General features: G+C 33.3%; 1 protein-coding gene across 1 annotated transcript; it reads left to right on the forward strand.

The window, feature by feature from the left end:
• Window positions 1–45,549: 45,549 nt before the first annotated feature.
• Window positions 45,550–57,762, forward strand: LOC139498893 (uncharacterized). Its single transcript, XM_071287481.1, has 6 exons — window positions 45,550–46,600; window positions 47,676–47,768; window positions 48,506–48,604; window positions 52,152–54,184; window positions 54,971–55,090; window positions 55,812–57,762. Exons 1-6 carry the CDS (start codon window positions 46,198–46,200, stop codon window positions 56,478–56,480), a joined length of 3,417 nt encoding a protein of 1,138 aa, XP_071143582.1. The 5' UTR covers window positions 45,550–46,197; the 3' UTR covers window positions 56,481–57,762.
• The last annotated feature ends 14,327 nt before the right edge of the window (window positions 57,763–72,089 follow it).

A 72,089-nucleotide genomic window follows, 5' to 3' on the forward strand; every position in this document is an offset into this window, starting at 1 on the left:
TTATGTTCGTCTCATATTTTAAATGATGGTCTAATACAAACCCCTAATGGGAGGGATTGTACCTTATATTCGGCAAACATGGTATGGTACGATGGTATGGTACGTGTTATGGTATGATGGTATGGTACGAATACCATCATACCATGGTGTGTATGAATGGTACCATAGTATGGTATAATGGTATGGTACAAATTACTATACAATGGTTTAAACTATTATACCATGGTATAACTTGATGGTATGAAGCATGGTATGTTTTTAGGAAATTTTGAAAAATTGATTAAGGTAATCTGAAATATGAATTTTTATTAATTTATTGACATTTTGTATCTGTTTTATTTATATTTTATATATATTCTGTCTACATATATTGCCAGAAATACCACTAAAAATTTGGGCATGTTGAGTGTAGTGTTAATAATAAAGTTATGAGATAAAGACTATTTTAACTTTTCAATATTCATTTACGGCTGTTGTTAACTTTCCTTTTTTATTTCAATAAATCGTTGTCAAAGCCTATCCCAGCACCTCAACTCCATAGATCATAAGATGTTTCGAACGTCCATTTAGAATCCCAAGTCATTGTATAGTGACACTTATTATAAAAATACTGTTATTTTCATTAGGGGCTCCTTTTTCCCCCAAGTGTGATCGGTCAAACTATATTTTTACTACCAATGTATATACGAAGAGAGATACCTTCTCTATATACCGCTATGAATAGTAAACTTGGAAGTGATAGTAAATAGCTAATACAAGTTATTATTTCGTATATTTATGTTCTAATGATACAGAATAACATGAAAATAATTGAAACTGATAACAAAAGAAAACATAACGGATTTTGGAAAAAAGGGGGAGGGCCAAAAAAAAATTTGTGCAGTTCCCATGTACCTATGATAAGTAGAAGGTCAATTTTGTTTGCTCATGTAAAAGAAATTTTCAACATGCTCTAATTTGCCAGTGCAGACCAAAAAACCGTCATCCCTATATTGACAGCGCTATTCGATGTTTTCTCTCCATTGGAACTTATCTAAGATTTTTATTGATAGGATAGACAGATGCAGATCTGTGCTTGTTGGTGAAAATATACTCCTAAAACAGCAATCATTTAACTTCAAAGGGGGGGGGGGGTAGAAGTTAAATGGCCATTTTATGAACAAAATGTGTACTAGTTCATATGAAATGAACGTCACAATAAACTCCGAAACATATAAATGAACAAAAAATTTAATAAGATAGCAATAAAAAAAGTCCTTTAATTGAACAAAAGTTTTAGTCACTGCAGATTATATTCTTACTAACTACAACCACACTTTTGCTGTTTTTCCTCAGCCTGATAGTTGTACTATGTGGCGAGGAAAGTACAAGAATAAATCAAGATTTTATCAATTTAAATTTTTGCTAACAACTTCATGAAGTTCTTCACTTGCTTAATGTATGTCAATATCCTAACTAAAGAACTGACTCAGATTTTATGTGTGTGTGCAATTCTTTTTTAATTTGAATATTTTGATTCTAAATGTCTTGGAAAAACTGAACCAATGAATATTTTGTTTACATTGTTTTTTTTAACAAATACTCTTGCTCCTGTTTCTTATTGAAAAAAAAAAGTTTGTTTTGGAATAGGTCAAATAAGAATGAAAATAAAACAGATAATTAATAAAATCCTGTTTAAGAATAGGGTTATTAACTTTTCAAACTTTCCAACTTCAAAAACCATACCATGCTTCATACCATCAAGTTATACCATGATATAGTAATTTGTACCATGGTATAGTAATTTGTACCATACCATCATACCAAACCATCATACCATACCATCATACCATACCATCATACCATAATGCCATAACACATACCATACCATCGTACCATACCATGTTTTACAGTATGCCCTTATATTCATATGACGAATGCATAATCTTTCAATCAGTTTAATTGAAGTATGGAGCTGGCATGTCAGTAACTGCTAGTAGTCCTTTGTTAATTTATGTATGTTTGTCATTTTGTTTAGTTTCTTGTGTTACCTATTCATCGGAATTGGACTTCTCTTAAACTGAGTTTTACTGTGCTTATTGTTGTATGTTTGTTTTTCTACAATGGCTAGATGTATGGGGGAGGGGTGAGATCTAAAAAAAAAACATGTTCCACCCCCGTCGCATTTTTGCGCCTGTCCCAAGTCAGGAGTCTCTGGACTTTGTTAGTCTTGTATGGTTTTTAATTTTAGTTTCTTGTGTTTAGTTAGGAGTTTAGTATGACGTCATTATTACTAAACTAGTATACATAATTGTAAAGAAACCAACTTAATGTCTCCCCCGGGTGCCGGAGTTTCTAGCTGCATTGAACATTGGTGTACTCTGGCTATTGTTTGCTCTATGGTCGGGTTGTTACCTTTTTGACACAATTCAAATTTCAATTCTCAATTTTACCATTTCACCTACCTGAAATGAATATATTTTGTCAACACTATCTGATCCCTATCAGATAAGCAATCATTCGTGTATGAAATTTGATTTTTCATCATGCAACCAGACCAATACAGTATTCTCTTATTGTAAATCAATAGGTTAGGTACACGCTACTGATTAAACAAATAAGCACAATTACAACTGTTTAATGTTGAAATATCACGTTAAGGCAAAGTGTACGTAAATAACTACTCCACATTTTTTTTTGTATTTCACATATAAAGTCTACTTGTAAAAACACACAAGAAAATAACATAAAAGTGGTAATTGTTTTCGTTTTGAGATACGAGTCTTATCTTATTTAACATCCCATTCCACAAAATATAAGATTGCAAGGATCGAGATGTCTTTTCTGGAGCACATGAAATCACTCCAAGTTTTTGGTGGAATTCGTGTTGCCCAGTCTCTAGTTTTTCATGTTGAGTTTTGTTTACTTTTGTTTGTATATTGGTCTTTTCCTTTATTAGCCGTTGCATTGTCTGTTGATGTTCGACATATAAGTTTGAATAATCCCTAGTATCCTTAGAATTTTCCTAGGAGTTCTGTTTTTTGTGGTTTTACTTTTTACTTTGAAGGAGTTAATTTAATTTCTCAGCTCTCAACACTAACGAAATATGCATTAGGATTTTCCGGCTTTGTTCAACATAACAACCTGTGTTTTAACTCTGAGAGTGAAGTCACACACGTACACCACATACTATATATTGAAATAAGAACATGCCATTGTTTTCAAAAAAGCTCGTCATATTGAAATGCAGTTCAAATGTAATTTGAAGAATAAGGTGAAGTGGATAACAATAAGTGAAGTTTCTTGTGCATGTTGTGTAAGCACACATCTACTTTCAGTACAATGTAATTTAGCCTTACTTTACTTATAGCAACTGTTTTTTGCCATCCGGGATGGAGATGTTGAAGAAGCGAAAAGCTGTATACATAATGGGCATGATATTAATCAAAGATATCTTGGGGTAAACATTTAAAAGTAGCTTGTAAAGATACGAATAATTAGAATATGGTTTTAAACGTCCTTTTATCAATTTAGCTTTAAAAGAATAAAACGTAAATAATAATAGTGCATATATTTGTCAAAAAATAAGTCTTTGAAATTAGTAACTCCTCGTACACAGGTAAAGAACTAGCAATATTATTTGATCTAAATCATAAAAAGTAAGCAATGGTGTATACAAATGAATAAATGGTCAGATTTGTTGTTGAATCACTCACTGTAACAGGTTAATAGGTTAAAGACCATGCGGTATGAGTAAACCATTATATGTTAAAGTACACACAATGATAAGATCAATTTGTTAAAATAATATCAACAGAAACATAAACAAATCATTTCTCGAGAAAGTGAATAAAGAAAAGAGATTCAGACACTCGAATTTATACAGTATTTGTTTTCATTTAATTTTAACTTAATAGATAAATCATACTTGCATGGTTAAGAATAAGAAATTGTTTTAACCTCGTGCAAACATCATGTCTTTAATTGTTATCAAAACAATATAAAAACAATTTTAAAATATTTGGCAGCAAATGCTTGTAAGAAACGAAAAAAAAAAAACAACCCTAAAACTGTCAGTCAGCAGTTTACTCAGGGTACCGTTTCACAAAGACTTCGTAAGTCTACGTGTCATCGTAAGTCCATCGTAAATAAATCGTAGGATTTACAGCCGTTTCACAAAGCCGTGGTAAGTTAAGATGATCGTAAATAATGCGTAAATCCTGGCGTAACTAACTACAGCTATACCCAGTCGTAACTCCATCGTATTTTTCCTACGAAAATGAATTAATCCATCTAACATGGCTGCCAGCGTTCTTTATTCTTGGTCAAGATGCCTCAAATATTGGAAGACGAAGATGAATCTTCAATATTATAGATCTACACTTAAAGTCTTTCTTTGTTTGCTTCTTTGTATATGCAAGCAACTTACGTAATGCAAATCTAAGGTATAAATCATTGTTTACTCATCTTATTTCCTACCCGCGTACGTCTTTTATAAATATTAGCTGAATTATAAATTACAGCTATTTTCATACTACATGTAGAGCAAAACTTTGGTTAGCTCGCTTGATTTGTTTGAATATTGTACAATCATATTAGGATATAATATATACAGGTTAAACTTTGCCTATAAATATATTTTTTAAAGATATCAATCTTATCTACAAAGCTTGTATAATCAATTATACAAACAAAACAAGCAAGCCAACCAAAGTTTTACTTTGCAAGCATTATGAAATCAGCTGTAAAGGTTTTATCGTAAGCCCTATTGCAATAATGAGTGAAATGAACCTGTCAGTAGGTGCATATATAGAAAGTTTATTATGCTTCAGTGAGTATTCCATTGGTTTTTTTTTTCTGTGTCAAACAATTGAAACATGTTCCATTATCACACGTATCTAGTAGGGAATTATATGAAGGAGCAGACGTACAAATCTTATATAGGTGATATAGTTACCAATACAACCTGAATATCAATCTATAACTCAAGATAAACTGATTTATGTTGCTTCCAATAATCAAAAGTAGGCCAATATTTTTTGGGTGATTTCTACCTAAAAAACAATAATGTCTTAACGGGAACTGATTTAAAACAAAAGAGCACAGAACGTTAAATTATTTTTTTTTGATAGGGATAGAACATACTGGAAAGAAAACTTTCATATCCTTGTTTTGACTTACATTTGGTTCAATTCTGTTTTCCTTGTCTGCCATTCTTTGAACAAGTTCTTTTCTGCATCTGGAACACACCCCTGTAAAATTGAAATTGAAAATTTAATTGTAGCAAGAAAGCATATTTCAAAACATTTATTTTCATTCAAAAAATAAGAATGATCATAGGGCTGATTCACCTCTCCTGGCTCCTTGGCCTAATTTGCTTATAAATGATAGTAAAAAAGGGAAGGTTAATTTTTTTTAACTTGTTTGAATTTGCAATTTTTTATATGCATGTCCAAAGTCAGGTATATCGTCAGCATGCTTTTTGTTTCATGTTCTTAAAATCTTTTCCTTTGGAGATTTTTTTTTGTACAACTTTTATAGACTTGGGATGATGTCTGACATATTGTTGAAATGTGTAATTTGATGAAGATTGTATGTTTTCCTTAAGTCTAGATGTATGTGTTTACATTTGTTATTGGGGGTCTGTCTCATTTAGCTGGGGTATAGTATTCAACGACACAATTTCTGATAACCAAATTTATGTCTGTATCAGGATCAAAATGACATGTACATCAGATTTTTTGTTAAAAGAGCCACATGCAGACTACCAAGTTATTGATACTAGCTCACATGAATATTTGATTCATATATATGAGCTGGCAATTGGAACAGCAACAAAATACATGTAAGCATGCACAAACCTGATCCAATTCCAAGTAGAAGATGATGATATTTCTTGCGAAAAATAGACTGTTCCTTTGTGATAGTGCCTTTCAAATTGCTCTTACTGTTTGTACATTTCCATCCTATGGAACATAGTGTACTTGGTCTTCAACCAACACCAAGAGCAAACCTTTAAAAAATTGAAAAATTAAAAGTTTATAGTTAATATAACATATGTAAAAATCACAACAAAAATCCGCCAGGAGTCAGAAAAAATCTTGTTAATACTTAGGTACAGATTATTCATTTGAGGGTGGATTGACTTTTTTTATTCTAAGAACAACTAATTTTTTAGACTCAATAAAATACAATAATCTAGTTACCCTAATCTTTATAGCACACCTCTATTTTTTTTTCTAATATACATGGGGTCATTGCACAAATCCTATCAGGAATGTGGTAATTGACATTTTCAGCAGTTACAACTTTAGAAAAATAATCCTAATTTGGATAGACAAGGGCTCAAGTTCTGCAAAGTTATTGTTATTCTTAAAATAAAAGTAGCCTGGGTACCTGTTTTTCGGGCATATAGTTAGCGTATCCTCATCTTCTTCAAAAAGACCAGCTCTTATCGTCAATAATGAACTTTCACTGTCAATACTTCTACGACTTATTGAATATTTGTAAAGATGTGAGTCCACTGAATCTTTACAACATGTTAGGGGAAGAATTCGACTTGGCCAGGTCTTTTTATATTCAATAAAGTCACACTGCTGTACTGTTGAATTAACAAAACTGCAAACAAATTGCGACTCGCCTGTAAATACACATACATGTATTAATATCATAATGTGAATGTATTTAAGAGAAGTTTACAAATTTGTTTTACACCTTTTTACAAACTTATATAGTAGACTTGACTATATTATAATACAGTATTGTGTTTGTCTCATTGTTGAAGACCATATCAAGTGGACTTTCATTTGATTAATTCTACTTTATTTTATTTGTACAAGCTGGTGTCATTGGCAATCATAATCACATTTATAATTGCTACCTAGATGAAACAATTTGAGTTTATTTTCCCTTTATGAATAGAACAGGTAACTTATAAACTAGTTTTTACTTATATGAGCAACATGACTGCTGCAAAAGTGGAGCAGGATCTGCTTAACCTTTTGGAGCACCTAGTTTCACATCCAGATTTCAGTGGGGTTTGTGTTGCTCAGTCTTTAGTTTTCTATGTTGTTTTTTATGTACTGATGTTTGTCTTTTTCTTTTTTAGCCATGGCTTAATGTCAGTTTATTTTCAACTTATGAGTTTGAATTTCCTTTGTGTATCTTTTTCCTCTCTTTTACTCTTGATCTATTGATTAATAATAATATTTGTATTTTAAACAGTAAGCTTCATAGGGTTGTAAAAGAGTTGACCGTACCCAAATTTTTGGAATGAAGAGCTTACACGCTTCATACAAAATGTACTTCGGTCAACGCTTTTACACCCTAATGAAGATACAAAAAAAAAGCATTCAATTCTTAGATAAATTTAATATTTCACACTATAATGATCATGTGTACTGTACTACAAGTCAACATGCACAACTTGGGGGTATTTACCTTTAACTAATAATCTTCAATCAGATATGGAACAGAGCATCTAACATATGAACAGACTTACAAACAGACATACATACAGACCAGAAAACATAATCGCCATCATAGACACAGTGTAAAAACTTAACTATTGTTTAAACATGTATGTGAACCTCTAGTCCAAATAGTTATGACGTCTGGCAAGGCTATTTTAATATTTTCTGGGAGTAGGAAGGCGTCCCAGAAAAATAAAATAGCCTTGCCAGACGTCATAATTATTTGAACTAGTGAACCTCTAAATGTTTTTTGGCTAATTGAGTTATTGGGTTGATGTGCTCCTTGACCTGGCATTTTCTATTATTTACATTATAGACCATGAAGTTATAACAATCATGAAGTCTAATAGTCTCATGTGTCTCATATTATATTATCATGATTATAAACATGTGCATGCAAAAATAGTAAACCTGGTTGTTATTTTTAAGCCCTTTTATTTCATCATGGTCATAGATATAGGACGATGTGGTGTGAGTGCCAATTAGACAACTCTCCATCCATATAACAATTTAAAAAAGTAAACCATTATAGGTCATAGACATGATAAAAAAGTATTGCATTAAATAAAAAGGGTGGACATGGTGTCAGCTTTTTTGGTAATTTTTTTAACAATCTTTAAATAACATATATTATAAGAAAAAGTGTGGGTCAGGATTCTTATGAAAAATCTCATTATTATAAAAGAGGGACGAAAGATACCAAAGGGACAGTCAAACTTATAAATTTAAAACAAACTGACAACGACATGGCTAAAAATGAGAAAGACAAACAGAAAAACAATAGTACACATGACACAACATAGAAAACTAAAGAATAAACAACACGAACCCCACCAAAAACTAGGGGTGATCTCAGGTGCACCGGAAGGATAAGCAGATCCTCCTCCACATGTGGCACCCATCGTGTTGCTTATGTGATTACAAATCTGGTAAATAGTCTTATTCGGTAGGTCACATTCATGAAAGGGAAGGGGATTGTAGTAACGACGTAAGGAACATATCCGATATCATTTGTGAAACGGTTACCATAACGGTCAACCAACTCGTGATGGCGTCCGTAAAATTTACGAAGGGATGATTTCAACTTCACCATTTGGAACTCTTGGTTTAATAGCTTCCTTGTGAGCACTAACCCTTTATCAGGAAAATCATGATAGGAAATGCAAGCACGGGAATATCGTATCAATTGGGAGATATATACCCCGTATGCAGGTGCTGCTATAAATTTACAAAATATATTTGTTTGACGTTTGAGATTACAAACTTAACAAAAAAATAGTTTGCTAATATCCACAATCTGACATATTATTTAAAACTTACAATTGGCAGATCCAAGGGGGGGGGGGGGGGTCTGGGGGTTGGAACCCTATTTTTTGTTTGGACAACAAATGCATTTGAATGGGAGCATATAGTTGGACCCCCCCCTTTTACTCTGGGTTGTGGACCCCCCTTTGTAAATGGCTGGATCCGCCCCTGATTACACTGAAGAAACAGTTATCCCCTTCATTATGACATCATGATTATATTCAAAGACAAAGTCAGTCATTAGTTTAGAACTATCTTTTGGGAAACCTTTTTATTACCATGTTACAGTGGTATATTAGTTATACATGTTATACAGAATTTAAATGTAAATATGAATTTTATAGAAACTTACAGGCATTGTTTTCTGACATGTTTAATAATGATTCCTCCTCCTGTTCCACATTATCATTGCTTCAGAGGATGAAAAACAAATCCGTCTGCTTGTCAGCTTGTTGATAATGACAATCTTGTCAACTTCCTGTGCATTAAGTTTATCTCTAGGCGAAGAGTTCAATCAGGGGAGATAATCATCTTCAATATATGCACTTTTACTACTATGTTCTGAATCAAATTATGTCTTTTCTAGTTCCTGGCTACCAATTTTTATTTTTGAACTTATTAGTCCAAATCATTCATTTTGGATAACATATTAAATATTTTCACAATTGTGTTGCGTTTTTGAATTTTATCATTTCACAGAAGTCAAGAAACAATCTGATTTTGAATTAAAAAGGACCATTTTATTGAACAAACAACAAATTAACACATAGTTTTGGGCTAATAATCACTATGAACACTTGAAAATGTCACACTCAATCAGTCTGAGCAATATGTATTTTATTTGTAATCTATATCAAAATAAAACAGAATACTGTAACATTTCACATTTTTCAACAATATTGTTTATCCGTTACCATGGAAACAGTTGATATACAACTTCAGTAACATGTATAATGAATTACCAATCATGTGTGTACAATATAAATCTGAAATCAGTGTTTCACAGTCAAACCAGATAATAATCAGACATTTCTGCATCTTATGGTATCTATTTTATAAAAATCACTCATAGACTTACTTGGTAATATTTTTTTGAAAAATACCGATTTTAGTTGAAATAATAGGACATTTTTTTAGTGGGATCTCACTTTTGTCCTATGACTGTAAGCGTCATATATCTTGAATTAATATTGAAAACGGACTAAAATTCTTTAGTTGTATTAATGTTGATATAAAAATATCGCCATAATTCGCCATCCATAATAGTTATTTTCAAAAATGTTTATTTGGCATGCCATATCGATAAAAGTGCGGACTTGAAAGAAAGCACTCTTCTCGGTTAACGATACACTTACGATGATACACACGACGTAACTTGCGATCAACTTAGTAGTTCTTTACGATGCTTTTGTGAAACACACGTAACGGGAACGTAGAACCACACGTAAACCGATCGCAAACTGATACGATAATCGTAAGTTAAGAAGGCTTTGTGAAACGGTGGCCTGTATATTACATATCGGACTCATAGAAAATCTGATATGTTACATAAAACATTATCAGAAAAGCTGAATCCATTGATGTGAATTTTTAATTTGTTTTGAATATTATTATTGCATGACGGTTACAGTATTGGTGTCACTACTGCACATTATTTCGATGTTATCTACTGAGTCATTGTGTTTATATTTTTTCAATCATTATACATTCTTCTTTTATTCACACTTGTGTGTTTCAGGTTTTTGGTTCGATTAGAGTCACAACACCACTTATTATGGTTGCAATGAAAGGACAACTGGAGCTTGCAAAACTGTTACTTGAAAAAGGATGTGATATTGATACGGCAGATGTATGATCTTTATAATATTCTCAGTCTGATCAGATGAAAACTCGACACGAACCTTTTAATTGAATCAACGATTGATACATAGTGTTAACAAGGGATTTGTTATCGATGTTTCAGCAAAATGATGTTGTTTTTTTTAAATGTGTAGACAATTACTCCGTGTTGCTAAAAGACTTTTTTCCCAAGTTACGTCATTTTACCTTTTCCCTTTTCTTGTTACGTCACCGTCAGATATTAAGAGGAACGGTTAAAAAAGGAGCGGCCATAATTCATTGAATAACCGAAATGAAACGATCCACACGTTGATGTAAACAAAATAAAGCAACCATTAAAAAGATAAATGGGTATTTCTTTTAAGAAGTAAGCATTTTGTTTTTAACTTTTAACTTTATCTATAGGTTTCGCAGTTTAGTGTTTCGTCCAGTTTTGCTGAACAAATTCACATTTGTGTTTAGATTTTTGTTTAGGGAATAGTTGAATCCCGCCTCCGGGTGCAGGATTTTTTCACAATGTTGAAGACCAATAATAAGTAACGTTTTGCTGTTTTTTATGTTTTGTTTTTTGTTGTTGTTTTTGACAAATTCTCCGTTTCAATTCTCTATTTCTTAACTTATTAGATCAAATTTAAATACCGATTTAAATGTTATTTATAATAAAACACAGTCAATCAGGACTCTATATTTTTTTAGTTTTTATGAAATGTTTTAATACAAACTGTTTTATTTTAGTCAAATAATTATACAGCATTCATGCGGGCGGCGGTGGGACAACATCTAGAGGTTACTGAACTATTAATTAAACACGGATGTCACAAAGAAGCAAAAGATGTATGCTATATATTATCTCCATATAGCTATTTTATTTATATCATAAAAGTCTATGAAATACACATAATTTTATTATAATCAATTATAAAGAAAATTTTCTCATTTAGTCTTTTTGTTAGATTTACCGTAAAATTAAATTACATCTAAAGTTATCATTATCTACTTTCAAAACTTTCGGTCTTTTCGGTTTTAAAATATAAAAGGTAACCGCAGTATAATTGCTTCATACAAAAACAAAAAATCGAAAAAAAAAATTGATGCAAAATAGAAATAATGATGCAAGAAGAGATTGCTCATGAATAGTTCGCGGAAATACATTGGTAGAGGATTGCAGCATATCCGGAATCTACCAGACCTTATCTAACTGTAAACGTTATGTGTCTAAAATCATTATCGAAATGTTTTTGGATGCTATCATGAGCTCGTTGAACGTTATAAAAATGCATATATGTTCAAAATTTCGTAAACACAATTTTATCTACCTTTTTTCTAAAATATGACCTATCGAATTATACTTTTCACAGGACAGTATATATATAGATCTGCACGATACGACGGGTGCCACATGTGGAACAGGTTCTACATACCATTCCGGAGCCTGAGATCTAATCTAAATTCTGCTTTAATTCGTGTTTCTTAGTCTTTAGTTTTCTATATTGTGTTGGTTTTGTAGATTTTGTATCTTTTGACGCTCTTCAATTTATGTTTTGCGTTGTTTATATCAATATTGGGACTGGCAAAGGGCTGATAAAGCGAACATTTTAAGGCTCATATGACATTAATGTATTCGAAATTCATATTTCTAAAACTTATATGCATCAGCTATCAACAACAGCTTTATCCAACACGATACTGTCTTCCAACATATTTTGGATCAAAGGTTGTAATGTGCTTAACTTTTTTGGGGTAAAATAGTTGCTCATGTATATTCTGACCAAATATTATACGTGAGTGAAATGGAAATTCAAGTTCCGACATCTGTTTAATATCATAATGATATCGTAAGTAAGCTTTCTAAAATTTAGTGTCACAATTATATATACCATTAAAGTTCATCTTTTTTCACTTACGTCACTTACTATCATGCATCGTCCTTTCTGTCAGTCATCTTCTTTGATTTAAAGTATTATTTCATTTAATTGCATTTGTATACTTTTTTAAAATTGCAGTATGTGATTCAATAGATATAATTTGATGGCTGTTGAATATTTTCAGAAACATGATTACACAGCGTTAATGAAGGCTGCTGAAAAAGGACAAACTGATTTGACAAAACTGTTACTCAAATATAAAACTCACACAGAAGACATTGATGTATGTATAACATATTATTTGTTAAAATATTAAAATTTGTATTGCTTCAACAAATAATTAGTCAATAATGATAAGTCTAAATGAATTTCGCACATCTCACAACAAGGATATATTTAAATTGTTAATACAGATGAATAAGAGAAAGAAACCACACATGAAGTGTCGTTTTATTTATTTGAATAAACCTTTGCATATGACATAGTTTATTCCCACCATTCTTTTCTTATACTGTCCTGTACCAAATCCGGAAAATTGTCATTTTATATCATAGTTCGTTTTTGTGTGTGTTACATTTTAATGTTGTGTTTCTGTTGTGTCGTAGTTCTCTTCTTATATTTGATGTGTTTCCCTCAGTTTTAGTTTGTAATCCTGAGTTGTGTTTTTCTCAATCGATTTATGAATTTTTAACAGCGGTATGCTACTGTTGCCTTTATTTATTACATAGCATTGCTTAGTTTATCATTCAATTTTGATTTTAGAATTTTTTTCCAGAGTTATAACGATACAGCATTAATGTTTGCCGCTGGAAATGGGAATTTAGAAGTAATAAAGCTGTTACTTGACAACAATTGTAATAAAGAAGCCGTAAATGTATGTATTGTTTATGTTGTTACCACAGATTAATCAAATTCTTTTTGAACTGAATGTACAAACTTATATTGTGAAATATAATGGTTTTATGGGTAAGATCAACGTAATTCAATAGTTTATATAAAACATCTGGATATTAGTTCAACGTTCTTTCAAACGAGGACGCTATGTACACAATTAATAAATTATATAACCACCTAAAAAGTACACGAAACAACACTAAAATTGAAAAAAGGAACATTTAGTGTTATTATATGTTAATAATTTGGTTAACAAAAAGCCTTTATTAGTATGATCACGATGTAAAATAAATTGAGTCAATATATTCTATTTATTTATTACAATCTTGAAATTTATACAATTGAAACCGAACACATAAACGATAGTACAATAGATCATTTTTCAAATCGTGTATTTCACCGTAAAATATCGTTTTATTACGTCATTTACCATACAGAAGGAGCGCCTGTATCCCTGACATACCAACGTTTAAAGCACTTTCAGAATCTTTATTCTGCAAGGTACTTTATAAATAATTGATCACTAAGTACGTAAAAGTATAATCACAAAACTACTGAACTCCGAGGAAAATAAAATCGGAAAGTTCCTAATCACATGGCAAAATCAAATGACAAAACACATAAAAAACGACAGCAACTGTCGTATTCCTGACTTGGTGCAGGCATTTTCAAATGTAGAAAATGGTTGATTGAACCTGGTTTTGCAGCGCTAAACCTCTCACTTGTACATGTATGACAGTCGCCTCAAATTGGTAATGATGCGTGAACAAAACCAACAGACACAATCGGTAAAAATGTCACAATTAAAGGTAAAAAGTCAAATTCGGTAGGTCACATTCTTAAAAAGGAAACGGGATTGAGTTTACGGCATAAGGAACAAATCCGATACAATCCATATAACAGATATTTCATAACGGGGAACCAATTCGTGATGGTGTCCGTAAAATTTACGAAGTGATGATTTCAGCTTCCCAAAACGTCACTATTGGGAAGCCGAAAACATCTCTTTCGGCGTAAAGTTTTGTTTTCAACCGACCCTCATAGTCAATTTCTAGATATAAATCCTATTGAAGTGGCAAAATCAAGTGCTCAAACGAAGGGATAACAACTGTCATGACTTAGTACATGCATTTTCTATGTAGAAAATGGTGGTATAATAGCGCTAAAACTCTCACTTTTTACGACAGTCTCATCAAATTCCGTTATATTTACAACGATGCGTGAACTAAATATACATAATCAATAAAATGGTCACCAGTCATTACCGTGTTACAATTTTACAAAAAAAAAAAGCATCTGTCAAATAAAAACACATTCATTGCTTCGCGTGTCTGACGTCAGAAAATATATACTTCACATAGGAAGAACTTTTGGCCTTCAATATTTATACAAAACAATTTTATAATTTCACATGGGTAATGTTTAAAAATCAAATGTATGTTAGAATTAATTTCAGAAATAGACCGAGATTTAAAATTGTTCAGAAGTTCTTTAAAATTGATAAGAATCCACAAAATGTCAATACCACAATATTTTAAGCGATTAAATAATGTTGACGTTTGTGGTTCAACTTATTTCTCAATTTATAATAAAAATATAACATAATGACATATAATAGAACAATGACATACTGACGGGATCTTTTAAAGAACAGAGTTCAGTTATAAGGACCAAAAAAAGAACCACACAAATTAGTATATACAATACCCACCAGTAATTTCTGTACCACTTAAGGGAGGGTCACCAACTAATTAGATTTTAATCTTCCAAATCTTTTGTGCAGAATAAGATCAAACATTTTTTTATGGTTTTCGTTGTGTATTTATCTATCTTTTCGTTATAGATCCTTTATCATTAACCTTAGCATGTGATCGAGAAATAATTTATATTACATAATGTTAGCAATTTATTATTTGGCGTGACAAACATTTATTAAATCCCAGTGTAAACTTTATAACTTAATAGTTCGTCGACTCACCATTGTTGAATGTTACAAGAAATGGTCTCTTTTGTAAAACATAAGTCTTTCTTCTTATGGTTTTCCTACTCCTTATTTTTAAGAGAGGTAAAAAAGATACCAAAGGAACAATTGATTTCATATGTCGAAAAAACGCCATGGCTAAACACCACCAACAACCGACAAACATTACTACACAAAACACAACATAGAAAAATAAACACAACAATGCAAAATGCTCAGATTGACTCTGTGTCTTTGTCTTACTTGTTCATCAGAGAAATATTAATAATTTAACAAAGAAAAAAATATATATTTGTTAATATAAATAGTATAAACATGTTTTACGTTTCATATATTCTGTGTAATGAATGTCGGTAATGAAGACGGAAATTTTCCTTTCATTAATTTTTAGAGTTATACTTGTCCATTTTTGTTTTTGTATCAGATCTATGGATACACAGCGTTCATAATAGCTGCTGAGAATGGACATCTGCAGATTTGCAGGCTCTTAATCGACAGCGGATGTAACAAAGACGCCATTGAGGTTTTGTATTATAGATCATGTCACTTCATTGTGGTTATGCGCATATGTCTTTTGTATTTTCTATGAATAATCCATGAATTTTGTCCCACTTATAAATTAAACAGATCACAATTGATAAACGTAAATACAATATTTTTTTGTAATTTAAGGTAATTCAAGGGATTATTAGAATGTATAGTGAATATTTTGTCAAGGAAGTAATAGTGTTAGTTTTTTTTGCCCCACCTGCAGTAGAAGAGGGGCATTCTATGTTCTGGTCTGTGCGTCCGTTCGTCCGTTCGTCTGTTCGTCCGTTCGTCCGTTCATCCGTTCGTTCATCGTCTGTCCCGCTTTAGGTTAAAGTTTTTGGTCAGGGTAGTTTTTAGTTTTTGATGAATTAGAAGTCCAATCAACCTGAGACATAGTATACATGTTACTTATCATATGATCTTTCTAATTTTAATGCCAAATTAGAGTTCTGACCTCCAATTTCACGGTCCATTGCACATAGAAAATGATAGTGGGAGTGGGGCATTAGTCTACTGGGGACAAATTCTTTTTTGATGTTTTTCTTCTTCAAACTCATATATCACTGAAATGGTGCTATGTTTTTTTCCCAGATATTTTGAGATATTGTTAATGTAATGTTTATATTTCTAAAAGATTGAATTACCTACTAGTGTACCATATGTAAGTTTTATCTGAAAAAAGAAGAATCCTGAAAAGTTTGTTTTTTTTACAAAGGGAAAATGTTTTGTTTCCTTAAAGTTATTGTCCACAACCAAGATGTTTGACATCGTTTGCAACAGTCTAAAAAAATGTAAATCATGATTCAAACATAAGACATTTAAAGTGGTCATCCATTCTTGCACATACATGTAATTTCGTTAAATATTGTTAACAAAACTGTTTATATTTACTTGTCATAACATTTTTCTAGGCAAATACAAAAAAATATAGCACAAAAATGTCAGTATTCACCTCAGAAGCTAACAAAACCTTTAAATAGACTTATTAAGAAGGGATATAGTTACGATACTGTTGTGAGTTCATTACAGATTGCATATTTGGCTTTACTAATGATGATTCACTTATAGGGTCTTCGCATCGGAACTAAACACATCTATTTGAAAACCAATTTTTGGCATGTCCCGGGTTATGTTCTTTTAATATATGTTATGATGGTACAGTTGAGTTCAGACCAAGCATTACATAAAGTAAACGCACGTTAACGCCGCGTGCACATATTTCCTTACTTAACTTCAATTTTCCCGTTTACTAGTAAACGCGTATTTACTTTAATTACGTTAACGCGGTCAAAATGGGAATTTTTAATGTCTAACCGAGTAAACGCGCGTTTACTCTTTGTCCGTTTTGTCAGTAGTAAACGGGCCTTTACTTCAGATTTCACAATTTTATTTTTACGTGAACTTAAATACTGATTTCACAAGTATATTTGTACGTGCGCTTGAAAGTAAACGTGCGTTTACTTTTCGCGTTAACTAATTGTGTAAATTATGAAATAAACTTCGTGTACATTTGTATATATTTTTTTTATTTTGTTAAAATGAATTTTATCTTAATATTTAACATATGTGTTTAAAACCGTAACAATTCAAACACACTTTTAATTCGAAATATTAACTTTTATTGATTGCAAAAAATCACATCCAATAACTTTAAAAAGCGGATTTTCTATATTTTCTTTCCTAAAGTTACATTTACAAATATCGACTCACAAAACTATTTGAAAAAATTATGCCAAAATTAAATACTGTCAAACTGTGTGTATATGTAAAATTATGTTGTATACGGTATCATGAGTAATTGGTCAACACTCTTTACAGCAGATTCAACTAGGTTATGCTTCAAGAAACAAAATAAATGGCATATCATACACAAATTTGGTTCTATGCCGTAGCATATTATCGCGAATTTTCACCTAAAAGTTGATTATTGGTCAATTTATATTAAATAGGTGTAATATCATTAACTGTAATCGTCAATATGTCAATCTAAAATAGACATTTAGTCATTTTGATGTACCTTATCATGTGATATGATAGGTCAGTGTATCCAGGCTACGATCACAATCTGCGTTAACGCGCGTTTATGTGTCACACCAACAATTACTCCCTCCAATTTAGAACGTATGTGAAAGTAGGCCTATTCGGACAAAAATAGTGCATTTGATGTTATTGTTTACCTAAACTAACCAACAAATTGGCAGAAATGAAACTTTTGGTGAAAGAGAAATATATTAAGACCATTTGAGCTAAAATTTACTTGTGTATGAGTTTGCATTCAAAATTGAGATTAATGCCCTCCATAGTATACTAATTTAAAATTTCCAGAAAACCATGGGTTACTTTTAGTGGTACCTCTATTCGGAAGACCTTTTCTTTTTTATATGATTTTAAACATCTGTTGAAAATTGGCATGTAGAAAGCTGATACATGTACCATTCAGGATATACCTGGTTTCTATGAAGTTACACTTAAAGTAAAATATTCAGAAAGCTGTGAAAATTGCAAAATTTGGTTGAACAGATAGTGACTTTTAATTGGTGGTATGACACCTTTACCACAAACAGTAAATGTTCGTTTACTTTTTACAAAATTAGAAGACGCGCCGTTTTCGCGTTAACGTGGAGGTAAACGCGAAAGTAAACGCCCGTTTACTTTTTATGTTTACTGAAGTTTCGGAGTTAATGAAGAGTTAACGCGGCGTTTACATGAAGTGCACGTGCGTAAGCACCGCGTTAACTTTTTGCGCCGTCTACATGTAATGCTTGGTCTGCACCCAACTGTATGATACTAAACCCCTAACGGGAGGGATAGTGCCTGATATTCATATGATGAAGACATAATCTTTCAATCAGTTTAATTGAGGTCTGGAGCTGGCATGATAGTTAACTGCTAGTAGTCTGTTATTATTTATGTATTATTGTCATTTTGTTTATTTTCTTTTGTTACATCTTCTGACATCAGACTCGGACTTCTCTTGAACTGAATCTTAATATGCGTATTGATATGCGTTTACTTTTCTTCATTGGCTAGATGTATAGGGGGAGGGTTGAGATATAATTAAGTATGTTTAACCCCGCCGCATTTTTGCGCCTGTCCCATGTCAGGAGCGTTTGGCCTTTGTTAGTCTTGTATGCTTTTTAATTTTAGTTTCTTGTGTATAATTTGGAGTTCAGTATGGCGTTCATTCTCACTGAACTAGTATATATATATAATTTTAGGGTTCGAGAATTTCTCGCTGCATTGAAGCCCTATTGGTGACCTTCTGTTGTCTGTTCTATGGTCGGGCTGTTGTCTCTTTGATACATTCCCCATTACCATTCTAAATTTTATAAGTTTCTTAATTAAAGTAAAATTCTGAAACTCAACCAGTTTCACGTGGACGAAATTAGGTTTTGCTTAGCACATATCATCGATTTGAAATTTTATAAAAACGGAGAGATGATACATGTATGATTGTAAATAAATTTATTATAAAGATAATTTTTAATATATAGACATTCGTATAGCCTTCAACATTTCGAAAAACCAAAAACAGTGTAGTCGCCTGTAAAAGGGTCCGACAAGTCAATGTTTACTTTCTTGTTTGTTGGTACATAATGCACAACGTCCGATATTGACTGCACATTATGTAAATATATATAACCCTTTAATTACATTATCGTGTGACATTAATTTATATTTAATCAAATGACTGGTAATATATCATTGTAGATGTCTGGAAATACAGCTCTACATATGGCTGCCGAATCCGGACATCTAGAGGTTACAAAAATGCTAGTAGAGTATGGACGGATCAATTCGTTGAATAAAAACAATGAGGTTATTTTGCTTTAAATGTATAAAATCAAATATGTTATTTTTTTGTGTAGACACTTATGTTGTAATCTTTGTGTTACCTATTTGGAGATAGAATAAGATGACAGCAAATAGGAACACCAAACGTATACACTACAAAACACATGAGTTACACACACAACAAAAAAACCCCAAAAAACAGACATAAAAATTGACATAACACTACAAAATCATATAAACACAACCCGCTTATTATCACACACATCGATCAATGCAGAAAACAACGTTAACAATCAAAACAACAATTCAATATTAATGTTTGATACAATCTTTTCTAATGATTATCTTTGATATAACATCCATTCATTTTAGAATTATATACTCCTGTGTTGATTCAATGCTGAACATATGGACATTTTGTAGAACATTCACAATGATTCCCTTTGTACTCTCATATTTGGTAATTCTATGCTTGGAAGATAGATGATTACTATTTCAGTTTTTAAAGCTGTCAATTTTATAAACTGGAAACATAAGATTACCCTCAACATTAATACTTGTTTAAACGATTTTCTTTCACGCATTCTGAACAAAAAGGAGAAAATTCTGAAGACATTTTTTCAATATTCTTTACAAAAATACTATTTATAATTTTTGCAAAAGTATGTCATTGTTATCCTGTCTTCATTTTATGAAACTTTAGTATTTAACAATTCTATCATTTTGTTTAGTTTCTAATCACAAAACGGTGTTTTTTCCTGTATAATCCATACACAATGTGTCATTTTGTCACGTCTTGTAGCTTGAGAGAATGCGCGGTGACCTATCATTTTTTTTTATATTTTTCAACATATATCAATAGAAACTACGAAAGTATGAACAAATTCTATCATTTTTATTTTAGACTCCCATACCACCTTAAGTTTAATCAGAAAGTATTTATCTTATAACAAGTAAAATGAGATTGATAAATATCTGATTTTTTATTGCTATGAGTTACAATTTATGACAAAAATCAGCAAAGACCCATTGAAACAATATCTGATACACAAATTTAATAATACTTAAAGATGTTTGGATGATATTTTGGCTCTCAATAATGACGACTTCAGTATATATACTTACGAAATGTGTCCTGTTGAACTATCTTTTAAAAAGCTAAAACTAACAATATCCACTACCCTTTCCTCAATCTTGATATATCATCATTTACGGAAGGCTTAATACTAAAATTTGTGATAAAAGAGGTGATTTCTCATTTCCTATTGTTAATTATTCATTTTTAGATGGTGACGTTCCCTTGTCACCATCTTAGGTGTTTATATATCTCAACTTGTACGGTTCGCTCGTGTATGTAACAATGTTTTAGATTTTAACAAGAGAAATTTATGTATTACTGAAAAATTATTACACCAGGGTTTTCGATATCACAAACTAGTCAAAACATTTACTCAATTTTATCATCGGTATAAGGACATCATTCGTAAATATAGCTCAAAATGCAGACTTCTTATACGTTCAGGTATTTCACATCCAATATTTAATGATAATATTCTTTATAAAGCACAAAAATGTCAGTATTCACCACAGAAGCTAACAAAACCTGTAAGTAGACTTATTAAGAAGGGATATAGTTACGATACTGTTGTCAGGTCATTAAAGATTGCATATTTTTGCGTTAATATTGATTCACTTAAAGGGTCTTTGCATCGGAACCAAACACATTTATTTAAAAACCAATTGTTGGCATGTCACGGGTTATGTTCTTCTCGTATATGTTATGATGGTATGATACTAATCCCCTTACGGGAAGGATTGTGCCTGATATTCATATGATGAAGACATAATCTTCTAATCAGTGTAATTGAAGTCTGGAGCTGGCATGTCAGTTAACTACTAGTAGTTTGTTGTTATTTATGTATTATTGTCATTTTGTTTATTTTCTTTTGTTACATCTTCTGACATTAGACTCAGGTTTCTCTTGAACTGAATTTTAATGTGCGTATTGTTATACGTTTACTTTTCTGCATTGACTCGAGGTATAGGGGGAGGGTTAAGATCTCATAGACATGTTTAACACCCCCCACAGCATTTTCTCGCCTGTCCCATGTCAGGAGCCTCTGGCCTTTTCTAGTCTTGTATTATTTTTAATCTTAGTTTCTTGTGTACAATTTGGAGTTCAGTATGGCGTTCATTATCACTGAACTAGTATATATATTTGTTTAGGGGCCAGCTGAAAGACGCTTCCGGGTGCGGGAATTTCTCGCTGCATTGAAGACCTGTTGATGACCTTCTGCTGTTGTCTGTTCTTTGGTCGGGTTGTTGTCTCTTTGACACATTCCCCATTTCCATTCTCAATCTTATACATTATTTCAATTGGGACTTATTCTCTACTTGTTATTTTTCATGTTTTTCCATAGGTTGTTTCGATTAAAAAAAATTATTTAAAAAGGACATACTGTACTTAAACTCAGGTTGTTAAGCGTGTACTTACCAGTCTTACCCGTATTCTAGCGTATATACAAAATTTAGTCCTGGTATCTATGATGAGTTTATCTAGTAGTAGCTTGAAAGATTGATATCTGTGTTTTGAGAATTATAATTCATGTTGACATTAATACATAAATATAATTTGCTTTTTTGTTTCATTTGGCAAACATTATGCTATCTTTGTACCGAACAGTCAATCCACTCTCTTATTTGATGTTAAGAAGTATTTAGTCAGATCATAAAATATTTGGATATTATCCTGCAAACAACAAACACAAAACAACAACTGCATATTTACCTACGGACTAACGATTTCCTCTCTAGCGCAACATAGAATAGATATTCCATACTATATAAGTAATTTTGACCGTATGACTCATATCTCTAAAACGAGCACACGGAGCGATAAAACTTTTTTTCTCTCTTTTGATTCCTTAATTGATCCCCTATCAATATATACTAGCATTATGAAAAGGTTGTTATTTTCAAACTGAGTAGCAAACTTCTTTATATTATCATTATGTCAAGTTATGACATTCTTCAAACTGTGAATGTTTTAAAAGCAGGTGTTTCTATCAAAAAGCAGAGTTATGAAATTAAATAAATACAGAACCAAAAACAATAATATAATAAAATTAACGGTACCAATTTTCTTGCACCATATGCGCATTTCGACAATACATGTCTCTTCAGTGATGCTCGTGGCCAAAATATTTGAAATCCAAAGCTTATATAAAAGATGAAGAGCTATAATCCAAAAGGTCCAAGTTGTACGCATATAAATATATGACTTCTATTCAATGGCGCGTTTATAGTATAAACCAGTTATTGTCTATTAAATGAATGTTTGAAAAAAATACATCTTTCTATACAGATAAAAAGCGTCAACATTTAATTTTGGGAATTTAATCAATTCTTTTCAATATTTTCAGTGATTTTATGAAACGTCTTACATGTCTAACAATTGCAGTGATTTTAGAAAGTATATACAACGGTTAAGGATACCACATTATTACTACCTCGTTTAAGAGTTTTTACCCGCGATCCCCCTTAACCTAAAACAGTTGTGCACAACATAAAACATAATGCCAATTTCTTGCGTGTATGTTTCACTCCAGGTGTAAAACTCAGAAATTTGTTGAAAAATATCTTACACAGTCCGAATTATAATTATACTAAAATAAAAATAATTGACTATACTTCTTTATTTTGTCTATTGTTGAAGATTGAATAATGCCCTCTAGATGTTGTTTGGTTTTCATTGTCGTTAGGTTGTTTTCTCCTTGGCATACCCTCATATGCATGCCATTTATTAACATGAATAGGAAGGACACACTACTATGTAGATCGATGTGATTAACTTTTTATCAAGATAAACTTTGATATGCATGATACCTTTTTCGGGTTAAAAAAATGTATATAAAATTATATAGAAAGTATGTATAAATGTTTGAACCTTTCAAAACATGTACATGTATATAAGTGTAAATAGTTAAGTTCAGTAATTTATTATCGACTAAAATCAATCGGACGTAGTTTTGGCAATACAAGACTTCACATTGGACGTCGATTATAGGGTCAAAATATTGGACGTCGATTTGAGAATGTGACTCAAATTTGGACGTCAATTCGAGGAATGGACGTCGAATTGAGAAACGGACGTCGATTAGAGACCGGATGTCGATTTGAGTCTAACATATATTATACAGACATCTGTTACTAATTTTAATTGAGTTTTTTTAACTGCCTTTTATGAATGGAGATTTGTGCTTTTTTAATATAAGAAGCTGTATATGCACCTTTGCCCTATTAAGTACTTCCATGTATTCAAATGTCTTTATATTTAAGTGAAATATTACAAAACATGAAATATTCTGAGAAGGTTGAGTCTCCAAAACACATTTTATGAGAAAATATCCTTAAATAGGATACCATGAATATAAGTTGACAGACCAAGCCAAACTTAGTGTTTAGAAAGCTTTTTCTCCTTATTTTCTATATGCTGCTATAATTGAATTTTAAGAATACTGCAACTTAGCATTTACTTTGTTTCAACGACAACACATCATTGAACTAAGACGTTACATTGCTTCTACTGTAGATTTAATGATACAAACTTAAGGAGACTATTCACCACAGTTCACTTGACCTATTTGTAGGTAACTATACATATCACGGCCATTACAGTTATAGTACACTTACTTATCCCTATACAAACAATCTATATGAATTATAAGCTACAAAGTTTTTCTGTTTTGTAGGGTAAAACGGCGTACGATCTAGCAGCATCAGGACAATACAGACAATATAAAGAAGTTATGAAATACTTACAGGTACATATAAGGAAAGTCCAAATATATTTAACTTTTAAGACCATTTAAAATAATTCTTAATCCATTTGATTGAAGTAAAACATTTGTTTGAGTACTCCGTCCACTCATAACCAGGTTGTTTTACAAGAATTTAATACAAACAGAAATTGCAAATAATTGCTACAATACATATTGCTACTAACAAGAAAATACATTTCTAGTCGCATCGAATCGTGATTCACTTGAAAATAAAATGAAATAAAACAGGAGATTCTTACATAAGAATATTGATTTTGTATTTACACAGCTGACATAGATACATTTATATCATAGACCGTGCATAAAGATATCGTTGGTTTAACATGGAACCAACTGACCGATTTGGAAGTCACTTCGGTTATCAACTAAAATTTGTAACTATCATATGCTGAAAGATAATTTTTTGACAGTTTTTAAAATTTTGAAGTAAAATTATGTTGTATTCTAATATATTGCATATTGCATATTGAGTATCAACATATGCTCATTTTACAAAAAAAAAATCATACTTATTCATTTATTTCTATGAATAGCATAATGGATTTTATTGGTTCTCAAAGATTATGGATGCTCTATCGATTCTATTTATAACTTTTGTAGTTGTGAAATTGATTTGTGTAAAAAGCACTTCTTATTTCTGTGTATGACATATTTCAAAAAAGTGTCTGCAGATAATGAAGAAGAAAAATGCATCTTCACTTTTGATAGATGCTGATGTAATTTCTTTCAATATCATGTTGAATACCTCAAAGTTTGGATGCTGACTTCCAATTATTTAAAATGCTTGCATCCCATCACATTGGAATGATGACATCATATCACTTTGGATGCTAGTTTGCCAAAATATTTGGATTCTGGCATCCCAAAATATACGGATGCTGGCATCCCAAATTATCCGGATGCTGACATCCAAAATTATCTGGATGCTGGCATCCCAAATCATCCGGATGCTGGCATCCAAAAATATCTGGATGCTGGCATCCCAATATATGTGGATACCAGCATTTATTTCGACATGCGTTCGTCGTGTTGCGTGAATGTATCAGATGACATGGTTTGTAGCTATACTATTGAAGATGAACTTCATGTCCTTTTAAAATGCCCATTATAGACATATTATGATAAATTATGCTAAACATTTAAAATTATAAATACCAAATAGCGAAAAATTCATATAATAATTTAATAACGACAATGTTGCTGCAATAGTTGCCAAAAACATCAACAATATTTTATTGAAATGAAATGGCATTTTATTTCAGTAGTTCTTAGAGAAAAAGATGTTTTATTTTCATTTAGTATACGGACATTTGTGTCTAAAAATATCTCATTTATCTTTTTAAAAATTGGTGCATACAATGCAAATGTTTTAATGGTTTTTTTTTTTATTTCTGTGAATCTCATTTTATGTTTGTATGTGGTGAGACTGTAATAAAATATTGAATCTAAAAATATTCAGAAAATATAAACTTTACGTAAATTCATACTTGAGTCAGAAAATGAAAACTAACAGTGTCAGAATTAATTTTTTAAGCTAACAAATGTTTTACAACTCAGCGCGCATTCAATACCATTGACATACTATATAATATATAGCTATATAGCACTAATCGCAATAAACATGTACATATTTTTTTCTCCAATGTTAAAATATGTTAGATTATTATTATTCGCTTATTTAGCAAATTCATATTCTATTAAGATATTTTCAATCATTTAGTTTTTATAAATACCATTACAGATAACATATTTGTCTCAGTTTCCTGAGTGAGGGTATTCCATTGAGAAAATACAATAAACAAAATAAATAAAAATAAACATCATATTATGTGACTCTGAAATAAATACACAAAAACCATGTATTGTTTAGAATATATGTAGGCGGTAGAAATATAATAGGACCAAAATTTCATTTTTATGTTTGACCTTTGACCCCAAACATCTGCATGGCATTCATGAATATATACATTTTGTGTGCCAAAATTTCAATGAACCATTATAAATACTTAAAGACGCAATAACATACCTACCGCAGCACACGTCATACACAAATTGAGCAAATGATTTGAAAACTTAACTATTTGTGATAGGGTATGACCTTTGTACGTACATACAAATCTTAGTTCGCACAGGGAAATTGAACTAGTAAGCACAAAACAGTGAATTTTTTTTTTATTTTTCTATTTTTTTACATGTACTATTTGACCAAGTGCATACTAGTTTCTATTTTTAGAAGTGCATCAAGTATTTAGTAAGGCTTACATGAGTTGTCGGTCAAGGGGAAGTAGAAAGGGAAGGACTGCATGACTTCCCCCCTTTCTATAATTTTTTGAAAAAATGTTACAAGCAAAGAAAACAAGTTTCAATCTATTTTTCTATATGAATCCTTTGCATAGACCATGATGATTCCAAGATTTCAGATAGTAATAATAGATTAAGAATAAAAATCATAACTTGAGGCAAAGCTGTGTGTCTTTCTTTTTGGCGCCTTTAAGTTAAAATTTGCAGTAAATATGATGACCAAATTATGTGCATGTGAAATATGATGATTGCCTGCATTTGTTTTTATTTCAATTTATTTTTGTCATAACGTTGCTGTCATGTTCCATTATACCATTTGTATACAAATACTTTCACTCTTGAGTCAAGATGAAGATATATTGCATTTTGTTTCATGTACAGTGGCAAATACAGTGGCAAATACTTCAAATACCTTATTGAAATTGAGAATCATGTATAAATATATAGATTTAACAAGTAGGTCTTGTAATAGAGATTGATCGGGGAAAAGTAGAGATATTTCGACAGCCACCAGCTGCCAAAGTGTGTATAAGGAATAAGGACATCATAAAATATAGACTAAAAATATGAGCAATCTCATTATATGTTATGAATCACTATTTATTTAGTATGATCATATTTGGATAATATTATATTCAGGTATCTTCTTCTGAAAACGGTAGAGCTTTTAAAATTTCCCTGAATATCTACCGGACTATTTCCAACGAGTCTTCATCATTAACAAAATAAAAAGTAAGATATCTTCTAATGTATACTTTGAAATAATGACTAAAAAAATATTACATTTCTTAAAATTTGTTTACCTTATTATGTGCACCAGCAGCTTTTCGGGTAAATTGTTATAGGTATGCACACACCAATTAAGAAGAATAATAGGAAGATGTGGTGTGAGTGCCAATGAGACAAATAGCATACTTTACCAAAACGAATGAAATGAAAACAAGAAATTGCCGAAGAGACAACAATCCGACCAAATAGCAGGAAAAAGATATATAAAGTATAATATTTTTTTTGAACTGGACACCACACTTAAATCCGAATGGAAAGCTACTTCTGGTTTTTCAGATACATATCAATTAAAGTTATTTTAAGGATATGTCTTTCAATGCAAAATTTTGAATATCATTTTATAATATTTTGTCGCGGATACAGTTTTAAAATTGTCACCAACAATACAATAAATCTGTCTAAATTTGCTTGTAAAATATTCAGACTTTAAAATGGTTCGGATTTTGTTTACCTCCAAGTGAAATAAATTTGTTGAAACAGAGGGTGTTATTTATTTTTTTATTTCAATTGAAATATTTCAATGCATGAACATTTTGTATTTGATTAAATCTGTCTGTCTGTCTACTATCACACAAGGGAGTCTAACCAACTAAGAAATGCTTAATCATCTGCAGATTGATTTTTATATATGCAACTATTTGTGGTTTTGATTTTACTTGGTGCAATGTTCAGTATCAAGTATTTCATATATTCGCCGCAGGTACTAAGACAGAAAATCAAAATATTCATTCACTTATGATCTAATAAATAAACGATTGCGGGATGACGGACAGGACAACTTCAAACGTATGAGTGTGAACTAGCTGTCAGTAACTTAAAGTACTCTCAGATCTTTCCTTGCTAGTGTTTTTTTTTTGTTTTTCTGGTAAACAAGGGATTCTTTCATTGTTGAAGACCCTCTAGCGACTATAAAAATGATCAGGAATAAAAACGCTGACAATTGATAATTTATATGTTAAAAACAGCCTATTCATTTCTACCAGTGATTTTTCCTTAAAAATTTTGTGTGAAGGTATTTCATGATTTGAGGAACAAAATATGATGAAAACAATTTGGGGTCACCGACTTAGTTTTGTCACTATAGCAACCTCAGTTTCGTGTTTTCCCGAATATTAACATAATATTTGCTTGTTATCTTAACTCTAAATAAAATCCTTTATATCAAACCTATAAGCGTAATTCTTGTTTCACGTTAAACAGTAGATGTGTATCTATCAAACACAGGTTCAAGAAATAAAAACTTATATTGTTTTGATCTTTAAAAATATGATTTATTTCATTCCCGCCAAAAATAAAACATAAAAATGAAAAACGTTTCTAGTATTAAAAAAAAATCATAAAAATTTCAAGAAGGAAAGTGCCATGTGTAATCTTCAAAATAAAGCAAAACAAAGTGTATGTCACCGACCTTTCAAAAAAGTTATGAGCAATTTTCCTTTTTTTTTCTCATTCGTTTTGAAGAAAAGAGTGGTCTTTCTTCAGAACATTGCAACTGACGTCATAGTACAAACTTTCCTTAATGCTGGCGCACTGTTTGATAAAAAAATCGCAAATTGGACGTTTGAAACCCACATTTAAATTTCCAAAACTAACAACTTTATTCACTTCTTTATTATCCGGTAATATAAGAGATTAAATGCATGTATCAGTATCAGATAACAGACTACTGGCAGTTAACTATCATGCCAGCTCCAGACCTCAATTAAACTGATTAGAAGATTATGTCTTCATCATATGAATATCAGGCACTATTCCTTCCGTTAGGGGTTTAGTATCATACCATCATAACATATATGAAAAGAATATAACCCGGGACATGCCAAAATCTGGTTTTCAAATAAATGTGTTTAGTTTCAATGCAAAGACCCTATAAGTGAATCAATAGTAAAGCCAAAATATGCAATCTGTAATGAACTGACAACAGTATCGTAACGTTATCCCTTCTTAATAAGTCTATTTAAGGGCATATCCACAGTTTCAGTGGAGGTAATAACAAACGTAACCGTCGGCTATTGTTTCCTGTAATTTCACGGTATTTCAACGACGTCACAATGGCCGTCTGGAAAGGGCGGTTTCTTTCCTCAAAGGAAAGGGTACGGCGGGAATCGACAATAAACTCATACAGTATATTAACAGAACTACATGTAGAACTCAAAACTTAAAAGATAATTATCTTTGTCCTCTTGGTCCATTATAAAAATACTGCAATTATCCTGATCATTACTAGACCATACTCACTTAAGTTTCCGTTTTATTAAAATTATCTTCAATACAGTAGAAAACAACGAGAGCAAATGCATAATGATTTATTATTGCATTAGAATGCAACACAAATTGTAATTAGTTCTTTACCAAACTTTTCCGAGATTTTTCATTCAGTATAGAAAACTCAAAGTTTGGTTTTACTTGAGAAAGATGAAATAAAATTGGCTTCGTGAGAAAAATAAAATACGGCGTAAACTAACATTTATCATGCATCTAGCTTTGCGTTGAAGTGCTAATATATACAGTAGCTCTTTAAATGAATACGACCTTTAACCGGTAAACAATGTAAAACAAAAGATGACACAGTAATAAAACAATATTGAAATAGGAAAACATTATAATATATACACTGAAAAGAAGAAAATATCTGAAGATGTTGGGTTTACTTACGTATGAGGAAACAAATATAATTTAACAAAAAAAATTATGTAGGTCTTGATGTAGGTCTTGACGTAGGTCTTGACTAATTAGAGAAATACCATAATTCAAAATGGGGGAGGGGGGGGGGGGGGGGTGAGGGGGTTGGGATTGGGGGGGGGGGGGGCTAATAGCTTAACTGAAGAATTTGATCATTATTCAACTGTATCTATTTTATCTAGTACGGCATACGTTTTACCGCTAGCAAACTCTTTATATCTTGATAATGTATCAATCATTTACTTCAGATCCACTTTCACCTCGTCGTAAATATGCGTGATATATTTGCCGCTGGAGCACGGGAGCAATCAATTCATCAGTTTCATATAGTGATGCATAATCATTAGTTCTCAACTGCTAATTATCTCAAACAGTTTTCCAGTTTTGGTATTCTATTTTTATTTTATATTTTATTTCTAAACGAATATTTTTAGAATTTCTTTCCGTATCTTTCTTTTTGAATCAATTTGTTTGAATAATCAATAATAATTTGTTTGAATAATCAATAATAATATATATTTATTCTACATCAGTGGTTACATTGTATGCAGCCAAACTATGTAGAGGGCAGTAGAACAGAAAACCATCTCCATTGTGTATATATGCAATAACTCATATATTGAAGCGTAAAACCACGGCAGTCAGGCTCGTTTAGGTGGAAAAATTACTGTGTCAATTTCATATACTTATTTTATTCACTGGGGTAAAGCTGATGACCGTAGCTGCATTTACGGTCATCCCAAGATGTCGGATGAAAAATTAGGTCAGTTTCTGTATTGTCTGTTAAAGTGTTTCTATATCATTTTCTTTACAAATCATACATTGAAAAGATGAAAATTAATAAAAGAATCACTCGGAAATCACTAATTACTTCCGAGAAATGTGCATGAAACGGGAAATTCGATTTGAAAAAATCGTCAAGATGACCGTAAATCATAATCAAAATATTTTCAAGATGACCGTAACATATAACAAGGATGACCGTGATTGGTAAAAAGATGACCGTAACTTGTAAAGGATGACCGTAATTTGTAAAGACTGACTGTAATTTATATAGGACGACTGTAACTTTTATAGGATGACCGTCAATTCTAAGAAATATCCGTATTTGTATTGAAAGCTTTTTGTTGAGTTTGTCGATCTCAATAGGGGCTCGGTTGGCGGATATAAATATGTTTCATCAATTTCTTTTTTTAAACTATAATATAATTGGCCGTATTTGGGATTTATGACAATGATAGTCAATTGCATATTTCTCGTAAACAATGAAATATTTATTGATAACGACGTTAAAATTTTAACACAAATTGACAGCGATACGACGAAAATATGAAGAAACATGAATGTGTCCCTGGTACACGGATGTCTCATCTACACTATCATTTTCTATGTTTAGTGGACTGTGAAAATGGAATAAAACTGTTATTTGGCATTAGAATTAAAAAGATCATACCATAGGGAAAATGTGTACTAAGTTTCAAGTTGATTTAACTTGAAGCTGGACAAACGGACAAACAAACAGACGAACGGACGAACGTACATTTGTACACACAGACCAGAAAAACATTATGCCAATTAATGGAGCATAAAAAACATTAATAATACATATGGATATTCGGTAATCGAGCCCATGTGTATAGTTCAAGAGCAAGCAGATTAAAATCTTAATTTGTCTTGATATATGCAGGCGGAAACACTCTTGAAATAAAACAAAAGAATCGAAGCTCTTTGTTAGAGAAGGCGATAAATGTTTACTGTAATGTTTACTATAGTGACAAATTTTTTAAAAGTTAATAGAAACAAATACAACGACAATTTTCTTCTCAATTACGAAGTGTTTTATTTTAAAAACACCTTTTGCATAAGTTTTCAATTTATCTATTACATAGTAATGCAAAACAATAAGATATCAAGTCGACGACATGGGTATCTATAAGTTGGATGTAGAAAATGCTCAACCTCCGATTTATTTATTTTATTTTAACGTGGGACGGAGAACATATCAATCTTTTAGTTCAGAAATTTTCGTGTCTGCCCTTCCATTATGTTAATCAAGAAAAAATTCATCAAAATAGGTAACGATTGTATCGAAAAGAGAAAATCGAGTGCACCTTTTTATGTTAGGGCATGTTTGAGGTGTATATTTTGTCTTTAAAACGTACAAAGCAAGAGTATTTGATATAGCATCTCGCTTCAGATTCTATCATTTTTATATATCAAAGCTACAGGTTGACTTTATAACGTAAAAAAAATGACAGTTCGAAAAGACGAAAATTAAATATATGGGTCAAGTGAAATACCTATCTAATGAATCACAAAAACAGTAGGTGTGTTCGAATAGCTATTTTTTCTAAAAGTTCTTCATGTTCTTGACGACAGTCTTTTAATTTGGATGATGAAAATGAATATCTTCGAAAACATATGATTTTCTTGTGTGTGATTACTAAGGTTTATAATCTTCAACCACTGTAAATATTTAGTCTGTCCTTCCACGAAATATTTAATAAGAATTTTTTTAAAAGGCTTAAGAATTTTCGAAAATTCTACCTGACATCCGATCAGACAATATTTTAAAGTTGAATCAATGCAGACAAGATCATTAACTGGTGCTCATTAGCTAGTAGATACATTTGTCTTTTAAAATACAACTGACATATAAGTTTAAAGGATCATAATGGTGCTATGTGGATAAATTTGTCAGTTTTCAAGAGCAAAATTGGCAGAGCTTCATCCCTACAATGGCTTCCATTTCTAAGATTGTGAGCATGAACTGGCGTAATGGGGAGATAATTTTGACGAAGTATAATCCTGACTGTATGAATAACATTTCTGTATTATACAAATTGACAACGTTCCGCCTTGTGATACGCTATACGTACAAGACTATTTTAAGGATCTACTTTGCTTGAGCTCACCTTCACTAGTTTAGTCGTATGATATTTTCAAAATATTTTCTGTGATTTTATTTGCACGACAAAATGGAAGACGATATAATATCAATGGGTGTACATGCATTGGGATTTTTAAAAATGTGTATTTATTATAATGCATTAAAAGGAATCCCAGAAATAAAAAAAATCTTTTGTCGTGCAGTTGGAGGCCGTGCACCACATTTTTGTCATTATACTCGTAAGGTGTCATTTTATCGCGCTTTTGTAGCATGTTTTCCCTACCTGTTTAGTTGCATGTCTTTTTGCAAATTCATTTTTAAAATTAAACCCTCTACCGTAAAAAAGATACATATGGTAAACTTTGCATTTGAAGCACGTCTTATTTTCTTCTACCTATAGGATAATCCTCTAATATCAATATGTTTATACCAACACGATTTATCAGTCGATACAAAAAGGTTGTTTTATAAATGCGGATATTTCTTAGAATTGAGGGTCATCCTTTAAAAGTTACGGTCAGCATTTACAAATTACGGTCATCTTTAAACCAATTACGGCCACCCTTGTTATGAATCGCTGTTTCTGGTACGGTCATTTCGATTGTGATTTACCGTCATCTTCACGATTTTTTCAAATCGAAATTCCTGTTTCATGCACATTTCTCTGTAGTTATTAGCGATTTCCGTGTGAATCTTTTATAAATTTTCATCGTTTCAATGTATGATTTGTAAAGAAAATGATATTGAAACACTTTAATAGACAATACAGAAACTGACCTAATTTTTCATCCGACATCTTGGGATGACCGTGAATGCAGTTACGGTCATCAGCTTTACCCCAGTGATATTGTAAATATGTCATAAAAGCAAAAACACACGAAAAAAATGGCCAAAATTTATAATAACATTCAACTCTTTTCGGCCGTTTTATTTATTCGCAAGTTAATGTCTTACTGATCTGTTTTGTAAATCAAAGTTTTTTGTTTCATCTTCAACTGCAAAAGGCGCAACATATGTGTTAAAATTAGCCATGCGACTTATTTGAAGATTCAAGTGACCTTTGTTGTTGTTTAGAGATTTTATTCGAAGTTCGTATATCCCTTCAACCATTTATTTAGATGGTATTTTAACGTATAGATAGTGCGAAACTCTCCTTACTCTATACATTGGATATACGACATTTTTATTTTAACTAAACGAGGTTGCAAATTTATACATCCGAGCAGCTAAACGGCTGCACCCAATTTAAGCAAATATATACACCGTGGCGTAACTGTCGGACGAGAGCAGTCCAGAGATGTGAATATTTCTATACCCAATCAATTCTTTTTTTTTATGAAAAAGATTTTAAAGGTATACAATTATACGACAGCAACCTAACGACACATATAATTCAAAACACTAAGAGTCAACATACAGATTTTTGTTATAGCTAGAAGCCTGTAAAGAAAAAAAAAAAAAAAAAAAAAAAAACTGAAACATGAACATATAGTACAGAGTAGGTGAGATTTTAGACAAGTGTTTGGTTGCAAAATTTCACATGCTCTTTATTGATTTCGATATGTGAAATTATAGACAGTGTAATATAAATAAGTGTAAGAAAACAATTCTTTGTAAAGTAACGGTAAAATAAATAATGAGTATGGATGACGGACGTCAGGTGGCATATTAAATGAATAATCAAAACAAAAACATCAAATGTAAATATAATATGAAAATTAACCCTGCTTTGTACTATAGACCGATACACAGAAACGGATTTCGAACGTGTAATACGTTTGTTTTAAAAGAGGGACGAAATATACCAGAGCCGGTGACTATTTTAATAGTTTGTAATTCCATGGTTTGCATGTTTCACACCCGGGTTTCCCAATTTTGACGAACACAATAGTAAAGCTAACTGAATTATTATCTCGTACAGATACTGGTTCATTATAAATAGGAAGATCCGATATGAGTGCTATCGAGACAACTATCCAACAAAGTCACTGTGTAAAAATACATTTGTCTTCCACACCATCGCACTGCCTTTGAAAAATTAGCGGGGGAATATAACGTTACGTCTGTCATACACTTATCCAGGAATTACCCTTAACCCTGAAATTACCTTTATCAAATTACCCTTAACCAGGGAACAAACATATTCTGTGATATTTTTTCAACAAAGCAAAATTTGTTAAGTATTTCGTTTTGATTAGATTTACAGTTAATTAGTAAGTTTTTATTGGTAAATAGTATTTCGATTATTTTGAATAACGAACTAATATTTAAATAATTCTTCTTTGCAAAGGGAGAATACATTAAAAATGTAATTTCATGGAATGGGAGACAACTGAAACTTTTTACTCTTAAACGGAAACGCGTTTACTCTTATCCATAAAATGTAATGTTTTATTATTGACTTATTGTCAACACAGGAGGGCATTTCCAATATGAAATCAACTAAAAATAAATAGTTAAATGAACAGTCAAATCAAAGGTAATTTTATTTCCTCAATAAACTTGTAGCTTTAATTTGGGGGGGGGGGGGGGGGGGGGGGTGGTGCAAAGAAAAGTACATGACTGTATGATTCAGTAAAAGTTGACAGTTTCTTTGATACTGTTGATTTCTCTCCTTTCTTTCTGAATGAATTAAAGTCCCTGGTATACTTATGAAACTGCTAGCATCTTATAAATAAAGTAAATGCGCCTTGAACTGCATATTGACACTGCTATTTGTTTTTTTCCCTTATTAGTCTGAAAAATCATATTTCGGTACTCTTATCCCGGAATATGTTATGAATGGAAAACTTGTGATGCAGCGACAAGCGTGCTGTAACTGTGATGCTTTCGGATGTCTTCACCTCTCTTCAAAATAACATACTTGTATGTATATATTCATATAGGTTGTACTTTAATAGATATTTGCCTGAAAAAAATCTATTACAAGTTCATTTAATATGTCGGTACCCTTATTCCGGAAATATGTAAAAAGATAAAATATGTATATGCTCCTTTTTGTTTTAGTTTTTTGCTCTGTGTGCAAGGCCTCACTGTGACTTTGAGATGATGCAAACTAAAATCTTACTCCTTTACATTTTTGTTTTGCTTTGCACATGCTGATTTCGTGTCTTTGAAAGATATCACTTATCCTATACTTTCTATCATGATAGCATCTCCGATGTCTAAGTTTTTTTCTAATAATCATATTCTTTTCAAGTTGCCCACATCATATATTTTTTGAATATTTGTACGTTCTAAACGGGCATTCGAGCAAAAATGATATATTATCATTTACCTCAAACTGTGTTTGCAATACACAGTTAAACGAAATAGCGACTAAACAATGCTATTCTTTTTTTTTAATTTTACCATTTTCCATATCAATCTCAAAAATTTAGTCTGTAATTTTATATCATATGTTGGTACTCTTATGTCCGAAATATGAACATGAAGCGAAAATATGAAATGCAGGGAAAAGTGGCAATGCTAGTTCATTTTTTTTTTATATAAATAAGGCCGTTAGTTTTCTCGTTTGAATTGTGTTGTATTGTCTTATCTTGGCCTTTTATAGCTGACTATGCGGTATGTTAATATTAATATTCAATTACATCTTATCGTATAAATCATTTATCAATATTTGATTTGCACATATCAGAACAAATGCAAAGTGAAGTTTTTAAGTGTTGAATTTCATCGATTTTATATCATACGATTTTAACTTGTTATCACTAACTATTATATAAACATCTAATTTTTTTGGGTTTTTTTTAAGGGTCAGAATTTCTCTCCAAACTATTCTTTAAAAAAAATGTTAGCATTTAAAATGTTTTTGACAGAATATTTACATGTCGTTGAGTGCAATTTCTATGGGTTGGTTAAAAACTCATGTAATTACTTCACAAAACTACTAATGTTGGATAATTATATATGAAATACCTGACAAATATCTATATATTCATATTAGTTAATTTCAATGACGGTATTAAGAAATTCCTCTCTAAGGGGGTAAACTAAAGATCAATTGTATGGGGGAAAGCGTAAACATACATCAAAATATTTAAATTTGCTCGTTATGAACAGTTTTGTTCAATTTTTTAAATCAACAATTAATTCAAAAAAATTAATTACCGCCAATTCACCTTCAATAGTTCTACTTACAAAATTATTATGTGTAAGTTCTCGTCTAGCCGTGATTGACCTTGAATATCCTGTTTATCATGAGGAATAAAAAGACAGCAATTTTGTTCGAAATTAACATAGAACCTTTTAACATGATTGACCAAATCATTTAAGTAGGTAAATTATAGACACAAAGGTCTTTTTGTGATATTTTTATTTTAAGTACAAATCAAAAACCTTCTCCGTAATTATAAAATCTAAAATGATTTGTATTGACAATGTGAAGTTGTTGCTATTAAATGTCTAGTTACCAAATCAATCAAGATCAAGGGTTGCAATCAAAGTTATTAATGCCAGACAAGGTTATGAATTGTGAAGAATTGGACCAACTCTGATGTTTCAACATAAGAAATGCATAATTAAAGAGTCACATCATCGAAATATATGACGGGATACGTTATAAAGAAGACGTATTTTATTTGAAGTGATATCAAATCTGTTTCTATGTTAATTTCGTGGGTTTTTTGTTATTAGAAAAAAACTTCAAACTCAAAACCGAGAGGCCATTTTCACCCTTCGTGAACTTATTACTTAATTTCGTCTTTTAATCAAGAATAGTTAATTCCTTGCTAAAGGAGAAGAATGGGAAATTTGTATATTTACAAAAACTATATCAGGTATGTTGATATAGTGGTATCATTTCGGTTTTTAGACGATGCAAAATCCAACAACATTCAGATGATGCTAAATCCATTTATCATCGAATCTATATCCAATAATCAACAGCTGTCCAATATTCATCAAATAAATACGGAAGCGTATTAGCGCCACACATTTAAAAAAAAAATGTCCTATCTTTGCGATATAACGCAAACCTTTGCGTAAATGATAAAACAGATGTCTGCTTTATTATGCATATGTTTGCATTATTTCGCAAAGGTCTCATTATAACGCAAATGTTTATGATATTTCGCAAATGTTTGCGTTACTTCGCAATGTTTGCGTTAAACGCAAAGGTTTGCGGTATTTCGCAATTTAATGTTTGCGTTATAACGCAAAAGGTTTGCGTTAAAACGCAGAGATTTGAAAGAAAAAAAAAATGTGTGGCGCTAATACGCTTCCATGGATAGAAGGTACACATAAACTATTAACATCTATTCATAATAACTAGGTGTTATATCAATTAAAGACATAACAAATATTATTTCAATCCCATTACAAGCTATATCGTATCCAATGATTTAAGCATGGATAAACTGTATTCAAGATCTGTTTATACTTTGTATCATACTGGTTAAACATTCTCTAAACGATGTACAACTTAATCACTTTGCAAAAGACGACACTGAGAAATGCACATTTTAGAAATATTGAGTTGCTAACAATGTTCTTTGTGGTACTAATTTATTCGAATTCGTTTATTTAACATATATTAAAAAAATACAGTATGTCCCAAATTGGCTTTGTTTATCCGAACATCAATTAGTTGTGTGCTAAACGTTGTAATTTCTGTATATCACAAATGACTTAACATACACAGGTTGCGAAAACCAACGCCACTCTGTCCGCTAAAGTAACGTCGTAATTTTATGATCTGCCGTCATACAATATTTAATTTTGTATTGCCACTTGTTATTGCAATTGCAAATAGAATTACTGGGTTCAGTAAGATATTTGAAATGATGCTTGATCTGGCTTTCTAATGCATAGGCCGAACCAGGCAAACTATAGATGTTGATACTTTTTACGGAATAAGTCGACAACGTTGTGAAGTACTTTGTAACGTTTCCTCATTTGACGGTTTGTGTAATTCCGTGAAAATGAAAGGCATTTGTGTTGCCCAAAATGTAAACAAACATCGCAAAAAGTATGGCAGCCCGGCACCAAAGAAGACGACATACCATGCAAAACGTGCCAACTCTGTATTGTTGATAGTTTCTCTGAATCTTTATAATAAATTGCAATTGGAATTCGGTGTGAGTAAATGCTCCGTGTTGAAGGCCGAACTTTTACCTATAATTGTTCACTTTTAACACATTGTGACTTGGATGGCAATTTGTCTCATTCGCATTCGTGCCACATCTTCTTTTTTGTTTGTTATTTAAGCAAACAACAACCAATTGGTCATCAAATTTTAATTATAGTTACTTTTTTTTATCCCTTGTATTTCATACAAAATGATCAAACCAAAAAATGACACCACTTGTATCATTGAATAAATTTATTTCATAATCATGGATTCAGTTAAAAAAGCTTTATACAACATTTAGAAAACGAAGCTTCGAACCCTCTTCGATTACATTTTTTTCAATTATAAAACTGCATCCAAACCAAACAATGTCTGAACCAATCTCTTTAGAACTAGTATACCTTGTTTGATGTTATTGCTGTTGTACGAATTAAGATGAAACAATATGAATGTTTAGATAACATTGTTACAACCTATCATGACATGCTAAAATCTAATAACCTCCAGAGATGTACATATATATTATTATAAAGATATTTTTTCAATACAATGCAACTTAAAATACCACAGATAGGAAACTATAACATTGTGTGTCTGTATTTGTAATCTCAAGACGCCGACGAAGCTAATTGATGATTGTAAATATTGCGTTACATTAGGTACAAACATCTATTTGACATCTCCAAATTACACCTGTATTTTACTACGTTTATTAATACAAATCTATTCTTCTGGCTCATCTGAATTGTAGTCTTTTTCTTTCTTGTTCAGGATTTCTTATCCTAAGTAGATATTGAACAAGATCATAATAACTGTCCTCATTCAAAGTTATTATGCAATTGCTATAGATATTAGACATACATGTGTGATTGAACAACGAAGCCCATCGACGAACATCATTGGTGAGGTATACATGGGATATTATGGTCGGGTTGTTGTCTACCTCGACACATTCCCCATTTCCATTCTTAATTTAATTTTGCATACACATAGGCGTTGAAAAAAAATATATTATCAGTCACATTGATTTCCAATATGAAGTACAATAATAGGGGATAAAAAGTATCTTCAGAGAAAACAAAAGGCTAGACTTTCGTTCGAAGTGTGCCGAAAATTTAACAATTTGATATTTAAATATACAAACCATTCAAATGCGAACTTTTGCTAATGTTTAATTTCAGAAGGAGCAGTAATAAAAAGATTGTATGTCAGGAATTGAAACATTAAATATCTTTTTTTAAAAGTAGACAACTTTGGGATATATTATGATTTTTCTATAGCATTTACATAGTAATTTAAAAACTGAGTTTATGAATTAAGATTTCAAACTACTACAGAAAATTAAGTATTACTAAGTAACCTTGCAGACGATTTTGCTAAACATTTACAGGAATGTATATTTAACACTCGATGTCAATATAGTATTTAAGATTATATAAGTACACAGAGTTTAAACTTGACACCTGTTAGATTTTTTTTCGGAACGCATAGTGTATTTATGTAATAGTTTTAATCGTAACTATGATAACCTATTGAAGAAAGTTAAAATGTTTGAAACACGATGCTAGATTACAAGGTCGTTAATGGCTCTCCATTCACTTTATTTATTTGAAGGCTTATAAGTAATGACTGGTTGTTGACAGATTTATTAATTTGGTAATGGTATGTTCAGTTGCATATACTGCTTATTTCGATACATTTAAACACACAAAGGGGGTTAGAGCGGTGGTACCTGTATAGCTTAGCACAAAATTGTTTTGTAAACACTGTTAGTGTATTAAATATACTATTAAATGATTCGATTTTTATTCTAGGAAAATACTAAAGTCCATATATATCAAAATACACATTTAAATGAGAAAACACGTTTTTAAGTAAAAAAATCCGTCGTTTTTGTAAACTTAAATTGTAGAGTTTTTGAGAAAGGAAAAATATAAATAATATACTAGTATGAGCTTACCAGGAGTAAGTTCATTTAAATACGAGCACGCCTAAACCAATCCATCTGCTATTTTTCTTTTATGTATTATATGTATACACTGTGTATTCTCTAAATAATGATCAATAATATTATAAAATCACTAAATAAAACTAAAAATTGTGACAATGTTTGTGTTGCTGTACAGGATTTGAGGCTGTACTCTCCGATTGATTAATTGCTACAACTGTTTAATCACCGGCAAAATTAAAATATCGAGTTGAAGGTATTGTATCTACTCCTATTTTCCTATCCACAAAGAATAAAGTTTTAAGTTACACATATTTCAATCCCCCTTTTACACCCTCGCAAAATAAAATGATCGTCCCATTGTCATATAATGTAAGAGTTTGATGTTAAAAATAATAGATTGAATGAGTTATTAGGTTTATTAGAACATTTACCTATCTAAACTTATCACTTTTTCTTCCTCGACAAACCATAAAGTTTTTTTTCTTGGACCCTCACAATATATTTTTGGTATTTGAGAACATGTCAATATAATCAAATAGTATAAGTTGAAGCGTGTTAAGTTACAAACATGTATCTTGTTTATCTCTAATCATTTGGATTTAATTATTTTGACACGAGTGAATTTTATTTTTGAAAACGATATCGGCATTTACTTGCACTATGATGATTAATAGATCTGAAAAGTGTGTGCAAGGTTTTTATCAATTAAAAAATATTCACAAATAATTAATACATACCTTTTCCTTTTCATCTCTGTGAGAGTTGACACTTTTCATCAGAAGAAATAATAAAAAGTTAAACAGCATCAATATTGTTGAAAACTTCATCTTGATATTACCGATTTCGGAAATAGCGCGAACTACAGCTGGTTCCTATTTCAAGTTTTCTAAGGGGGTAACAGATACACGGGAGACATTATTTTAGATCTCGGCAGCTATGATTCCTATTTCGGTATAATTTAAATGAATTTGTAACAATATTAACAGTAAATGCATAAAAAATACAATTCATCAATATAACTTACGATCTCAAATAGTAGAACCGCTTGTTAACCCTTAGAGTGCCACGGTTTTTTTTGGTAAACTACCAGTAGGACAACCGGAAGCGCCTGAGTAAGGATTTCGGCGCTCAGTGATACGGTTCACTAGACGACGTTGTCAACACGTAATGGCGGCCATTATTTGACGTTGGATTTGGCATTCCACTCTGAAAAGTTGCATTTATGACATTCTTGGATGCTTACACTTTATGCTAAACAACACAAAAGGTAAAGGTTTATTCCAGATATTTTAGTTAATTATTATCAAATAAGTCGGATCCAAAGAAATGATTTAAACGGTAAAAATAATTTCCTTTTCTGATATATACTAGTATTTAATCAACTATTTACTGGTGTATTACATTCGGATTTCGGTCTTAGGTATCCGCACTTGTTTCCGGAAATATTACACCCACACAAGTTGTCAACATCCGTTTTCAAACTGGTCAAGGTGTTCTTCACGATCTCCATTGAAAATATTCACGCACTCACTTCTTGCTCAGATAATAGAACATTGTAAACCTCTAACTGCAAATACGGACCAAAATGAATAAAATTCGAAAGCACGTATGATCACGTTTCATGCCGATTGTAAGTTCTCTAAAAAGGGGGGGGGGGGTAATTTCAAGGCCCCAAATTATAGGCTACTGAGGCTACACGAGTTCTGCTGAACGTCTCGGGTTCAACTTAAAAGTCAATGTACTAAATCATTGGAATGTATTTAAAGACACCTACTTTTACTGTTGGCTATTTTATACCTGGTATAATATTTCATTTGAAAAAACATTTTTGTGTCCCTGATTTCATATACACCAACATGTTATATTGAACAGATATATCATGTTAAGGAGGGGTATTTGCGAAAAATACCAGTCGAGAGAATGTTAAATTTCACGAGCCGTAAGGCGAGGGAAATTCATTCTCAAGACTGGTATTTTTCGCAAATACCCCTATATCCTCCCGCCGACCGAGTAAATCCGGATTCCCTCCGACCGGGTCCGGACCCAAAAAATAAAATCGTCATTATTTCAATAATTTATCACTTAGACTAACCATTCTTACATTTTTTGTAAACTCTGAATATGTTGCTTTCCATTGATCATTCACCGATAACTGTTTATTCTTTGGTATTTGAGGAAAAAAGGATAATATTTTATGAACCCTTTTCAGAATTGGATTCCCGCTCGCCGGATATACACCTCATTCAAAAATATGCTTTATTTTTTTTACTGCGCAAAATAAACAGGCCATTCAAAGCTAAACATTTACATATGGATATATATGAATGACCGAATTATAACCCATTGATTTATTTCACCAACCCACTCGATTTTTAAGGTACATAAATTAGTGTCATATTTTGATATTTTGGGATTTTGATATTGCTTACCAAGGATCATATACAAATACTATATTTTTGTCTATTTAGCTGTTATAACTGTATTTCTTCAAGCGTTTATGATATATTATGTATTGTTCGTTAGGAAACGATTAATTTTTCCTCAATAAATGAATACAAATTGCAGAAATGTAATATCAAACATTTACAAAAATATACACTCCGGAAAATTCCGGACTGAATGAGAAATTAGAAAAAAAGGACACGTAAAAAGCTTCTAATTTTTTTAACAACGTGATATATATCGGAATAATGATATTTTACATTAGGGGTAATCAATAAACTACCATAAAATCAAAAACCCATCAATCAGTTGTTATAACCCACTCGATTTATAAGGTAAAACAAATTAGTGTCATATTTTGATATTTTGGGATTTTGATATTGTTTACCTATGGCCATACACAAATACATTTTTTTGTCTATTTAGCTGTATCAACTGTATTTCTTCAAGTGTCTATGATAGATTATGTATTGTTTGTTAAGAAACAATCAGTTTTCCCTCAATAAATGAATACAAATTGCAAAAATGTAATATCAAAAATTTACAAAAATATACACTCCGGAAAATTCCGGACTGAATGAGCAAATTAGAAAAAAAGGACACATAAAAAGCTTCATATTTCTTTAACAATGTCATATATATCGGAATAATGATATTTTACATTAAGGGTAATCAATATACTACCATAAAATCAAAAACCCACCAATCAGTTGTTATAATCTACTCGATTTTTAAGGTAAAACAAATTAGTGTCATATTTTGATATTTTTGGATTTTGATATTGCTTACCAACGATCATATATACATACATATTTTTTGTCTATTGATCTATTATAACTGTATTTCTTCAAGTGTTTTTGGTCGATAATGTATTGTTTGTTAAGAACCAATTTGTTTTCCCTCAATAAATGAATATAAATACCAGAAATGTAATATAAAAAAATTACAAAAATATACACTCCGGAAAATTCCGGACTGAATGATGAATTAGTAAAAAAAAGGACACATAAAATCTTCTTATTTTTATAACCATGTGATATATATCGGAATAATGATGTTTAACACTAAGGGTAATCAATATACTACCATAAAATCAAAAAAATATTGATCAGTTGTTACAACCCACTCGATTTTAAAGCTCGGTAGTTGCCTTTATGTTGGTTTTATAGGCTTTGATGATGGCTTATCGTGTTTTCCGCTTAATAAAAAACCTATTTATGTTGAAAAACACATCTTTCAGTTAGCCAAGGCCTTTACGATGAAAATGACATCTTGTATAGACCAATGACATGCTCAGTTTGGTCCCTAGGGTGAAAAGATCCGGGGTTGGTATGGTCAATATTGTTGTCTGGCTATCCAAATTGGGGGTAGGGGTCGATTAAATATTTGTTTTGGCTTACCTGCACATATTTTAGTATAAATAAAGATTCAGTCATGTAGTAGACACACTTAGCTTTAGTTTGAGCTATAATATACCCCAATGGCATGTCTGGGCGGTGCTGGGGGAATATTTTCACTTTAATGGAAATTTGCCTTTATGTTGGTTTTCTAGGCTTTTATGATGGTTTATCGTGTTTTCCACTTAACACCAAATCCACCATAGAACCATGCAATATGTCAATAAGAGGTGCCACAGGCAACATCCCCCGATTTTGATGAAAATTGGTACAAAGGGTCATTATGAGATAAAAATAAATTATGCAAAAAAAAAAATTGAAAATGTTACTATTTATAGAATTATAGCGCCATCTATAACTGAAGAGTATTTTGCCATATTATCATGATAAAAGGTTATAAAATGGAGATTTCTAAAACTTGAATAAAACTTATTTTTTCTGTTGTTTTTTTTAGAGGAATATGAAATATGATGTTTTTTCTTCAAAATAATCTATTTATCAAACTTTTCAAATTGTTAAAAAAACCTCCCCCCATAACACAAAATATGACCATTTGACCTATTTTCAATAATCTGCAATATTGCATGTTTTAAAAAATCGTTTTCTATCAATATACAAAACAAAACTTAGAAATTGCAATTGCATGTTGATATTGGGATATTATTTTATTTATGACAGGTTTTTCTTGCTGGGCTCTTTATTAACGTTACCATGGCAACCGTTTTATTACGCCTCAGTTTTTAGATTTTAAGTAACCGAATTTGAGAAAAATGAAACATTAGGGAGTAAAAATGAGATTTTTTTCAGGTTAAAATATTACACCTATGCTATTTAGTGGAGATATATAATAACAAGTAACCACAATAGACAAATTCATCTACCATTGACTTATAAGATCACTTTTCTAGGTCCCTGTTTTCTGAACTTGGAATAAATTGATATGTTTCCTCAAGATGTTTGCATAATTATTGTAATAACCTATTCATTTTCCTTTTTCCACGAATTATTCACATTTCTACAAAAAAAATGCTGCTAGGACCAAATCTTTATTTCAAAGAGGAAGGTTGTTACTCTTGTTGCTGTTTTGGTTTTTAGCTAAATCGCATTAGCTCTTCAATTTAGGAGATTACCATAACAACATAGCATCAGAAAAATTATGGAGAGAAGCAGAAGATGAGTGAGATGAGTGGCAAATGTTTGTTTTCTAAGTTTAATGCTGTGGATTGTGGCTTTTCTAACTTTTACAACGATACCAAACAATTTTATAAGCTTAATGAATGTGAAAAGAACACTGATGCCCATCTTAGATCACTACATTCATATAATCTGAACTCAGACGTTTCTGAATCAACACTTATTTTATCTCGTGTCGGAGCGGTTTTCAATTATAGTTGTACATATAACATATGCCAAGCCCACAGAGACACTCTAGGTATCTATTGGCAAAGATCAAACAGAAATGGCTGCAAGCATCCACTGCATGGTTCGTCCAAACGAAAGGCTGATAGAGGAATTTCACTGAAGCGCTCGGTTGAGATTTTCCTTTTTTGGGGAGAGCATGTGCCCATTGGATCAGGTATGTTATATTTTTGGTTAGATAAAAAATTAAAACATTTGGGGATCCACACTTTATGCTTTGTAGCCTATAAAGAAATGGCCATTCCAATAAAAATCTAAACGAAACTTGGGGGGGGGTTACTTTCTGAGTGAGTGGTATCAAAAGTCATAGCATTGTTTATATCTAAGGGTTACCCAATTTGTTTTCTTGTTAGTCCTTTGTCTATATATTTATGTAAAAATGAGGGGTAAGTGTCATATTTGGTATCTGAGGGATAGAAATTTTGCAAGAAAATATGAGTGGGGTTAAAAAATGCTTCATGTAAGCTGTTCAGTTTCATGTAGGCCACCCAAATGATTTCAATAAATGGTGGATCCCTACAGAAGCAGTCTTGACCATTACCAAACTACCATGTTTTTGGCAAAGGCCAATCCACCATTAAAGCAAAAAAAAATACATCATCATCATGTATCCCATTTTAATCTTTATAAAATATTTAAATCTGACACTCTGTCTACCTAATATCATCTACCTATTTTTATGAAGCAGCACACTAATTTTCATTTATGAGAGTAGAAACAGAATTTGGTGCTTTTATGGGTCGCTTTTTCAAGATGTCAAATATATTTGTGGCTTGAAAATTTCAAACAAAATATATGACTAGACCCAAATATTTAGAACAAAATGTATGACTGGGCTGTAATTATCAGACAAATATATGACTTGGCTTTAATTTTCAGACAAATGTATGACCCGGCTGAAATTTTGGACTAAATATATGGTTACATGATGTAGATAACATTTTTTTATGCAAAATATATATGAATAGGTCATTTTTTTGGTCTTAGGCTACAGACAATATATGAATGTGTTTCTCATATTCCAGAGAGCTCTTCCAGAGGCACACCTGTACCAACTTTTAAACAAATTTTAAAGTGCCCCACCCCCAATTCCCATTGTTGGCATAATTTGTTTTCATTTGGTGAAATCAGTAATAATTCTTTAAAACTAACAAACAAGAACAATAGTCAAAAATGAATTATTCATGCTAACTTACATGCACATATAAAAAGTCATTCTTTATAATTTACAGGTATATGCAGAGGCTGCAGAGAAGAACACAGCAAAGAATTATTGAAATTCACATTATGTGATGAAGACAATGAAGAGTCAAACATAGAAGATGGTATGTAAAAAAAATCATTTGACATTTTGTTCATCATGTTCAATTAAAACAAAATCAGTTATTTTGATGAGCGAACAAGAATCATGTTGTACATGTATATATATAGAGTGATGTTCAGGTTGCATTTAAAACTTCTTTATGCAAGTTATTGACAATGCACAGCACAATGTAGGAATTAATTTTTAAAAGATAGCCATGCTAGTGGCAAACTCTTCATATTTTTAAAACAAATTTAATTTTTACAGCAAATCACTAAATGCAATACAAAAGAAATTGAGTGCTTACAACATGTACTTTAATGGAGAAGGGTATATATATATCCCACTTACAGACGGCCAGCTCTGAATGCCCCTCCCCCAAAACAAAAAAAGAGCAATTAAACCTAAGGACACAGCACATGCCCAGATTATGAGATATCTTTTTTAGAATAATAGGTTTAACATGTACAATGCAAGGGCAAACCAATGAAGTAAATACTCCTGATTTAGGAGAGGAGCACAAATGTGTTTTTTTAAGATCCCTTCTCTATACTGCATTTAAAAAAATAAACAGTTAATTCTAAAAATGCTTTTATTACTGTGATTTTGAAATGCAATATGGTTATCTCCATATTAATGAAACCTTGGACTCACTAAGCATGTACATGTACTGTAAATCGTGTACATATGATGCTTTGAAATTTTAATTACTGTCCAATCAAAATTTCCATTAGAATATATGTTTTTACTACTTTTTAGATGAACCAAAAGAAAAGAAAATATGTCTCTCAAGTGAAGTTGTGTGTCGACTTTCTGTGACAGATGGTAACTGTCTTCAATATGGAATTTGCACAACATGTAAGTACATGTAGTTTTAATTTGTATTGTGTATAATCAGCAGCGGATCCAGACACTCTAAAACAAAAAGTGGGGTGGGGGGAGAGGGGCGAATAGGGGGGAATCAGACAATTAAAAAGGGGGGATGGGGTTGGGGGAGAGACAAATTTTCCAAAAAAGGAGGGGACAACCCCCCTTTCCATCCCTGGATCCGCCACTGAATTATGTAGCTTTAAGTTTTTGATCGTGACAGTATAATACATGTTGAAATAGATTTAACTTTAAGGTCAAATGAGCTTTTGTCATCACTTGGCGTCCGGCGTCTGTCGTCCATAAACTTTTACAGAAATCTTCTCCTCTGAAACTACTGGGCTAAATTTAACCAAACTTGGTCACAATCAATTTGCAGTTTTTGGTTTTTACCTTGAATATTATTATAGATAGAGATAAACTATAAACAACAATACTGTTCAGCAAAGTAAGATTTACAAATAAATAACAATGACCGAAATTGTCAGTTGACCCCCTAAGGAGTTATTGCCCTTTATAGTCAATTATTAACCATTTTTTCTAAAATTTTAGTATTCTTTTAAAAAAATCTTCTCCTCAGAAACTATCGGGTCAAATTTAACCAAATTTGGCCACAATCATCATTGGTGTGACTAGTTTTAAAATGTGTCTGACGACTTGGCCAAACATCCAAGATGGCCACCATGGCTAAAAATAGTATATATTATTACATGTAGGGGTAAAATGTAGATTTTTACTTATATCTCTGAAACTAAAGAATTTAGAACAAATCTGATGAGGGGTTAAATTGTTTATTAGGTTCAGATCTATCTGTCCTGAAATTTTCAGACAAATCGGACAACCTGTTTTTGGGTTGCTGCCCCCGAAATTATTAATTTTAAGGAAATTTTGCAGATTTTGGTTGTTATCTTGAATATTATTATAGATAGAGATAAACTGTAAACAGCAATAATGTTAAACAAAATAAGAGCTACAAATAAGTCAATATTGTCAATTGACAAATAAAGTTTTACTTACTTACTTACTTACCCCATAAGGAGTTATTGCTCTCTATAGTCATTTATATACATGTACGACCGCAAAAATTGAAAATTGTTTTGCCGTATATTGGTAAGACGTTGGCGTCGTCGTCTGAAGTCATTTGGTTTTGCACTATAACTAGCAAAAGTAAATAGAAATCTATGAAATTCAAACACAAGGTTAATGACTTGAAAATGAAGTTTGGAATTGATTTTGGGAGTTTTGGTACCAACAGTTTAGGAATTAGGGTCCAAAAGGGTCCAAATTTTTGTTTGATTTTATCTAAAAATGAATTATTGAGGTTCTTTGATATGCCAAATCTTACCGTGTATTTAGATTCTTTATTTTTGGTCCTGTTTTCAAATTGGTCTATATTAAGGTCGAAAGGGTCCAAAATTAAACTTACATGTAGTTTGATTTTTAAAAAAAATGAATTCTTGGGGTTATTTGATATGCTGAATCTAAACATGTACTTAGATTTTTAATTATAGGCCCAGTTTTCAAGTTGGTCCAAATTGGGGTCCAAAATTAAACTTTATTTGATTACAACAAAAATTAAATATATGGGGTTCTTCAATATGCTGAATTTAACCATGTATTTAGATTTGGGATAATGGACCATAATAGGTAAATGTCCAATTTAAAAAAAAAAAAGTTTTAAAGTATAAATTCTTAAACCACATTCATTCTGTGTCAGAAACCTATGTTGTGTCAACTATTTAATCACAATCCAAAGTCAGAGCTGTATCAAGCTTAAATGTGGTGTCCATACTTGCCCCAACTGTTCAGGGTTCGACCTGTGTGGTCGTATAAGGCTGCACCCTGCCGAGCATCAGCTGATTTAACTAATTTTCATAAATTTTTAGAAAATGTTTTCCACTGCAATAACTGGGCCAAGTTCATTATAGATTGAGATAATTGTAGCAACAAGAATTTTCAGTAAACTAAAGTAAGATCTACAAACACATCACGATCACCAAAACTCAATTTTGTCATGAATTTAACTGTGTCCATTGTTTAATATGCACATAGACCGAGGTGAGCGACACAGGCTCTGGAGAGCCTCTAGTCAAATGGAATGGTATTATATATACATGTACAGTCTTAGCTTTTTGCCATGAGCATTTATGATGCCTGAGACTACTTAGCAAAATTCAATTTAGGCAAATTATAAAGTTCAAAGCATAACTGATGTTTACTTTAAGAGCTACATATAGTATATTTGAAATAGTTTTTAGCGAAAACTGCACTATACAATTAATTTATTGAAATCAAAAATGTGTTAACAAATAACAATACCAGAAAAATAAACCAATGATGAACATGATGAAAGGCACTGCTTGCCCAAGTCCAATAAATCTCAACATTGAACAATGAAAATATTCCACAATCATTCACCCTGACCTCACAGTCAGTTGATAAAGATAATTTTTTGTGATTATTTTTGTGTTCAGAAATAATAAGCAATTGGTAATACATCCGTAGTAATTTTTTGTGTCTTGTACAAAAATCTTCTTCTCTGAAACTACTAAACCAAATTTAACTAAACATGGCCACAATCATCATTGTGGTATATATAGTTTAAAAAATGTGTCCGATGACCCCGCCTACCAAACAAAATGGCCGACATGGCTAAAATTAGAACATAGTGGTAAAATGCTGTTTTTGCTATATATCTTTAAAACTAAGACATTTAGAGCAAATCTGTAAGATTTAAATGTCCATCAGAATAAGAAATATCCCCTCACAAATTTTCAGATGATTCCCACAACCCGTTGTTGGGTTGCTGCCCTAAAATTGGTAATTTAAAGGAAAATTTGCAGTTTTTGGTTATTATCGTGAATACCATTATAGATAGAGATAAACTGTAAACAGCAATAATGTTCAGCAAAGTAAGATCTACAAATAAGTCAAATGACCAAAATTGTCAGAGGACCCCTTAAGGAGTTATTGCCCTTTATAGTCAATTATTAACAACTTTTCGTCTTTTTTGTAACTTGTACAAAAATCTTCTTTTCTAAAACTGGGCCAAATTAAACCAAACTTGGCCACAATCATTACTAGGGTATCTATTTAAAAAAAGTTTCTAATGACCCCGCCTACCAACCAAGATGGCCGACATCAGTAACTACAGTAACAGGTGAGCGACACTGTGAGGCTCTTGAGAGCCTCTAGTTTATATTATGTTCGAAACCTTCAAACAGAATTACAAGCCATTAAGACGCCTTGGAGCCTCTAGTTTTATGTTTCTAATTTCATAAAACTTCTCAACTGAAACTCATGCAGCCCTATATGACTGTGTCATTTTCTAGTGTTCGATCATTTAGTTCCAAATAAACAGTTGCATGAGCAATCCATGTTCATGGGTTGTTCCATATACAGGGCTATCAAGCAGTGAGCAAAGTGATGAATTTATCTGATTAGACTTCAATACATGCATGACAAAATTAGTTTAACCTCAACGTCTTTGATGACCTTATACAATGTATTGTATTTTATGTTATTTATTTAATTTTAGTTGAACATGAAGAATACAAGTCTGTGGAAGGGTCACAGGACTCCCAAGGAGCAAGCACAATACAGGGCACACCATCATCCCAAGTGACAGATAGCCAGACTTCTGATTGGTTTCATGATCAGTTAACAGCAAGAGACAAATTTAACCAAGCTATGCATACTATTTCTAAAGAATTCACACCATTACGGTCTCAACTGTCACATGATTGGGATATCATTGAACGCCGTACCAAAAATTACTACTTATCTAAAGCAGTAGAGAGTATCAACATAGTAGTAAGCTACATTGCTCCTGGTCAAGAAGATAAGATTCTCCCTGATGTATGCATAAAACTTGCACCAGCCAATTACATTGAGAAGGACACACTAATAGATGAACTTATTGTAGCATATATTGCCAGTAACCATTCCGATATCCAAATACAAATATTGTCCATTTTCGCTAATAAATACACAAAAGAAGAGCTGAAAAAACTGGTGCCTGGTTTAACCATCTCCAAAATCGATAGAGCTAGAAAGCATGCTGCACTTTGTGGACCTGGTGATGTTGTTAAAAAAGAGGAGATTCATCGAGACAGATTAACAAGAGCAAAGATTGCCCATTTTCTAGAATTTTTGTCATCACCTGCTTACTGTCAAATTGTTGGTTTTGGATCAAAGGTAATCAAGTTATCTAATGGAGCAGAAATCAAAATTCCTAAGGTTGTTAGAACCGTGATGGCGTCACGTGTTATTCAGCTCTATGATATATTTTGCAAATCAACAGATTTTTCTTCATTGAGGAGATCATCCCTTTATAAAATTGTAAAACTCTGTGCTTCATCACAAAAGACTAGCCTTCAAGGTCTTGACAATACAATTGCTGATGGTATGAAAGGGATTGATACTTTAGAGAGAATTGTACGAAAGCTGAACACTTTTGGACTTGATACCACTTCAACCAAAGAAGTTACTCTCTTCCTGTATAGGACAAGTCAACATTTAAAGTTTGACATCAAAGGACATATAGCATTTCAATCAGACGTTGTAAACCATTGCTCAACATATGCTCTTAGTGACAATAAGGAAAATGATTTCTCTGGGGAATGTCAGCATGAACATGATAATTCTTGCTCAGTTTGCTCTGCTGTTTTGCAATGCGAGTCAAAGGTGACAGATTTGTATAAGGAAATACAAGATAACATTCCATCTGAGCAAAAGGAGGAAATTGAACATGACTTGGAGATGTCTGGTAAGCAAATCACTGCATGGCATTCACACTGTATTCGTACAGTACACCAAGACAAGGCAAAGCAAGACATTTTGTCAAACTTAAAGCCAAATGAGGTTTTAGTCATTATGGATTGGGCAATGAAGTTCATCCCATTTCTTCATCGAGAAAAACAAGCAGACTTTTTTGGAAAAAAGGGCATGTCATGGCATTTTGCATGTGCAGTAACAAAGCCAAAGGATCAACTTGAACTGAAATGCTTTATACATATATTAGATGATGGAGTTCAAGGATGGTTCACTGTAGCAAACATTCTATCAGATGTCATGGTTGCTCTCAAGAAGCAGAACCCAATGTTAACATGTGCTTTCCTAAAAAGTGACAATGCTGGCTGTTATCACTGTGGTTCATTGCTTGCATTTATACAGGCTCAAAATCTGAAAGGTGCTCCAATACAAATCAAACAGTATAATTTTAGTGAGGCACAGTCAGGTAAAGACTTGTGTGACAGCAAGACATCGCATAGTAAACTTCACATCCTCAGATATGCTGATGAAGGGCACGACGTGACAAGCCCATTTGACATGAAGCAGGCTCTAGAAAGTTATGGAGGATTACGGGGGACATTCACATCAGTTGTTTCTGTCGATAAACATTTGGAACCTAAAGTGTCCATAAAGATTCCTGGTATAAATCAGCTGAACAACTTTCAATTTACTGAAGCAGGAATAGTAGTGAGAAAAGCCTACAAGATTGGAAATGGAAAGATGTTTGAAAATTCTAAGCTTTCACTTAGACAGTGTACAGATATAGACAGTTTGAAGGTATGTTTATCAGCATAACTGAGGTTGCTATATAAGGAGAAATGAAATATTCAGGTTACATACATAAAATTGAAAATGGAAATGGGGAATGTGTCAAAGAGACAACAACCCGACCATAGAAAAAACAACAGCAGAAGGTCATCAACAGGTCTTCAATGTAGCGAGAAATCCCCTCACCCGGAGGCGTCCTTCAGCTGGCCCCTAAACAAATACATACTAGTTCAGTGATAATGAACGCCATACTAATTTCCAAATTGTACACAAGAAACTAAAATTAAAATAATACAAGACTAACAAAGGCAGTATATATATATACTTGTAATGAGCCTCATTATGGCCATGACACTTGGTGTCAGATGCCCTATAGTGATCACTCTGTGTGTCTGTCCATCTGTCGGTCACCATTTTGTCAAATCAAGTGCCATAACTCCTAGACAAGTTTTCTGATAGACCATATATTTTTGTTTTTGGTAAATCTAAATGCATAATGATGTAATGTGCTGATCAATTTTGATAAATGTTACAGTTTATGTGTTATTCTAAAAAAAAACAGTTTAGACACCTGTGGTATATATTTAGCCATGGCGGCAATGTTTTTGGCAGGCAATCATACATTTCACAAATTTGGTCATTTATAATCCTATATACATATATATATGCATGAATAAATCCTTTAGTGTATTCAGAAATGAATATCTTGGAAGAAGAATTTACGATTGACAATAGCTATAGACACAAATGATGGCAGAAGCTCACACTATCTAATGATATATAAATGTTTTGTAGATTTTACATCCATTCGGAAACAGTGACAGTGTGAAAGTAGGAAAAGTTACTTTGAAGACGTCTCCAGAAAGGGTTGATATTCCAGACACAGATTCAACTGAAACTGAAGAACAAGATGAGGTAAGAAATATTTGTCAAAAGCCATATCAATACTGAGGTACATGTAGGAAAGTAAATGGAAATGGGGAATGTGTCAAAGAGACAACAACTCATCCAGCGAGGAAAAAAATACAACACAGGATGACCCATTGGTCTCCAATGAATAGTGAAAAAAACATCCCACCGATAAGTGGGCTATAGCCAGCCAGAAACCACAAAGTGGAGAATAAATAATACACATAAGGACCAACAAAAACAGCATATATAACATAAACAAGAGTGCTGAAATGTCTTGCCTGTTTAATAAATTCCATAATATAATATTGATTACCTATTGCTAAAAGTATCTAAACACAAAAAACATAAGAAAAGCTAGCATTATCAATACACTGTGAAAGTGATGTCAAGGTCAGGTGACAGGAGTCAGACAGACATGAACATCTTTGGTTGATTTCATACACTAAATGTCATTTACCTACAATGTACAGTTATTAAGGAACAGACCCAATAAAAAAAAAACAAACATGATAAGTGGACCATGAAAAAGAGGTCAATGTCACCTGACAGGAGTTGGACAGACAGGTATACCAGCAGATAATTCCATATACTAAATATCATTGACCATTTTCACTTTTTGGTCCTATTGTTTCATGGCAGACATTTGTCAGGATGATGCATTCTTGCTTCATAAGCAATGGTCAGGTGACTTGTCCATAAATTTTGTTTTATTTTTTGTTATCAGGAGGACACAGAAGCTGTGAACAGCATTGGATTTGCCTGTCCGGAGCCTGGATGCCAAAGGGAGTTTGTTTCGGCAAATGGTCTTGAAAGGCACATTTTGAAAGGATCCCATCAATATGTAAAACCAGCAGGAACAGATGTTGTAAAACAAATGTGGGTTGACAAATGCAATAATATCGGAAGTGAATACAAATCTGTGATTGACCAATCTGTTATCTCAGGCTCTGAAGATGATTCCGTTGTTGAAGGATGGGCTTTGAAGAAAAATCGAAAAGTTGTTCGTTTTTCTCCGCAAATTAAAATCTTCCTGAAAAACATTTATGATGAGGGTGAAAGAACAGGGAAACGCCCCTACTATGACGATCTTTGTGACAGGTTAAGGAAACAACGAACAGAAAATGGAACCAAAATGTTTTCCCCTGCTGAATGGTTATCTGTTAGTCAAATTAAAAGTTTGTTTGCAGGTTTTGCATCTAAACAACATTCAAGAAGGGATATCCCACATGCTTTACATGTTGTAGCTCCTGATCAAGTTGATGTAAATGATGTTGAATTGAGAAATGTATTGTCTGAAATTGAAAACTGGGAGATACAAGAGAACATGTCACTCTTAACCGACAAAATTTTGTCAACAGAACTTGACCCGTTTCATGCAGATACATGTAATTGAAAGTGTTTGTAGCAGATCATGGACTTCTTATGAATACACTTATGAATTGTCTCCCTTTAATGTTATTATAAATGATTAATTGTCTTTTAAAATATTCAGAATCAAGTGAGAAATTGAAGTCAGGCTTGTTCACTCTTCCTTTTATCATATCAATTTTGGCTGTATAAATCATTAAAAATGAAGGATAATGAAAGACAGTCCTTGCTTTCCAAAAGTCTTAACCTGCCAGGTGGTGCATTCAGCCTCTAGTTAGAAAAAAAATAATCTAAGCTATGACCATTGCCTGAGATGAAAGTTTTTAAAAATAAATTGGGCATCGTCCTTTGATGGTGCATGTTTTGTACAAATTTAAATCATTTACCCTCTAATTTTCCTTGTGAAAAAATACAAAATATCAAATGCTGTTGTCTTAAAGTAAGTTGTGACCTTGACTTTTGACCTTTAAGGCTACTACAGAGCCTGAAAATGATAAGAGACTGTTTCCTCTTGTTACATAGGTGCATGTTTGTACCATATATTTTAATGAAAACTTGATTTGTTTGAAGGTGCTGTTATATGAAAAACTTTTAAAAAAAAATTTAAAAAATTGCTATTATCTGTATATATTGTGACCATGGCCTTTGATCTACAGAGCCAAATTTGAATCAATTTCTTTTCTCCTCATTCCTTTGGGTGTTTGTTGATTAAGTTTCATGAAAATCCAAAGATGTGTTTCTTTGAGTTCATCTGTAAATGATATTGTGACTTACAAAATGACTTAGGAACAACCAGATGCCAACTTGTATTTATAATTTTGTTAACAGGGGTAAACCTATTTGCCCCTTCCATATATTCATATCTTATGTTGATAGAATATCTTTTTAATACAATTTCAATAATTTTTCAACATAATTGACCTAATAGCTCCAGTTTTAATGCTACTTATTCATGTGCAGAAATTTTGATTTTTACAGTGTTTGAAGAAAAATCACAAAATTTCATAATTTTCATGTCTCTGCCAGACACATAAGAATATGAGTGCCCACCAATTTTATTCTTAAATTAGTTTGTACTATACTTCAACTTTGCAGTGTGATATGATTTTTTCAATTGTCAGTGGTAGATGAGATTTTGTATCTGTTTTAAAATGTGTAATTTTCAACAAAAAAAATACGGGAAAATTTAATATAATTATCTCCCTTTGACAGGCAAAACTTTGAAATTTGATTTTGATTATAATTGTGTAAAATGTTTATTTTACCATCAAACTTACTGTCAATAAAAGTTAAAATAGTAAGATTTATACTTTGTTGCTTTTTTTTTCATCTCAATATTGTCACAAAATCGAAGAAATTCATTTTTCTGAGCCAAAAAACTGGTTCCCTGTATAAAATACTGCATTACTCGTTCCAGTGATAAGGTCCAGGGGAAATATTTTGTGTGAAGTCTTGTACTACTATGGTGTTTTTATTCACCAAGTTTCTAGGAGATTTGAAGACCCCCCATGTGTCACTCAATACATGGTTTTATGGTGGATTGGGTGTTAATGAGGAACTCTTTATGTTGGAAAACACATCTTTCAGTTAGCCAAGGCCTTTACGATGAAAATGACACCTTGTATAGACCAATGATAAGCTCAGTTTGGTCCCTAGGGTGAAAAGATCCGGGGATGGTATGGTCAATATTGTTGTCTGGCTATCCAAATTGGGGGTAGGGGTCGATTACATATTTTTTTTGGCTTACCTGCACATATTTTAGTATAAATAAAGATTCAGGCATGTAGTAGACACCCTTAGCTCCAGTTTGAGCTATATTATACCCCAATGACATGCCTGAGCGGTGCTGAGGGAAGATTTTCACTGTTATGGGTAGTTGACTTTATGTTGGTTTTCTAGGCTTTTATGGTGGTTTAACGTGTTTTTCGCTTGATAATGCACCTATTTATGTTGGAAAACACATCTTAAAGTTTGCCAAGGCCTTTACGATGAAAATGACACCTTGTATAGACCAATGATAAGCTCAGTTTGGTCCCTAGGGTGAAAAGATCCGGGGATGGTATGGTCAATATTGTTGTCTGGCTATCCAAATTGAGGGTAGGGGTCGATTAAATATTTTTTTGGCTTACCTGCACATATTTTAGCATAAATAAAGAATCAGGCATGTAGTAGACAGCCTTAGCTCCAGTTTGAGCTATAGTATACCCCAATGGCATGTCTGGGCGGTGTTGGGGGAAGATTTTCACTCTTATGGTAGTTGCCTTTATGTTGGTTTTCTAGGCTTTTATGATGGTTTATCGTGTTTTCCTTTTAGAAAGGCAAATATTTATGTTGGAAAACACATCTTAAAGTTAGCCAAGGCCTTTACGGTGAAAATGACACCTTGTATAGACCAATGATATGCTCAGTTTGGTCCCTAGGGTGAAACGATCCGGGGTTGATATGGTCAATATTGTTGTCTGGCTATCCAAATTGGGGGTAGGGGTCGATTAAATATCTTTTTGGCTTACCTGCACATATTTTAGTATAAATAAAGATTCAGGCATGTAGTAGACACCCTTAGCTCCAGTTTGAGCTATATTATACCACAATGGCATGCCTGGGCGGTGCTAGGGGAATATTTTCACTCTTATGTGTAGTTGCCTTTATGTTGGTTTTCTAGGCTTTTATGATGGTTTATCGTGTTTTCCTTTTAGAAAGGCAACTATTTATGTTGGAAAACACATCTTAAAGTTAGCCAAGGCCTTTACGGTGAAAATGACACCTTGTATAGACCAATGATATGCTCAGTTTGGTCCCTAGGGTGAAAAGATCCGGGGTTGGTATGGTCAATATTGTTGTCTGGCTATCCAAATTGGGGGTAGGGGTCGATTAAATATTTGTTTGGCTTACCTGCACATATTTTAGCATAAATAAAGTTTCAGGTATGTAGTAGACACCCTAAACATTAGTTTGAGCTATAGTATACCCCAATGGCACGCCTGGGCGGCGCTGGGAGAATATTTTCACTGTTATGGATATTTGCCTTTGTGTTGGTTTTCTAGGCTTTTAGGATGGTTTATCGTGTTTTCCGCTTAATGAGGAACCTATTTATGTTGGAAAACACATCTTAAAGTTTGCCAAGGCCTTTACAATGACAATGACACCTTGTATAGACCAATGATAGGCTCAGTTTGGTCCCTAGGGTGAAAAGATCCGGGGTAGGTATGGTCAATATTGGCCTCTGGCTATCCAAATTGGGGGTAAGGGTCGATTAAATATTTTCTTGGCTTACGTTCACATATTTTAGTATAAATAAAGATTCAGGCATGTAGTAGACACACTTAGCTTTAGTTTGAGCTATAAAATACCCCAATGGCATGCCTGGGCGGTGCTGGGGGAAGATTTTCACTCTTATGGATATTTGCCTTTATGTTGGTTTTCTATGCTTTTATGATGGTTCATCGTGATTTCCGCTTAATGAAGCACCTATTAATAAAAGAAAACACATTTTTAAGTTAGCCAAGGCCTTTACGATGAAAATGACACCTTGTATAGACCAATGATATGCTCAGTTTGGTCCCTAGGGTGAAAGATCTGGGGTAGGTATGGTCAATATTGGCGTCTAGCTATCCAAATTGGGGGTAGGGGTCGATTAAATATTTTCCTGGCTTACGTTCACATATTTTGGTATAAATAAAGATTCAGGCATGTAGTAGATACCCTAAGCATTAGTTTGAGCTATAATATACCCAAATGGCATGCCTTGGCGGTGCTGGATGGAATTTTTCACTTTTATGGATATTTGCCTTTATGTTGGTTTTCTATGCTTTTATGATGGTTTATCGTGATTTCCGCTTAATGAGGAAACTATTTATGTTGGACAACACATCGTAAACATAGCCAAGGCCTTTACGGTAAAAATGACACCTTGTCTAGACCAGTGATAGGCTCAGTTTGGTCCCTAGGGTGAAAAGATCCGGGGTTGGTATGGTCAGTATTGGCGTCTGGCTATCCAAATTGGGGGTAGGGGTCGATTAAATATTTTCTTGGCCTACGTCCACATATTTTAGTATAGATAAAGATTCAGGCATGTAGTAGACACCCTAAGAATAAGTTTGAGCTATCATATACCCCAATGGCATTTCTAGGCGGTGCTGGGGGAAGATTTTCACTTTAATGGAAAGTTGCCTTTATGTTGGTTTTCTAGGCTTTTATGATGGTTTATCGTGTTTTCCGCTTAATGAGGAACCTATTTATGCTGTAAAACACATCTTAAAGTTTGACAAGGCCTTTACGATGAAAATGACACCTTGTATAGACCAATGATATGCTCAGTTTGGTCCCTAGGGTGAAAAGATCCGGGGTAGGTATGGTCAATATTGTTGTCTGGCTATCCAAATTGGGGGTAGAGGTCGATTAAATATTTGTTTGGCTTACCTCCACATATTTTAGTATAAATAAAGATTCGGGAATGTAGTAGACACACTTAGCTTTAGTTTGAGCTATAATATACCCCAATGGCATGCCTGGGCGGTGCTGGGGGAAGATTTTCGCTCTTTTGGATATTTGCCTTTATGTTGGTTTTCTATGCTTTTATGATGGTTCATCGTGATTTCCGCTTAATGAAGCACCTATTAATGTTAGAAAACACATCTTTAAGTTTTACAAGGCCTTTACGATGAAAATGACACCTTGTATAGACCAATGCTATGCTCAGTTTGGTCCCTAGGGTGAAAAGATCCGGGGTAGGTATGGTCAATATTGGCGTCTGGCTATCCAAATTGGGGGTAGAGGTCGATTAAATATTTTTTTGGCTTACGTTCACATATTTTAGTATAAATAAAGGTTCAGGCATGTAGTAGATACCCTAAGCATTAGTTTGAGCTATAATATACCCCAATGGCATGCCTTGGCGGTGCTGGGGGGAATTTTTCACTTTTATGGATATTTGCCTTTATGTTGGTTTTCTATGCTTTTATGATGGTTTATCGTGATTTCCGCTTAATGAGGAACCTATTTATGTTGGAAAACACATCGTAAACATAGCCAAGGCCTTTACGGTAAAAATGACACCTTGTATAGACCAGTGATAGGCTCAGTTTGGTCCCTAGGGTGAAAAGATCCGGGGTTGGTATGGTCAATATTGGCGTCTGGCTATCCAAATTGGGGGTAGGGGTCGATTAAATATTTTCTTGGCCTACGTCCACATATTTTAGTATAGATAAAGATTCAGGCATGTAGTAGACACCCTAAGAATAAGTTTGAGCTATAATATACCTCAATGGCATTTCTAGGCGGTGCTGGGGGAAGATTTTCACTTTAATGGAAAGTTGCCTTTATGTTGGTTTTCTAGGCTTTTATGATGGTTTATCGTGTTTTCCGCTTAATGAGGAACCTATTTATGCTGTAAAACACATCTTAAAGTTTGACAAGGCCTTTACGATGAAAATGACACCTTGTATAGACCAATTATATGCTCAGTTTGGTCCCTAGGGTGAAAAGATCCGGGGTTGGTATGGTCAATATTGTTGTCTGGCTATCCAAATTGGGGGTAGAGGTCGATTAAATATTTGTTTGGCTTACCTCCACATATTTTAGTATAAATAAAGATTCGAGCATGTAGTAGACACACTTAGCTTTAGTTTGAGCTATAATATACCCCAATGGCATGCCTGGGCGGTGCTGGGGGAAGATTTTCGCTCTTTTGGATATTTGCCTTTATGTTGGTTTTCTATGCTTTTATGATGGTTCATCGTGATTTCCGCTTAATGAAGCACCTATTAATGTAAGAAAACACATCTTTAAGTTAGCAAAGGCCTTTACGATGAAAATGACACCTTGTATAGACCAATGCTATGCTCAGTTTGGTCCCTAGGGTGAAAAGATCCGGGGTAGGTATGGTCAATATTGGCGTCTGGCTATCCAAATTGGGGGTAGAGGTCGATTAAATATTTTTTTTGGCTTACGTTCACATATTTTAGTATAAATAAAGGTTCAGGCATGTAGTAGATACCCTAAGCATTAGTTTGAGCTATAATATACCCAAATGGCATGCCTTGGCGGTGCTGGGGGGAATTTTTCACTTTTATGGATATTTGCCTTTATGTTGGTTTTCTATGCTTTTATGATGGTTTATCGTGATTTCCGCTTAATGAGGAAACTATTTATGTTGGAAAACACATCGTAAACATAGCCAAGGCCTTTACGGTAAAAATGACACCTTGTATAGACCAGTGATAGGCTCAGTTTGGTCCCTAGGGTGAAAAGATCTGGGGTTGGTATGGTCAATATTGGCGTCTGGCTATCCAAATTGGGGGTAGGGGTCGATTAAATATTTTCTTGGCCTACTTCCACATATTTTAGTATAGATAAAGATTCAGGCATGTAGTAGACACCCTAAGAATAAGTTTGAGCTATAATATACCCCAATGGCATTTCTAGGCGGTGCTGGGGGAATATTTTCACTTTAATGGAAAGTTGCCTTTATGTTGGTTTTCTAGGCTTTTATGATGGTTTATCGTGTTTTCCGCTTAATGAGGAACCTATTTATGTTGTAAAACACATCTTAAAGTTTGACAAGGCCTTTACGATGAAAATGACACCTTGTATAGACCAATGATATGCTCAGTTTGGTCCCTAGGGTGAAAGATCCGGGGTTGGTATGGTCAATATTGTTGTCTGGCTATCCAAATTGGGGGTAGAGGTCGATTAAATATTTGTTTGGCTTACCTCCACATATTTTAGTATAAATAAAGATTCGGGCATGTAGTAGACACACTTAGCTTTAGTTTGAGCTATAATATACCCCAATGGCATGCCTGGGCGGTGCTGGGGGAAGATTTTGGCTCTTTTGGATATCTGCCTTTATGTTGGTTTTCTATGCTTTTATGATGGTTCATCGTGATTTCCGCTTAATGAAGCACCTATTAATGTTAGAAAACACATCTTTAAGTTAGCCAAGGCCTCTACGATGAAAATGACACCTTGTATAGACCAATGATACACTCAGTTTGTTCCCTAGGGTGAAAATAACCGGGGACGGTACGGTCAATATTGGCGTCTGGCTATCCAAATTGGGGGTAGGGGTCGATTAAATATTTTCTTGGCTTACGTTCACATATTTTAGTATAAATAAAGAATCAGACATGTAGTAGACACCCTAATCATTAGTTTGAGCTATAGTATAACCCAATGGCATGCCTGGGCGGCGCTGGGAAAATATTTTCACTCTTATGGATATTTGCCTTTATGTTGGTTTTCTAGGCTTTTAGGATGGTTTATCGTGTTTTCCGCTTAATGAGGAACCTATTTATGTTGGAAAACACATCTTAAAGTTTGACAAGGCCTTTACGATGAAAATGACACCTTGTATAGACCAATGATAGGCTCAGTTTGGTCCCTAGGGTGAAAAGATCCGGGGTAGGTAAGGTCAATATTGGCCTCTGGCTATCCAAATTGGGGGTAGGGGTCGATTAAATATTTTCTTGGCTTACGTTCACATATTTTAGTATAAATAAAGATTCAGGCATGTAGTAGACACACTTAGCTTTAGTTTGAGCTATAGTATACCCCAATGGCATGCCTGGGCGGTGCTGGGAGAATATTTTCACTCTTATGGATATTTGCCTTTATGTTGGTTTTCTATGCTTTTATGATGGTTCATCGTGTTTTCCGCTTAATGAGGAACGTATTTATGCTGGAAAACACATCTTGAACTTTGACAAGGCCTTTACGATGAAAATGACACCTTGTATAGACCAATTCTATGCTCAGTTTGGTCCCTAGGGTGAAAAGATCCGGGGTAGGTATGGTCAATATTGGCGTCTGGCTATCCAAATTGGGGGTAGAGGTCGATTAAATATTTTTTTGGCTCACGTTCACATATTTTAGTATATATAAAGGTTCAGGCATGTAGTAGATACCCTAAGCATTAGTTTGAGCTATAATATACCCAAATGGCATGCCTTGGCGGTGCTGGGGGAATTTTTCACTTTTATGGATATTTGCCTTTATGTTGGTTTTCTATGCTTTTATGATGGTTTATCGTGATTTCCGCTTAATGAGGAAACTTTTTATGTTGGAAAACACATCGTAAACATAGCCAAGGCCTTTACGGTAAAAATGACACCTTGTCTAGACCAGTGATAGGCTCAGTTTGGTCCCTAGGGTGAAAAGATCCGGGTTGGTATGGTCAATATTGGCGTCTGGCTATCCAAATTGGGGGTAGGGGTCGATTAAATATTTTCTTGGCCTACGTCCACATATTTTAGTATAGATAAAGATTCAGGCATGTAGTAGACATCCTAAGAATAAGTTTGAGCTATCATATACCCCAATGGCATTTCTAGGCGGTGCTGGGGGAAGATTTTCACTTTAATGGAAAGTTGCCTTTATGTTGGTTTTCTAGGCTTTTATGATGGTTTATCGTGTTTTCCGCTTAATGAGGAACCTATTTATGCTGTAAAACACATCTTAAAGTTTGACAAGGCCTTTACGATGAAAATGACACCTTGTATAGACCAATGATATGCTCAGTTTGGTCCCTAGGGTGAAAAGATCCGGGGTTGGTATGGTCAATATTGTTGTCTGGCTATCCAAATTGGGGGAAGAGGTCGATTAAATATTTGTTTGGCTTACCTCCACATATTTTAGTATAAATAAAGATTCGGGCATGTAGTAGACACACTTAGCTTTAGTTTGAGCTATAATATACCCCAATGGCATGCCTGGGCGGTGCTGGGGGAAGATTTTCGCTCTTTTGGATATTTGCCTTTATGTTGGTTTTCTATGCTTTTATGATGGTTCATCGTGATTTCCGCTTAATGAAGCACCTATTAATGTTAGAAAACACATCGTAAAGTTAGCCAAGGCCTTTACGATGAAAATGACACCTTGTATAGACCAATGCTATGATCAGTTTGGTCCCTAGGGTGAAAAGATCCGGGGTAGGTATGGTCAATATTGGCGTCTGGCTATCCAAATTGGGGGTAGAGGTCGATTAAATATTTTTTTGGCTTACGTTCACATATTTTAGTATAAATAAAGGTTCAGGCATGTAGTAGATACCCTAAGCATTAGTTTGAGCTATAATATACCCCAATGGCATGCCTTGGCGGTGCTGGGGGGAATTTTTCACTTTTATGGATATTTGCCTTTATGTTGGTTTTCTATGCTTTTATGATGGTTTATCGTGATTTCCGCTTAATGAGGAAACTATTTATGTTGGAAAACACATCGTAAACATAGCCAAGGCCTTTACGGTAAAAATGACACCTTGTATAGACCAGTGATAGGCTCAGTTTGGTCCCTAGGGTGAAAAGATCCGGGGTTGGTATGGTCAATATTGGCGTCTGGCTATCCAAATTGGGGGTAGGGGTCGATTAAATATTTTCTTGGCCTACGTCCACATATTTTAGTATAGATAAAGATTCAGGCATGTAGTAAACACCCTAAGAATAAGTTTGAGCTATAATATACCCCAATGGCATTTCTAGGCGGTGCTGGGGGAAGATTTTCACTTTAATGGAAAGTTGCCTTTATGTTGGTTTTCTAGGCTTTTATGATGGTTTATCGTGTTTTCCGCTTAATGAGGAACCTATTTATGCTGTAAAACACATCTTAAAGTTTGACAAGGCCTTTACGATGAAAATGACACCTTGTATAGACCAATTATATGCTCAGTTTGGTCCCTAGGGTGAAAAGATCCGGGGTTGGTATGGTCAATATTGTTGTCTGGCTATCCAAATTGGGGGTAGAGGTCGATTAAATATTTGTTTGGCTTACCTCCACATATGTTAGTATAAATAAAGATTCGGGCATGTAGTAGACACACTTAGCTTTAGTTTGAGTTATAATATACCCCAATGGCATGCCTGGGCGGTGCTGGGGGAAGATTTTCGCTCTTTTGGATATTTGCCTTTATGTTGGTTTTCTATGCTTTTATGATGGTTCATCGTGATTTTCGCTTAATGAAGCACCTATTAATGTTAGAAAACACATCTTTAAGTTAGCCAAGGCCTTTACGATGAAAATGACACCTTGTATAGACCAATGCTATGCTCAGTTTGGTCCCTAGGGTGAAAAGATCCGGGGTAGGTATGGTCAATATTGGCGTCTGGCTATCCAAATTGGGGGTAGAGGTCGATTAAAATTTTTTTTGGCTTACGTTCACATATTTTAGTATAAATAAAGGTTCAGGCATGTAGTAGATACCCTAAGCATTAGTTTGAGCTATAATATACCCAAATGGCATGCCTTGGCGGTGCTGGGGGGAATTTTTCACTTTTATGGATATTTGCCTTTATGTTGGTTTTCTATGCTTTTATGATGGTTTATCGTGATTTCCGCTTAATGAGGAAACTATTTATGTTGGAAAACAAATCGTAAACATAGCCAAGGCCTTTACGGTAAAAATGACACCTTGTATAGACCAGTGATAGGCTCAGTTTGGTCCCTAGGGTGAAAAGATCCGAGGTTGATATGGTCAATATTTGCGTCTGGCTATCCAAATTGGGGGTAGGGGTCGATTAAATATTTTCTTGGCCTACGTCCACATATTTTAGTATAGATAAAGATTTAGGCATGTAGTAGACACCCTAAGAATAAGTTTGAGCTATAAAATACCCCAATGGCATTTCTAGGCGGTGCTGGGGGAAGATTTTCACTTTAATGGAAAGTTGCCTGTATGTTGGTTTTCTAGGCTTTTATGATGGTTTATCGTGTTTTCCGCTTAATGAGGAACCTATTTATGCTGTAAAACACCTCTTAAAGTTTGACAAGGCCTTTACGATGAAAATGACACCTTGTATAGACCAATGATATGCTCAGTTTGGTCCCTAGGGTGAAAAGATCCGGGGTAGGTATGGTCAATATTGGCGTCTGGCTATCCAAATTGGGGGTAGGGGTCGATTAAATATTTTCTTGGCTTACGTTGACATATTTTAGTATAAATAAAGATTCAGACATGTAGTAGACACCCTAAGTATTAGTTTGAGCTATAATATACCCCAATGGCATGCCTTGGCGGTGCTGGGGTGAATTTTTCACTTTTATGGATATTTGCCTTTATGTTGGCTTTCTATGCATTTATGATGGTTTATCGTGATTTCCGCTTAATGAGGAAACTATTTATGTTGGAAAACACATCATAAAGATAGCCAAGGCCTTTACGGTGAAAATGACACCTTGTATAGACCAATGATATGCTCAGTTTGGTCCCTAGGGTGAAAAGGTCCGGGGTTGGTATGGTCAATATTGTTGTCTGGCTATCCAAATTGGGGGTAGAGGTCGATTAAATATTTGTTTGGCTTACCTCTACATATTTTAGTATAAATAAAGATTCATGCATGTAGTAGTCACCCTGACCTTTAGTTTGAGCTATAATATACCCCAATGGCATACCTGGGCGGTACTGGGGGAAGATTTTCACTCTTATGGGTAGTTGCCTTTATGTTGGTTTTCTAGGCTTTTATGATGGTTTAACGTGTTTTTCGCTTGATGATGCACCTATTTATGTTGAAAAACACATCTTTTAGTTAGCCAAGGCCTTTACGATTAAAATGACACCTTGTATAGAACAATGATATGCTCTGTTTGGTCCCTAGGGTGAAAAGATCCGGGGTTGGTATGGTCAATATTGTTGTCTTGGTATCAAAATTGGGGGTAGGGGTCGATTAAATATTTTTTGGGCTTACATTTACATATTTTAGTATAAATAAAGATTCAGGCAAGTTGTAAACACCCTAAGCATTAGTTTGAGCTATTATATACCCAAATGGCATGCCTGGGCGGTGCTGGGGGAAGATTTTCACTTTAATGGGTAATTGCCTTTATGTTGGTTTTCTAGGCTTTTGTGATGGTTTATCGCGTTTTCCTTTTAGCAAGGCAACTATTTATGTTGGAAAACACATCTTAAAGTTAGCCAAGGCCTTTACTGTGAAAATGACACCTTGTATAGACCAATTATATGCTCAGTTTGGTCCCTAGGGTGAAAAGATCTGGGGTTGGTATGGTCAATATTGTTGTGTGGCTATCCAAATGGGGGGTAGGGGTCGATTAAATATTTTTTTGGCTTACCTCCACATATTTTAGTATAAATAAAGATTCAAGCATGTAGCAGACACACTTAGCTTCAGTTTGAGCTATAATATACCCCAATGGCATATCTAGGCGGTGCTGGGGGAAGATTTTCACTCTTATGGGTAGTTGCCTTTATGTTGGGTTTCTAAGCTTTTATGGTGGTTTAACGTGTTTTCTGCTTGATGATGCACCTATTTATGTTGAAAAACACATCTTTTAGTTAGCCAAGGCCTTTACGATGAAAATGACACCTTGTATAGACCAATGATATGCTCAGTTTGGTCCCTAGGGTGAAAAGATCCGGGGTTGGTATGGTCAATATTGTTGTCTGGCTATCCAAATTGGGGGTAGGGTTCGATTAAATATTTTTTTGGCTTACCTCAACATATTTTAGTATAAATAAAGATTCAGGCATGTAGTAGACACCCGTAGCTTTAGTTTGAGCTATAATATACCCCAATGGCATGCCTGGGCGGTGCTGGGGGAATATTTCACTCTTATGGGTAGTTGCCTTTATGTTGGTTTTCTAGGCTTTTATGATGGTTTTACGTGTTTTCCGCATGATGATGCACCTATTTATGTTGAAAAACACATCTTTTAGTTAGCCAAGGCCTTTACGATAAAAATGATATGCTCAGTTTGGTCCCTATTGACCATTCCAACCCCGGATCTTTTCACCCTAGGGACCAAACTGAGCATATCATTGGTCTATACAAGGTGTCATTTTCATTGTAAAGGCCTTTGCTAACTAAAATATGTGTTTTTCAAAATAAATAGGTGCATCATCAAGCGGAAAACACGTTAAACCACCATAAAAGTTTAGAAAACCAACATAAAGGCAACTACCAATAAGAGTGAAAATCTTCCCCCAGCACTGCCCAGGCATGCCATTGGGGTATATTATAGCTCAAACTAAGGCTAAGGGTGTCTACTACATGCCTGAATCTTAACTTATATAACAATATGTGAACGTAAGCCAAAAAAATATTTAATCGACCCCTACCCCCAATGTGTATAGACATACGCAAATATTGACCATACCAACCCCGGATCTTTTCAACCTAGGGACCAAACTGAGCATATCATTGGTCTAAACAAGGTGTCATTTTCATCGTAATGGCCTTGGTCAACTTTAAAATGTGTTTTTCAACATAGATAGGTGCTTCATTAGGCGGAAAACACGATGAACCATCATCAAAGCCTAGAAAACCAACATAAAGGCAACTACCCATAAGAGTGAAAATCTTCCCCCAGCACCGCCCAGGCATGCCATTGGGGTATATTATAGCTCAAACTAATGCTTAGGATGTCTACTACATGCCTGAATCTTTATTTATACTAAAATATGTGGACGTAGGCCAACAAAATATTTAATCGACCCCTACCGCCAATTTGATAGCCAGACGCCAATATTGACCATACCAACCCCAGATCTTTTCACCCTAGGGACCAAACTGAGCATATCATTGGTCTATACAAGGTGTCATTTTCACCGTAAAGGCCTTGGCTAACTAAAAGATGTGTTTTCCCACATAAATAGGATCCTCGTTAAGCGGAAAACACGACAAACCATCATAAAAGCCTAGAAAACCAACATACAGGCAATTACCCATAAAAGTGAAAATCTTTCCCCAGCACCGCCCAGGCATGCCATTGGGGTAAATTATAGCTCAAACTAATGCTTAGGATGTCTACTACATGCCTGAATCTTTATTTATACTAAAATATGTGGACGTAGGCCAACAAAATATTTAATCGACCCCTACCGCCAGTTTGATAGCCAGACGCCAATATTGACTATACCAACCTTAGATCTATTCACCCTAGGGACCAAACTGAGTAAATTATTGATCTATACAAGTTATCATTTTCATTTTAAAGGCATTGGTTTACTGTTAAATGTTTTTCCCTACATTAATAAGTGCTTCATTAAGCAGAGAGCACGATAAACCATCATAAAAGCATAGAAATCCAACATTAAGGCAAGATTTAATCGACCCCTACCCCTAATTTGGATAGCCAGACGCCAGTTTCATTGCCTGAAAATAACTTCTTGGCAATAAAGCATAATCTTGATTGGTCAATGGAAATTAACGAAATTTGTAATGTATCACTCCGAATATTTCCGGACTTGGACCACCGGTCTGAGGGAATTTTATGAGATTTTCCCCAAGAATTCGGAAATATCCGGACTTTCAACCCCGGTCAAAGGTAAACCAAATAAATTGTTATTATAACACTCTGTATAATTCCAGACTTTTTTCACCAGTCTGGGGGAACTTGAGATTACCACCCATAATGAGGTAATGTCCGGACATTCAACGGAGGTCAAAGAGAACATAGCGAAATGATTATCATATCACTCCCGATATTCAGGCGGTCTAAGTAAACGTATTGAAATTTCTTTTTTTAACTCGTACATGTCTGGGCATTTATCTCTTGCCAAATGAAAACCTACAAAACTGCTTTTATACCACTCCGGATATTTCCGGACTTCATTATCCGGAGGGAATTATTGAGATTTCCACCTATAATCCGTATACGTTTGGACATCCGTCCTCGGTCAAAGGGGAATAAACGAAATTTTGTTAGTAGTTAACCCCGACAGATATTTCCGGACTTCTTTCATCTATCTGAGGAAATCAATTGAAATTTCCATCCGTGATCCGGTTATATCCGGATATTCATTGGAAGTCAAAGGAAACCAAGTAAAATTGTTATGATACTACTCCCGACTACTTTCGCTGTTTTGAAGGAACTTATTGAGATATCCACAGGTAATCCGTATATGTCCGGACTTTCATTCCTGGTCAAAGGGAGAACGACGAAATTGTTATTATACCACTCTGGATAATTCTGGACTTCGTTCGTCGGTCTGAATGAACGGATTGGGATTTCAATCCATAATCCGGATATGTCTGGACTTTCATCCACAAGAACCTAGCGAAATGTTGATTCCATTCATCAGGATATTTCAAAACTTCTGTCACTGGATGGCGTGATCTATTGAGATTTACTAATACCATACGTTGACATTAAATGTTAAGGTACTCAAAATTTAATTCCAATCAAACCAGAGTTTATGCCTTGTCATTTGCTAAAAACAAAGGAAATACTTTTTGATAAAACATTTTATTCATCGTGGCAAATATCACGAGAGGTCAATATAAGACTTGGACTATCCATGTACCTGAAAATAAGTTTTCCAAAGTAACGTCAATGGTACTTAGAGGGAATAACCAACGTGTACTGGGTAGAATGTTAACTTGAATACCAATACTTGCAGTGTTACTAAACAGAATCTACTGGGTAGACAGGTTCCCTTTCTTGTGTGACAGGATTGCTTCTCTTAGTATATGTGGTAGATACTTGGTCAGCCGTAAGCTGTGTAGCTAGATAAGTACTTCGAGTAGTGGTATTAACCATTTGTGGATTCTTAGAAATTCAACAGAACTTCTAGACAATTTTAAATCTCGGTCTATTTCTAAAATAAATTCTAAAACACTTTTTATTTTTTAACCCTGTGTTCCAACATTCCCCATGTTAAATTAAAAAATTGTTTTGTGTAATATTG

Source organism: Mytilus edulis, chromosome 12 (genome assembly GCF_963676685.1).
Source record: "Mytilus edulis chromosome 12, xbMytEdul2.2, whole genome shotgun sequence".
NCBI classification, from domain to species: domain Eukaryota; kingdom Metazoa; phylum Mollusca; class Bivalvia; order Mytilida; family Mytilidae; genus Mytilus; species Mytilus edulis.

Coding starts and splice junctions, on each gene's coding strand:
- LOC139498893 (XM_071287481.1), top strand. CDS start 46,198: ATGAGTGAGATGAGTGGCAAATGTTTGTTTTCTAAGTTTAATGCTGTG. Junction 48,605..52,151: donor ATATGGAATTTGCACAACAT/GTAAGTACATGT, acceptor ATTTAATTTTAG/TTGAACATGAAGAATACAAG. Junction 55,091..55,811: donor AAACTGAAGAACAAGATGAG/GTAAGAAATATT, acceptor TTTTGTTATCAG/GAGGACACAGAAGCTGTGAA.